Source organism: Leptosomus discolor, unplaced genomic scaffold (assembly GCF_034619465.1).
Source record: "Leptosomus discolor isolate bLepDis1 unplaced genomic scaffold, bLepDis1.hap2 HAP2_SCAFFOLD_63, whole genome shotgun sequence".
Classification (NCBI taxonomy): domain Eukaryota; kingdom Metazoa; phylum Chordata; class Aves; order Leptosomiformes; family Leptosomidae; genus Leptosomus; species Leptosomus discolor.
Window position 1 is genome coordinate 256269 of NW_028237738.1, and position 69815 is coordinate 326083.

The 69815-nt window shown below is 52.2% G+C and overlaps 1 protein-coding gene across 1 annotated transcript; it reads left to right on the forward strand.

Moving 5' to 3' along the window:
* The first annotated feature begins 20542 nt into the window (after positions 1-20542).
* On the forward strand, positions 20543-33432 carry LOC147413151 (coiled-coil domain-containing protein 40-like). The gene is made up of 18 exons (XM_086480600.1): positions 20543-20665; positions 21850-22018; positions 22205-22395; positions 22918-23001; positions 23090-23309; positions 24143-24297; positions 25122-25244; positions 25641-25762; positions 26485-26728; positions 26836-27018; positions 28259-28504; positions 29246-29459; positions 30009-30178; positions 30303-30394; positions 30997-31117; positions 31781-31969; positions 32181-32339; positions 33100-33432. Exons 1-18 carry the CDS (start codon positions 20567-20569, stop codon positions 33343-33345), a joined length of 3027 nt encoding a protein of 1008 aa, XP_086336726.1. The 5' UTR covers positions 20543-20566; the 3' UTR covers positions 33346-33432.
* Positions 33433-69815: the final 36383 nt, after the last annotated feature.

The window sequence follows — 69815 nt, forward strand, 5'->3', positions numbered from 1 at the left end:
GGCTCTGGAGGTGAAGTGGCCTCACGAAAAACTCAGTTTGGATAAACATCAAGATTTTAACTATGCAGAGGCAAATTAAGCTTCAAAACACACATTTAAAGAGATACACAGACGCACAAGTCAGCAGAGCGTGTGATTCTGTGATTTTTCTGAACACAAATGGCACTAAACACATGACTAAAACTTTCTTAAAACATATACTTAAACCAAAAAATGGCCCAAGTTTCAGATGCTCAAATGCCTACAACTTCTACAGCCTAAACTTAAGAACATAATAGGTGTAGAACAAGGCTTGAATTTTCCAAATTTGCCAGAAGTAGGGAGGTACTGAGAAGCTACTCTAAGCTGTCTTAAAACAAGAATTTTCACCATAGTGAAAAAAACCCCACTGAAACGCAAAATCCAAACCAGTTTGGGGTTTTGTATGGGGTGGTGTTTTTTTTTTGTTGGTTGGTTTTGGTTGTGGTTTTTGGGTTTGGTTCATTTGTTGGCTGCATTTTTAAATGACAATCAAGTTGAGGACATCAATACCAAGTACAAAAAAAACCCCGCAAACCACTCCCTCTCCCCACTCCCTCTCCCGTAAGTAGAAGTAGGATGAGTTGCCTCCTCTTGTTGTCCCACAAATCCAACTCTTCTGCAATCCTTTCCTCCCTATATCTAAAGTATAAAACGAGCTCGATCTTGTTTAAAAAGCAGTGACCATCAAGACAGAACAGAAAGGCTTACAGCACCGTCAAGACTCAATGGTTGAAACCGTTTCCTCAGTTGCAAGTCGTGCCATCCCCTTACCACTATGTACCTCACAGAAACAGTACTTTCCCCTTCTCTCACAGAGGAAAATAAATTCTAGATTGGAAGGTAAAAAAGAACGGGGGGCGGGGGGGGTGTTTGAAGCGGGTAAGCAGAAGCCTCAGCGCTGACCACGGAGGCGAACATGAGGTTTATCACTCACGACGCTGCTCCTGGATCCCACGCTGCCACCGGGAAGGCGAACTCACCCGGGAAAGTCGAGTTTCAGATTGATTTCTGCCCGAGGGAAGGAACCGCAGGGAGATCCTGCCTACGTCAGCTCCCCAGCCACATCCCCCACGGCGCCACACGAGCCTCCCCAGCTCGCGCGCTCCGTTTTGAGATGAAAAACAGCTAAAAAGGAGCTACAAGGCGCTGGCCCAAGGGCACCTCCTACCTGCCAGCTCTGCAGCCTCGTCAGAGGGGGGGGTCAGGCCCCAAGCCCCGGCGGTGGCCGATGACCCTGTGCCCGATCGCGGCTTTGTCTCGGAGCCGCGCGTGCCTCCCGCCCGCCGCCCCGCGAGCGCGTTCATCGCCGCAGCGGGGACCGAAGGCGGAAGCAACCGGCGGGACGCTCGCAGCCCCGGGACCGTTGTCCCGCAGGCGCCGGCACGGCGGGAGACGCGGCCCGGACGCGCCCGCCCTCCCCCGGGCAGCGGGGGGCCGCCCCGGCCCCGACCCCCGACCCCCCCCGCCCCGGGCCGCCCTCCCCGCGCCGCGCCGGCGCCTGCGCTCTTGCGCCGCTCGCACTTGCGGTGAGAGCCCGGGGGAAGAGGCGCTGCCGGGGCCGCCTCGCCGTCCGGCGGCGGGGCCGGCGCTGCGGCTGCCGCGACACCAGCCCCGGCCCGGGCCGAGGGAGCTGCAGCCCCGCGGCCGGGAGGCCTCTCCCGGCGGGAGCGCCGCTGCGGGGCCCCTGAGGGGAGCGAGGTAACGCGGCGTCCGCCCGCGGGGCCTCCGGTCCCGCTCTCTGCGTCCCTGCCGCCGGGCCCGCTCCCCTTCCCTGGCCGCCCCGTGCCTTCGGAGAGCCGCCTGCCGGGGACGGCCGCGGCGGGGTGGAGGTGAGAGGGTTTCATCTCGGCGCTGCCGGGGGGGGAGGCGGGGAGGGAGGGAGGGAGGGAGGGAGGGAGGGAGGGAAGTGCTTGACGGCCCTTGCCGTAACTGCAGACCGTGGGGGCTGGGAGCTGAACTGGGAAGCCGCAGCTTTCGGGACTTGTCACCTTGGCCGTGACGCCGTACTCGAGGTCACCTCGCCGGGAAGCGAGGGAGGGCAGAGCTGAATCGTTGGACTCGGAGATGCGGTTGTGTTTAACTGAAGCAAAATGACAATCAATGCCCCTGGTTGTAGGAAAATGAATGTAATACTTATTGTAGTTTACTCATGCATTAATTACCGAGTTGGAAAAAAAGCCGTGTTCTTTGAGATGTGGACCATGTTCAGCGTCCTTGTTGTGATCCATTTTATACTCACGTTGTGTAATGCTGACCTTGGGGATGAAGGTATTTCTGTGTGTTTTATTGACTTACATCTTGAAAGTGAAGTGTTGATATGTACGTTAGATGTTAGGCAAGACAAAAACATAATAAAAAAGCACAGTAATGGTATCTTTCCTCTCACCCAGTTATTATGGTAGAGCAGGTTTTTTTGTTGGGGTTTTTGTTGGTGGTGGGTTGGTTTTTTTTTTTGTATTTAGAATGGTCTGTCTGTTCCCTGTTTAGACACAGAGGCATGTGAGATGTTAAAGCTGTTGTGACCTGATGCATCTACAGCTCCAAATTAAGTGGATGAGTGGGTTAATTGATATAATATTGAAACAGAGGAACCTATTTTATTGTAGTTCTGATTTTGCATACATACGAGATATGATGTAATAATATTTATGCAATGCATGAGTAACTATTCATTATTAAAAACTGTAGAGCCTGAGGTTGTCTGGCAGTTTCTTACATTGAGGTAAAATAAAGCTGGTTTTATAAATACTTGGTATCAACTATTTTGACTTTTAGGCTGTTTGAATTAGCTTTGTAGTGCTGAGGCTTAATCATCTTTACTGTTCGGTGTAAATAGCAGCAGGAAAACCAACTCAGTTCTGCTGCGAGTATTATCTGTTCCTCTGTTTCCTACCACAGAAGTGGGTTTTTTACCCTCAGATTAATGTTCAGGTTGGAAGGGACCTCTAGAGATCATTTAGTTAGTCCAAGCGCCCTGCTCCCATCAGGGTCACCTAGACCAGCTCCAGGGATGGAAACGCCACGACCTGTCTGGGTAAGTTCCAGTGTTTGACCACCCTCACAGAAAAACAAAACAAACAGCAAGATGGGGAAAAAAAAAAGAAAGAAAGAAACCAAACCCACCCAAAACTTCCTTTTTAAGTTTCTTGTGTTTCCAGTTGTGCCTGTTGCCTCTTGTCCGTTCACTGGGCACCACTTGGGTGAGTCAGACCCACTCTTTTTTACTGCTTCCCATCAGGTTTTTATACGCATCGATAAGATTCTTTCCCGCCGCCCCCAGTCCTTCTTGAGGCTACAAAATCCTGGCTCACACAGCCTTCCCTTGTATGCCCGATGCTCCAAGCCCTTAATCGGGCTCCAGTATGTCCGTGTTTGCCTTGTACTGGGGAGCCTAGACCTGGGCCCAGCACTCCAGATGTGTCTCACCAGTGCTGAGCAGAGGGAAAGGGTCATGTCCCTCGACCTGCTGGTGCTCTTCCTAATGCAGCCCGGGACACTGTTGGCCGCCTTTGTGGCCGAGGCGCGTTGCTGGCTGCTTCACCCAGGATCCCGGGTCCTGTTCTGCAGAGCTGCTTTCCAGACAGTCTGCCTCCAGCCCGCAGTGAGGGACGGGGTTATTCCTCCCCGCGTGAGGACTTTGCATTTCCCCTTGTAGGGCTTCAGGAGATTCCTCTCTGCCCGTTTCTCCGGCCTGCCGAGGTCCTGCTGAATGTCAGCACAACCCTCTGGTGTGTAAGGCACTCCTCCAAATGTTATCATCTGCAGACCTGCTGAGGGTACACCTGTTCGCTGTCCAGGCCGTTAATGAAGGTGTTCAGCAATATTGGCCTCAGTGTTGACCTCTGGAGCACCACTAGTGACTGGCCTCTGAGTTGCATTACCGCAAGGCTGCTTCTCCTCACTTCAGTTTCATTTCTCTCTCCGCTGCATAACAGCCAAATCTGGTTTAGAGCTCTCCAGGGTGTGTTTTGTTGTTACCTCTTCCTTTTTTTAACATGCCGTCCTCTGGGGTGAACATGTACGCGCTGCATTTCATTTCTGATTACAGCAAGGCTTGTTCTGTAGCTTTTAGAAAACGTCTATGCAGATATCTTGGGTATGACTAAAGTAATAGTGACAAATCCTGAGTCTGTATTTTCTGATTTTTGATGGTATGTATTACCTGAACAGAAAACACAGGAATGATCTAAAATAACTGAATATAAGTCGTCATTTGACTAAGAAGGTGTTCTGCACCAGAAATACAGTTTTAAATTGTCCCATGTTTTCTTTACTTCAGAAGAGTGGCATATGTTGTGCATAAAGTAATTTAACTTGCCATGGTAATTCAGGTCATTCTTTATTATGTTTTTTTTTAATGGATGCTTCTTAAGGAATTTGTGCATTCACATGTATGTTTGTGAACCTGCAATGCCCATGCAGGGATGGATTTAGTACCTTTACAGTCTAGATTTCTGGTTTGAGTCTGATGCCTGAAACACCCCCAAAACCCACCAACAAAACCGCCCACCATAGGATAGGTGGGAAGAACAGACTAAAGCTCTGCTAAGCATTTAGAGGTTGTGCCAGCATGTCAGGTTTTGGTGAGCTTGTGTTCTTATGCCAGCAGTTGGAAACCTAATCAAGGAAATAAATAGTCATTTTTAACCACAGCTATATTAAAGATGAAAGACTTAAGAACAGAAACCAGTTGTTTTAGACAGTGTAATGGTGGATAGTCCTCACTCCAAAAGAATTCTGTTCTCTATAAAAGGAAGAGTTAAAAGGTGTAGGAAGAGTGATATGTTACGAAAACAGATGGCATGGCAATATTGTTAGTCGTCATTTTGAAGTGGGATTTTGTAGGAGGGATTGCCCGAGTGGACAAACAGGAGGAGGGGAGGATGTGTTGAAAGGAAGGCTGGGAGCGGAAAGGGAGATGCAGAGCATGTGAGGTGAGGTGGGGGGGAGGGTGGGGGTGGCTGGAGGAAGAGAGTGCTGAGAGCCAGGGCTGCAGAAAATGCTGACGTGGGAGTTGCAACAACAGGGACCAGTGATCCAAGGTGCTCCCTTTTGGTTTCGCTTGCTTTGGTTCACGGGGCTGACTCATCCCCTGGAATTTCTTATCTCCAGACTTGTGGCTGGAAGTAGATGAAGTGTTAGGGGAGGTTGATTGCTCTGTGCAGTGGGAGAGGAGAGAAGGAGAACAAAGTCCCCCTGGCTGAGAAGTGTCCAAGAGGTGTTGAACATAGTGGAGAACTACAGTGTTCTCGTGAGCACTGTGCAGTTTGTGAGCAGGTTTTGTGTTGCCTGCTTTCGTGAAAATTTGGGTGGTTATATTTAGGTTAAGGGATGTGAAAATGTAAATAAAATGAATTCCAGATATCTAGTGTTCATCTTGCCCGTCTATCAGCAGAAATAAACTAAAACCAGCCAGACTTCAAGCCTGACTGCAGGGTGATGCGTGCACAAGAAAATACTTTTGCTGGCGGAGAAAGCTTGGTGGAGCTGCCTAATCTAGGTGCCTATGTGGCAGATTTAAAAAACAGAACAAAACACAAACACAGTGAGAAACAGGTCACTTCTTCAACTGATCATCTCTTCTTTAGGGTCAGGGGGCTTTCTGTAGCCTGTTTGTTTGTCATGTTCTTCAGTTGCTTCCATAAATACCTTACTTGTTTTGTGGGAGCTTGAGTTGTTGAAAGAAAGAAAACCTTAGCAACATCTGATTCTTTCCAAGATAGTCTTTGGCTTTTTCAGAATGTCATTCTCTTGTGGAAACCACTAGCAATGCGATATTTTAATTTTATTAATAATCTGGTTTCTGTCAATAGTCATCTGTCTCGTAGTAAACCATTTAATTTCACTGGATGTTTGAATTCTGTAGTTTCTAAAGGTTGAGCGGTTCCATTTTTTTACTTGTAGTACCCTCATGACCAGGGACTTGGTATTTTGATAGCAGAACATTGACGGCGAGAGGCCGAAGCTTATACATTTGACAATAAAATTGTGGAGATAAAATGGTGATGGAAAAATAACAGTAGATCAGAGTGGCGTTGGCCAAAGACCCTTTAGTAAGAAGTTGGTTTAGGAGAAACCTTGGCGACTAAGATTGCAGCGTAATGCTTTTATTTATCTGAAGATAGATAATTTGGTGTAGAAGGGTCAGGAGAAGCACAAGTAATGCTTCAAACTGAGTAGTACAAAACTTTGGCCGTTTTTACAGCTGCTTTGCAGCAGCCATCAGTTGAAACTGGAAGCTTGGTCATACAGTTGAATCTGCACCTGCCTCGAAGGTGGATGGCTGAGTTTTCAAATCCAGTAGCTTGCATTATTTTTCTTTTATGTTTCGTTAATAATCCTAGATGTTTCGTGGTGTGCAATAGTGAACAGGAGTTTCCTAGTGCGAGGGTTTGATGCAGCAGCCGTCACACGGCGTAAATGTTGCTTTCTGAAGCCGTCTGATTTCATTGGGCTTGTTTGGACAAAGGCACGGTGTGGCTATTTGTGAGTGCCTTTAGACTAGAAAGTCACTTAGAATTGTGGGGCAGGGGGAAGCAGAGGGGAAAGCCTGATGCGATTTATTTGCTGAGCTGAGGAGGGCTGGGGGGTGTTTTGGTTTGGGTTTTTTCTTCTGGAGGTCGACTCAGTCTGTTGTCCTCAAATGACTGAGTTCTTTGTTAGCACTAATGGAGGTTTGAGCTGTTCTGGAGCTGAAAGTAGTTTACTGTTTCAGAGTATTTTGTGATCTGCCTGTGGATGCTGCGATGAGTAACTAAAGAAGGGCAGGGGATTTTCTACCAGTTGTGTGTCCTGAAATACTGCACGCACTGAAGCTCTGCAGAAGAATTCTGCTGTTTCAGCTCCTCAAACCAGGGTACTGCTAGCACTAGAGGTAGTGTATTCATGTGAGGATTATGTTCTGGAGTTGTCTGTGTTAACAGAGACCTTGATCCCTGGCTATTGACCAGTAGCAGCCACAATAACAGGATGAATGTGTCCAAAATGTCACCTTTAAATATTTTTGTTAGCTTGCCGTTGTTGTAGGAAATCATGTATTAGATCTATCTTTTTGTTTTAAGACAGTTTCTTAATAGTTGAGACATGATTAAAATTTCAAGGGGCAATCCTTCCGTTGGGTGCAAGGAAGTTTGTCAGGAGATGATCTGCCTGGTGTGGCTCCATAACATCGAGAACGTGGTTTTTCAAAAGTATAGAATGATCACAATTCCTATAAAATCAGTGTATGTCTGGCTGCCTCCAGGAGTTCCACCCTTAATCCTTTTTTCCTAGAAATACGCTACAAATGTTTTTAGTTAGAAACAATAATTGGAGCCCTGCATTTTTCTAATGCATAATTGTCAAGGAGAGTTACTTATTTGTAGGAGAGAAGCAGCAGAACCCACGGTCTCATTTGTGAGTCGTGTATGGGCTTAAGTTTTTAGTTCTTCAGGATGGTAACTTTGAAGTGATTGGTGTTGTTCATGCAGTCGTAACTTCAGGGTTTTGTCTCCCCCACAACTCCCCAGTTCATGTCCTGAACAGAGTTTTGTACCTCAAGACCTGAAAACCTCCTAATAGCAAGAGTAATCAAAAGGCTTGCCGTGTCAAACCACTGCCCTTTTAAGCAATATCTCTGTTGTTGGGTGCTTTTACTGGAGTTATTTGAAATTGGATTAAACTCTCGCCAGAGGATGATTCCTTCACGTTGGCCTTTCCAGACTGTGTTCAGATTGAAAGCTGAGGATTGTGTGCAGAACCTTTGCAAAGGCTCTTGATTTTTTTCTTGCTTTTAATTCTACTCCTGCAAAGAAATTGTTTTCAGTGTTTATCGCACATACAGACTGCCTGACTGCCTTTGTGTCTGAGTGCCACGTATGCAGTTAGCAAATGATTTTAAAAAATTTAAAATATTTGAGCAATTCTTAATTTGGTATTTTAGATGTGGAATATAGAGCGAGGGATTGGATGACCTGTACAGGGTCGCGAGGGGTTTGAAGGGGGGTTCGTCCTCCTTTTCTTGCCTTTAGGTGCCTTAATCACAAGACCATCATTTAAGATAACAGTGTGCAGCAGTGCTTCTAAGAAACCCTCACCAGATCTGTGCCTTTGTGCTGTAACGCTGTGTGCAGATTTGTACAGCTAAACTGATGGGCAATAGACTGGAAACAGGTGCTGTAGAATTGCATTGAAAAGTCATCAAACCAAAGGTGTTATTAAAAGGTTGTATTTTGAGGGGAGCCAAAGATGTCTGTGTTCATCAATTTCAGCTTGATTTCATTAAAGTTTATGCTTTTTTCATCATGTGTTAAGAACAACTTTGAGTATTCTGTACTGGTAAATGATTTCCAAGACTCACAGCATAGCATTTTGGTTTTTGAAGACTAAAGTTTTGACTGTGCTGTGTCTTGTAATGGTTTTGAACCGTATTCAGATACAAGTCTGCATACGTGCTGGTGCACTTCCACTTTCTGCAAGAACTGTTGGAAGGAGAGTCCCTGACACAGCTTAGCTCACACAGTTCTTTTCTTTTTTTTTTAAAAAAAAAAAAAAAGGCCAAACAAAGCCAAGCCAAACCCTGGACAGGGAAACTTGGCAGACAGTCATATTGGAAAATAATAAACCGGCCTCTGCCAGGAGTGTTTGAAGTTGTTACGTTTGTCTGGTCGGGACTCGTAGCTGCTTAGAAATATCTGAATAGCAACAGAGGAGGCAGAGGAACAATTTTTCTACAGGCATAGGGTTGAAATGATTCTTATTTGGAAGTCTGCCTTTGTCATCAAAGAGCTAGAAATATAGTGGGTTTTTCTCTTAAAGGTTGGTTTTTGTTTTGTTTTGAGTTTTTTTTCCTGAAGAATATGAAGTTTGCTGGAGCATTCATTTTAGAACAGGACAGTGCAGAAACACCCCGGTGACACTGCTGAATGAGTTTCTGACCAAAGCCACGACAAAATAAATAGCCTGACCTGTGGTTTTAGATCTCAAGGTCTTCTGGTGGTTTCGATGGCAATTCTTTTCTGCTTTTCCTAGAAATAAAGGAATTCTTTGTCTCTTAAAGGGCTAGAGCCCCAGGGATTTGAATGGCCAGCTTCTCTGTAGAGTTGCACGAGCCTTAGTCTTACTTTCCATCAATAGGAGGTTTTCAGGTGGTTGTCCCAGCCCCAGCCATCGCTATTAATACTATGCTGTGGCGGTCACCTGTGTGAGAAGTTCCTGTTGGTTTGTGCTTTGCTTTCAATGCACTTTGTGTTTATTTTACTTTTGATATACTCAAGTTAATTGGCCAGGACTTGCAATAATCAGTCAAGTGTTGGCCTTAACTATGCAAAATACTTTTAAAGCACAGATTTTTATTCCTGGTTACAGTCTGTTTATTTCAGTTGTCCCAAGTGTTGGAATGACCACTGGAAGAGTAAGTGTTGACTGAAGAGCAGTCTGATGGTTAGGGTGTGAGAGTTCAGATTTTGGTTTTTCCATCAATTTCTACTGAGGCTTTGAAAAATGCTTCTAATATCGATAAAAATGTCAAATGAAGTAAAGTCCTAATTTATAATTTGGCACAGTGCTGCACTGGTAATCTGATCTGAATGATTTGAATCTACTTTATAGCATTTTCCCTTCTTGGTCTAATTACAAATGAAAAATAGATCCTTTTCTTCATCGTCCTGAACTTTGCTCTCAATACTTCCAGGTTCTTTTGTTCTGGATGCCTGAACAAGTTTGTGTGTGTCAGTTCTTTCTTAAACTCATTGTTAGTAACCTCATCGTTATTGTTCAAAGGACTGAATGAAACCTTTCTGTCAAAAGGACCGGGAGCCAGGACAGCAAAATAATAAAATTGTCTAGAACAAAAGTGATGCCATTAGTACTGGAAATAAAATGCAAATACTTCCAAATCTGAAACACGAGAACGGGAATAGTTGTGTTCTGTGATACTGGTGTTCACAGAGAGTTTTCCAGTCTCAAACTAGAGCCTCTAGTTAAGTAGTACTCTGACTGCTTTACAAAACTGAGTGCGTCCTGACAACCTTTTTATTTTGAGTGAGAGACAGTTGCAACTTTATAGTTCAACAGCCCCAAAACATTTTACTAGTTAGTGATCTTTGTGGACTGTGAGTTCACTGCAGCGATAACTCTCCAACCGACCTCGGGGACAAAAAACTTGGAGGTATGATTTGTCAGTGTACTTCTGAACTTGTACAACTTCTTGATCTGTCTCCTGACACTGGATGATTAGCATGAAGTTGTTGCACGGCTTCAGAAAGACAGCCTGTCTTTTCAGTTCTTGGAAATGTCAGTGATAGTTTCTGAGGAAGACCTAAGTGCTCTTTTGAGGTGTGTCTTCACTAAGCAATGAGCAGTAGGGCTGTTGCAAAGTGTATCACACCGTTGACGTTAACACCCTGCGTGCTTTTGGATCTGGTCACGTCCAGTGACTTTAGGAAAAGTCATAGCTTGGCGTTCAAGTGCATTCCTTACTCAAGCTTGTCATGACGGGGCACGTAAGCTGACATAATGTGCCGGTAAAAGCTCTTAGAGCATCTCACTACAAAAAGTAGAATATACCACTAGAGGCACATGGCTGAACAAAACCAGTATGGAAGGTGCAGAATCACTGAATGGTGTTTTACAAGGTTCACCTGGGTCTTCAGATTTGGTTGTTAATCTTTGGAGTTCTCCATAGGGTAACCAGCTGCAAGGGTGTCTAAACACACGGGTATAAAGCAAAGTCTGTTTTGAAAGAGATCGAGACAATCACTTCTCTGACAATGAACAGGAAAATATATTCAGTAGCTTCTAGTCCTCTCTTTTTTTCTTTTAGGGCTAGCTTCTACTATGCCAGTAGCTGTAGCATGGGAAAACAATGGTTTGGGCAGATTACCATGTGTGTATTCTGCCATCAGTGGAAAAAAAAAGACCTAATTAATGCTTATTTCTGTAAGCCCTTGGGTAAAAAGCAATAAAACCACTACAGAAAACCAACTAGTAGGGAATAAACTGGCTTCAAATGTTTACTTTGTAATAGCTTCATCAAAAGTTATATTCATATGCATAAAATGCATAAAACTACCTCTCATGGCTAATCTATAGTGTTATCCCCAAGTTTTACCTGTTACTGTGATAAGGAGACTTTGTCCTGTTCACTTACAAAGTGTAGAGTGTCCTGGGAGTTAAATGGATTGTATTTTGTTTAGTTTTATCCCCTCTCCATTGCACCTTCCTTTGGTGACTATTTAGTCCAAAAAGTCTCCAGTGTGCTTTATGGTTTTTGGTTTTTTCCAGATCTATACTACCCCGGCTTTTGTACAGAAACCCTTAGTCCCCATGGACCTTTGAGTAACGCAGTGAGATGTCTGTGTTTTGTTTGGATGTTGTTATTTCAGGTGTCAGGTTGTACTGAGGAGCTTAATGAAGTCCTCTGGGTATCTTAAATGTGGGAAGTCCTCTGTTCTTTATTAAAGCTCTGTTATTAAATATGGAGCCTTTAAACAGATAACAGATAAAAAGCGAGGACTTACTTTGATCCAACTAAATGATGATGATGGTGGTTATTATTTTTTTTCTCAGTGCATTGGAAATGCAAGTTCTCTTCCATTCTTTAAGCAGTCCTGTTGCTTTTGATGATCCATTCCACTCAAAGGCTTAATACAGTAAGATTTGAAATATTTGTAGTGAACTTGTGTAGCTATTTGATTCCTTTTTCTGAACATGGTGATCAGTAGCCATAAATTTTCACAACCTGAATCAATGAAGTTCTGTTGGTGGAACTTTGTGTGCAGATTTGTGTAATATATGCTGTTCCTTGCCATCTTCAATTTAAGCAGGATTTTGTGTAAAGCCAAACTTCTTAGAATAATAGCAGCAATCCCAGGGGACATAAAAGAAAGTATCTTGGGAACAGAGGTAGACCTGTGTTTTTGATTTTGTTTTCAAATGAGAACCAGTTCTGTAGTTGTAGTTGCCAGGAAACATTCAACACCAAAACCGAGTCAATCCAGTAACACACTGTCTGCTTGAGCTGTCAGAGAGCTTAAAACAGTAGCTCTGAGGTATGAACTGACCCATTCTTAAAACTGTGCCAGTAGTCATCATAGAATCATGGAATCATTAGGCTGGAGTAGACCTCTAAGATCATCAAGTCCAACCGTTGACCTAACACCACCATGCGCACTAAACCATGTCTAGAAGCACTACATCAACACGTTTTTTGAACACCTCCAAGGCTGGTGACTCCATCACTTCCCTCGGCAGCCTGTCCCAATGCTGGATAACCCTTTCGGTAAAGAAATTTATCCTGATGTCCAATCTAAACCTCCCTGGCGCAACATAGAAGAATCATTTTGGTTGGAAAAGACCTTTAAGATCATCAGGTCCAACCGTTATCCTAACACTACCAAGCCCGCCACTAAACCAGGACCCTGAGCACCACATGGGTGCGTCTTTGAACACCTCCAGGGATGGTGACTCCACCACCTCCCTGGGCAGCCTGTTCCAATGTCTGACCACTCTTTCAGTAAAGAAAATTTTCCTCATGTCCAACCTAAACCTCCCCTGGCACAACTTGAGGACATTTCCTCCTGTCCTATGGCTTGTCACTTGGGACAAGAGACCGACCCCACCTCACTCCACCCTCCTTTCAGGCAGTTGCAGAGAGCAGTAAGGTCTCCCCTCAGCCTCCTCTTCTCCAGACTAAACCACCCCAGCTCCCTCAGCTGCTCCCCATCAGACCTGCTCTCCAGAGCCCTCACCAGCTTCGCTGCCCTTCTCTGGACACGCTCCAGCACCTCCATGTCTGTCTTGTCCTGAGGGGCCCAAAACCGCACCCAGCATTCGAGGGGCGGCCTCACCAGTGCCCAGTACAGGGGCACGATCACCTCCCTGCTCCTGCTGGCCACACCATGGCTGACACAGGCCAGGATGCTGTTGGCCGCCTTGCCCACCTGGGCACACTGCCGGCTCACGTTCAGCCGCCTGTCGACCAGCACCCCCAGGTCCCTCTCTGCCGGGCAGCTTCCCAGCCACTCCTCCCCAGCCTGTAGCGCTGCTGGGGGTTGTTGTGGCCGAAGTGCAGGACCCAGCACTTGACCTTGTTGCAACTCGTGGAACTGGCCTTGGCCCAGCGATCCAGCCTGTCCAGATCCCTCTGTAGAGCTTCCCTGCCCTCCAGCAGATCGACACTCCCACCCAACGTGGTGTCATCTGCAAGCTCCCTGCGGGAGCACTCGATCCCCTCATCCAGCTCATCCATCAAGATGTGACACCAGAGCGGTCCCAATGCTGAGCCCTGGGGGACACCCCTTGTGACCGGCCGCCAGCTGGATTGAACTCCCTTCACCACCACTCTCTGTGCTTGGCCATGCAGCCAGTTTTTAGCCCAGCTTGGAGTGATGATCGGAAATGTCCGAGTACTTTACTGTGTCACTGTTCATTGAGATAGAAGGTAGGACCATATCTATATACATCTTGCATTCTGAAAAATGTAGAGCCCAGACAGGCTGATAGAGTCAATAAAATGAGTAAAAGAACAGGTGTAGGTGGATATTAAACTAAACAGCTGCAAAGTCTTAGGTTTGGAATTGCTTTTTCTGAAGTAAGTATTGTAAAACTTTAGACTTACTGCTATAATTATTGTCAATTCAGGATGCTTCAGTTGCAGGGCGTACACATGTTAATTGGTGATGTTTAATAGTATTTATTGCCTTGAAGAAAAACTACCTTCACTTACCTTTTCTTTTGCTTCTTTGTTGTTGGGCTTAAGGTTAACTGTGATTGGATGGCTTGAACACTTGTCAGAATACCTTTGTGTAGAAACTGGAGTCAAATAAAAAAATCCAAAGCCAACTGAAAGACTAGACGAGGTCATAGGCTTTGAGCAGGGAGGTTGGACTAGATGGTCTCCAGAAGTTCCTTCCAACCTCGACTGTTCTGTCAATCTGTTCTGTGACAGAATAACTGCATTTAATAAACCTGCCTTAACATAGGTTTATCCCAGTAATTTGTATTTCAGACTTTGTTCCTTGTTTTGTTGAAATTTTTTAACTCATTCTGTTTGTGATAAGTAGAGACACGGACAATTTAAAGTGTCAAAATCCAGTGCGAATTTTATTATATTAGCAAGCGAACAAGAGCAAAGGCAGCGCTGGGCGGCCGGGGAGTCTGCGCTCCGCCAACGGCTCGCGCCTTCCCGCCTCGTGTAAGCACATTATATACAGTCTCATTTCCTGCATTCGCGATGTCGCAATCAGGTCGATACTCTGCGCATGTTCCTTCTGTTGCTGGGGGGTCTTTCTCTGCCTCCTGGTGGTCATAAGGATGAAGGCTGAAGGTCTTCCTCGTTGCCCTGTGGGTGAACTTATGCAAGAATGTGACTACTCAACCCCCTCAGCTACGGGTACTGTTGACTTATGCAAGAATGTCCTTCGGTTGGGCTATCAAGCCTTGCAGGCACATAAATCTTCCATCCATACCTTCCCATACAGGTTTAATGAACAAAGCACAATATGTTACTTATTACAATCCCCCCTTTTTCTTTTGTCCATTATTTTGTTCATTGAACCGTTGTAGCTCTTGAGCACTCAAGACAAGGGTTTCTGCCAAATCGGGCTCATCGGATACCGATTCGTACTTCGCTCGAACAAGCATCAGGTGAGCGGCTTCTAAACGGTTCTTAACTATCGCGATAACTTTATTAAAAATACAAGGTCCAAATGCAAGCGTTAAAGTGAGCAGTATTAATGGTCCCGCCAATGTTGACAATAAAGTAGTAAGCCAAGGAGAATGGTTAAACCATGATTTGTACCAACTTCGTTGGGATTCTCGCTCTCTCCTTCGTTGTTCCAACCCCTTTCTTAGCTCTGCCATTGTGTCCCGTACTATTCCGGTATGATCTGCATACACACAGCACTCTTCCTTTAAAGCTGCACACAATCCCCCTTGCTGCAAGAATAATAAATCCAAGCCGCGTCTATTCTGAAGCACCACTTCTGATAGTGATCTTAGTGATTTTTCCAATGCGTCTATCGATTTTTCTATTCTGCTCAAATCCTCATCCACTGCTACTCTAAGTGACTTAAATTCAGCTTGTTGATTAATAGAGAGGTTATCCCTGTGGTCGCTCCGGTTCCTCCAATTGTAAGGAGGGCGGCTATGGTCAGAGCTGTAAACGGTTCCCTCCTAGCAAGATGGTGCTCGGGGGTGGTTTGATAATTGTAGACAAACTCATTTGAGTGATATACAATTTTTGGAATTATTGCTACTTGTATGCAATAATCTTTGCTTTTATTAACATTTCGGAGGCTCAAGCAAGGTGTTACTCCGATGCTTGAGCACACCCATTTTGTGTTTGCCGCTGGTATTAACCAATCCGCAGGAGCTTCCTTTGTGAGTGAAATACTTACATTACACAAATGTTGTTTTGTGGGTGGAATTGTCCCAACGCACCGTCCTTTTCCCGTTACTTGTTCCAAGGTGAGACCTTGGACCTGATCCTTTCCTTTTTCTCCATAAACATTGTGCAGGGTTTGTCCCATTTACCTGCCTAGCCTTGGATGTAATTCCTACAGGCTTGTAAAAGGGCAGTTTAATGCTATAACATAGCCAGCAGGAGCTGGTTATTTGCGGGTTAGTCTTATTTAGTATTCGGTAGCTAGCTTGCATCACTTTCCATAGGGTATTTCCTTCTAAGTTTTCTTCTTCTGAGATAGTTATACCAGAGTGAGTATTATTACCAGTAAACTAAGTATCATTGCTTATACCAGAGTGAGTACTATTACCAGTAAACTGGGTATCATTGCTAGTTTCAGTATCATTCGCGGGTCCCAGAGTTTGTTCATGTGTTAGCACGGGATTTGGTCCAATTGGTTCTGGATCATTTGGAATGGTCTCTTTTTTTATTAGTATCAGTCCTCCTCTATCAGTTCCCGGTTCCCAATAACGCATTCCCCAAGTTTTTCCCACAAACCATGTAGGGTTCTGGTCTTGAGAAATATTCATGTATACAAACTGGCAATTTCCAGACAATAGTTACCACCAGAACTATCACGCTGAGGGGGTGCACATCCCACTGGTCCCCATGTTACTGTAATAAACTTGTCATTCCCTCCCCCGGGAGCCCAGTCCGATGCTATGGTTTCACAACCCCAGTATGTGCAATAATAATGTCCTGGTGAATTACAATAGGTCCTTCCTGGATTTGAACGAGGGCAAAAATAAAACCCTTTCAGGTTTAAGCATGGTTGTATTGGCACGAGTTGGCACAATGTGGGAGTAAAACTGGAAGGTCCAGAGACTATTTTTGTCTGTACTACAGCTTGGTCTTCCCATCTAAACAGGGTCCATTTAAAAGGTTCATGCGCGTACGGCTCACAAACAGGGATGCATAATACTATCCAGATTGCCCCTATAAATACGTGTCGGGAAAAGTGGTGGTTTTTTTAATACACCAATTGCTTATTCCTACCCCGATTTGATACCCGTCCCCGATTTTTGTCGTTTGCACTCCAGGGCTTCGCCTTTTCGCTACCATCCTTGAGGCAGGATCTCAAGCACTGCTTTACGGTCCCAATCGTTGGGTTCATTCCTTCACAGTTTTTTACTCCTCTGCCTCGCTCGTCGACTCGGTTGCTTCGAGCCACGAGGGGTACCGTCTTCTCGGCAGCAGGGGTATTCTTCAGGAGGACTCGTGCTTACTTTAGCCACTTGCCTCAGGATGTATGAACTCCAGTTGGTATCTTTAACTTGGGGTGCGTTGCACTTCACCCCTTTCAGGAACTTCCGGCACTGCCTTCTTACTATTTCAGCGACAAAAGGAATTGGTTCATTCGAATGGTAACAATAATTTTCGGGACGAATTCCTTTAGCAAATATCTCCCACCATTCCTCTGATTCAAGAATAATCTCTCCCTGTGATTCTTTTAATTTTAATGCCAATTCTGTGAGTTCCCTTTCCCACTCCCAGCAGATCCGGCAGACACTCTTTGGGGTCTTCCGTTTCGGCAATGGGCCCACCACCGTTCCCGACACACCTTACACACAAAGCACACGAATGGGTAACAGTTAATATACCACACTTGATTTCAGCATGTACATGCCCATCTTCAGTCAGAATTGGATTCTCACTATATTCAATTTTAAAGGTGTTCATTCAGGTCCTTTGAAATTTTATTTTGAGGTCCCCGGGTACACTGGTCACTTGCCACTGTTGATTCTTTACGGGTCCTTTGATTTGGCTGGCGTGAGTCCACCCTCTTTCAGCTGTTCGTATGGAGGTTTCTGTAGTAAGTAAAACAGGATAAGGCCTTTCCCACTATGGGGTTAGTAAGGTTTCTTTACTTTCAGGTCCCAGCTGGCTGAGAAAAATATACAGATTTGCCACAACTGGGAACCTTGCAAGTGTTCTTTTGTTAATTTCCCGTAGGTCATGGACTAATCTATAGGACCCACCAGTTTTCTTTACGGGTAAGATGGGTGTATTGAAGGGAGACATGCATGGTTCCAGTAGCCTTGGTTTAATTAATCTTTCAATCTCTGGTTTCAACCCCATCCTGCCTTCTCGTGAGATTGGGTATTGTTTTATTTTTATTGGAATTTCCGGATCCTTGATAGTTACAGTGAAGGGTGGGATATTTAATTTGCCCACTGTCTCCAGAGTGTACCAAACCTCGGGGTTAATTTTTACTTCATCCTCACTCCTAAGGGGACATAATTTTACTTGCAACTCATTATTTTTAACTTCCAAATTAATGCCCAGTGTGATGATCATATCTTGTCCCAATAGGTTATAATCTGCTTCTGGGACCAACAATAGGGATCCCACCCCAAATTTAGATTCCATTTCAAAAAGAACGTCTTTTATTACTGGAACCCCGAAAGGCTCTCCTTTTGCTCCAATTACTTGCATTGTCTCTGGGGACAAGTGACATCCCCGGGGTAATTCTTGTACTGCGGACCTTTCGGCCCCAGAGTCCACAAGGAACTCGATTTCCTGTTGCTGGGGACTTACTTTAATTTTTATCAAGGGCTCGGTCTTACGTCTAGCCCCCAGCAAATAGAGCCCCTGACACCCCTAATCCTCCTTGAATATTTTCTCATCCTGCAGCCGCTTTCTGCATTCCCTTCTCATATGACCCTTCCTCCCACAATAATAACACCCTACGTCCTTTCTCCTTGTTCCTTCCACCCCGGGTCTTGGGTCCATTTTGTGAGTCGATCTAATCCCACCCCCACGCTGTCCTTCCCAAGCCACTGCTACCATCACCTTTGCCTGCTTCTTAAACCTCTCGTCCTCCCTTCTGACAAACACCTTCTGTGCCTCCCTCAATAGCCTGTCCAAACCTCTGTTCTGCCAATCATCTATCTTCTCAATTTTTCTTCTAATATCTTCCCATGCGTTTGCTACAAATTGCATTTTCAGCAGGGCCTGCCCCTCCTGAGTGTCTACATTCAGACTGGAATACATTTGGAGACTCTTTCGTAGTCTCTCTAACCATTTAGTGGGCGACTCATCTGCTTCTTGATATTCCTTGAAAGCTTTATTAATTCTTCCTCTCTATTCTTCCTCCCTCGGTAGCCACCCCCCTTTTCTTTTAAAGGGTGTAAATTTACCCTAGCGTCGGCCACCATCCACAGACTGGCATATTCACTTTCTTCCAAATTAAATGGTTCCTTTGAGTTAACATAAATGTTTAGCGCCTGACATATCCAATCCTCAAATGATCCAAAACCAGGCCAATACAGATGGTCTCCTCGAATCTGTTTTCCGCCCCAGACCTCTATGCAATAATGGATCATTTTTACCTTATCCTTTCCCTGCCTAGAGGGAAAGTTATCCCAGTGTTTCAACATCAGCCCTAGGGGACTATCGGGCGGTATTTGGGGCAATTTCACATGGGTCCCCTCTCCCATGGGCTCAAAGGGCTTGCTTTTCCTTTGTCCCATCTTCTGAGGCACTCACACACACACACCAACCGCTCCCCTCGTTTGGGGCTCGCTCCCTCGCGGGCTACGAGAAACGCACTACTAGAGGGTCCGCACTCATTTCGCCCTGGCAGGACGTCTCATACACCGTGCCCCAGGATACCCAACCCAAACCGAACGGATTCCCGGCCTATACTCACGCGTCCTGCGTCTTCGTTCGGAGCTTCGTGCACAAAGATTACAGGGTTACCGGTTCTCCTTTGCTCAGTGTTCAATTTAGGTTCGTCGGTCGAGACAGAAGCGACCTGAGGGCTGCAGGGGCCGCCGGATGGCGGGGCGCCTCCCCGATGCAGCTGCAGGCCACAATCTAGTCGCGATCCGAGTCACGGCACCAAATTGTGATAGGTAGAGACACGGACAATTTAAAGTGTCAAAATCCAATGCGAATTTTATTATATTAGCAAGCGAACAAGAGCAAAGGCAGCGCTGGGCGGCCGGGGAGTCTGCGCTCCGCCAACGGCTCGCGCCTTCCCGCCTCGTGTAAGCACATTATATACAGTCTCATTTCCTGCATTCGCGATGTCGCAATCAGGTCGATACTCTGCGCATGTTCCTTCTGTTGCTGGGGGGTCTTTCTCTGCCTCCTGATGGTCGTAAGGATGAAGGCTGAAGGTCTTCCTCGTTGCCCTGTGGGTGGACTTATGCAAGAATGTGATTACTCAACCCCCTCAGCTGCGGGTCCTGTTTACTTTGCCGAATGTCCTTCGGTTGGGCTATCAAGCCTTGCAGGCACATAAATCTTCCACCCATACCTTCCCATACAGGTTTAATGAACAAAGCACAATATGTTACTTATTACACCGACCATCCACCTTCATGTCTCTGCTGATAACAGCAAAGGAAGAGGTAGATACTGGGGCAATTTGAGAGAGGACCCCCTCCCCAAAAGGAAGGCAATCCTAAATACACCCCAAGCTTTAGGGAGCCAGCCCAGAACAGCAGAAAATAAAGTTAAAATGAACTCTTTCGCATTCCGCCAGCCCCCAGCCGGCAGCACACCGAGCGCCTCGGGGCTCCGGTGGGAAGGGAAGACAAAGAGCGGGAGAAAAGAAAATGGATGCATCCCCGGGGTGCTGGGCAGCGTCCCGGGTGCCTCGTCCCCGCAGCTCCCCCCGCCCGGACTCCAGCCCTCGGCGCCGTTACCTGCTGCCCCGCACCGGGGCTGGCGCCGCCAGGGCGGCCGGGACGCCGCGGGCCCCCCCCGGGCCCGGCGGGCTGAGGTAGTGCGGGCCGAGCGCCCCCCCCACAGCCCCCCCCATCTCCACGAGCCGAGGTGGTGCGGCCCGCGTTCCCCCCCCCCCTCCACGGGCTGAGGTGGTGCGGCCCGGAGCGCTCACGTGACCGGGTGTTGCTGCGTCGCCTGGCAACGGGAACACGGGAACATGGCGCAGACGGCGGCGGGTGAGTGCGGGGCTGGGCCGCGGCCGGGCCTTGAACCGCCCGGCCCTCGGCCGCCCGGCCTCCCCGGCCCCGCGGGTGCCCGTGCCCAGCCCCGCGGCGGCCTGCAGCTGGCGGGCCCCGGGGAGCCGGGCTGGTTCTCACTCTTCCCTCCGCTCTGGTTGCAGGCACAGGCCATCCCCAGCCCAGCAATATGGAGGAGGCCGCCGGTGGCGCAGCAGAGGGCTCTGGGGTGGAATCCGGCTCCGCTGCGCGGGATATCGTCCGAGTTCCGTCGCCTCTTGCTATGGAGGTGATTTCCTTCAGAACGTTCGCGGGGCAGCATGATGTTCCTACGCTCTCCTTGCAGAGTGATGGCTTCGTGGAAGCAGTTTCGATAGGGAGAAGTAAAACAAGGGAGCGGTTGTTGAAGTCTTGCCCTGCCTATTAAAAAAACCAAGTTAAATGTAGTTGTAGTTCTGTGTGTCAGCAGCGTCCTGAAGCATGTGCTTCTCACTCAGCTCCCAGATGGCTGTAGGCATGTTAAACGGGAGGTTGCCCCCATCTCACAGACACACGTACGGGGGCTGTGTTCGAGGTTGGTGGTGCTAAGTTTTTTTTGTCTGTTGGTACTGCACGATATTTGAATTTGGCAAATGATGGTACGGGATAAAACAGTGTCTCTTTAAAAAGAAGATAATAGTTTGGCTACGTGTAGCACCAGCTGGAGGACTAAAATCCCTAAGGGCATTTTTTTAAAAAATAGACGTGAGCCAGAGACACATCTGAAATTAAAAGTGGTGTGTAGAATTTTTGTCAGGATCTTTACCATCTTCATGCTACCTGAGTGACTGTTTTTGTGAACGAGATTAAACTTCAAAATTAAACTCCCATGACAAAAAGCAGTTGTTACAGCACCGTAGCATGAGCATTAAACCAAATGCACAACCTGCTGTAACGCTGCTATTCTGCTTTTTGCCTGTGTGTGTGCTAGGCAGTAGAGGCGGAGAATGGGAGCGACAGTGAAGAAGAAGGGTCCGTTCCTCTGCAGGACCAAAAAGAGACATTTCCACCAGCAGAAAGAGGAGCTACAGAGCTGTTTGTTAGTTCTGCAGAGGTGAGACACTAATAACACACACAATCTTATTCACAGAAGGCATGGCCGGTATTTGTAACTTCAAATTCTCCTGGGGCGGTTTTGTTGCTGCCAACACAAACCCGACCAGAACTGAACAGAGAGAAGCTAACTGGTCAGGCACAAAGTCTACAAAAGCTGTGACAGAGCTGGAGAGGTTCCTCTGTTGTGCTGCATGTGGGTAAAGGTGGTTTTTTGATCGGCAGAGGCACAGCTTTGCCAGTGTATCTGTGGGCTGAGTTTAGAACAAGGCCCTCTTGCCGATTCTGTGTCTGCATCGTTCTTGTCTCGTGATGACAGAAACAAGCAGATTGTCAGGGCAGACTGAAAAGCTGTTTCAGGTGGTGGATTTTACGTTTCAGAAAAAATCCCCTGAGACTTTCTTGGACAAAGTCGAATTAGACAGTTGTCCTCCTGCGTTGGGTGACATGGAGCAGCCAGTAACCGAGAGAGAAAACCCTCCCCTTCCTTCAGGAGCTCCTCAGCAGGTGTCTGCGTGGTCAGCGGAGCGGAACAGCTGCACAGAGTCAGGTATCCTTCAGTCCCTTGCTAACAGTACAACACTCCATACCACCCGTCAAGCACAGTTTCTAGTTTTCTCCCTTTCTCATCATTGTTAGTCCAACTGGAGGCACAACGCTTTGAAATCTAAACATTTTCTTTGTCTTTTTCTTCTCTTTTTTTTTTTTTTTTTTTTTCTTGGGGGGTGGGGTCCAGGTGACATTGGAGAACCCATTTCTCTCTGCTCAGAGACTGCCTTTGAGCAGTTGGATCAGCTCACCAGTGAGCATGGTGACCAAAGGCGGGAACAGGCATGCCAGCAGCGTGGAGCTGAGGGGCACGAAATGAGTGGAAGAAGTGAAGAAACCGTAGAAGAAACAGAGCTGGTTGTCTTGGATCTAGAACATGTGAGAAGTCCTCCAATCTTGTCGTTCTTCTTCGCAGACCTGCTGTTTTTATTTGTATGAAATACACAAGGTAGATTGTCAGCAGCGGCTCAGCCATAGGCTGAAACCACGTGTTTAAAACAGGCTTTTGCAGAAGTACTGACTCCTGAGCGTGTCTGCTCCCTCAGGGTTAACCCCAAATGGGAGGCTCAGGAGGGAGCCGTGTAGTGGGTAAATCTGATACTCCTCAGTGCTCCTGAAAGAGAAGTACTGTCAGCAAGAGCGAGGGGATGGGCTCTCAGAGGCAGCTCTTCTGATGTGTTTCTGACTTTCAGATATCCTCAGTAGTGGCTTTCTGCTGTCAACAAATAGCCACTATGTAACTCCTCTCACTCGTTACAGTGAGCGTAGCTAAAGGAAGAATGCAAGGGTCTGTGGCAGAAAATACGCTGTGTTATTTAACAGCGGGGGTAGCAGTAAGGTTTCTTCATAATTTCTTTACACAAGTACGTTGACTTGTATCAATGTCATACTTCTTGACAGCCTCTGATGAGAAGATTCCAGGCTGCCCTGAAGAGTCACCTCACTAAGCAGATGGAAAAAGTGAGCGTAGAGCTTCAGGAACTGGTACGTGGCATTCTTACTTTGCCTTCCCGCAGCAGCCCACCCCTGCCTGAGCTGAAGCCAGGTAACTGGTTTCCTCTTGTGTTTGCAGAGGGCAGCAGCGAAGAAGGGGCAAGCAGAGAGGGAAGAGCTTGGGCTGGTTCTTTATAGAGCGCAGCAGCAGCTGGCCCGCCTGCAGCTAGAACTGGAGAAGAGCCACGACCGCCGTTCTCAGGTGGCCACAGCACGTCAGCAGCTGGAGGAGGAGCTGGAGGGCCTCAGGCTTACTTACAAGCAAATGTGTCAGAACACACACGATGAACGCCAGAAAGGTGACCGAGGCAGCCCTTGCCAGGTTTCCTGGCTCTAGTACTGTGTGGAGAAAGGGATTTATTTGAATCCAAGTCAAGCATTGGATTGAAAAATACAGTAACATTGATCAGGAATGAGGCACTCGCTGAAACCTTTCACAGGTATTCCTGGTTGTTTCTAAGACCGTGTGGCTACCTTGTACTTCTAAGAAGGTCTTTAGGACTAAAACTGTTCCGGGCAGATGGGCTGCTCTGTGACTTAGAAGGAGGAAGATCCTGTCGCTCTGTTACGTTTGCCTGTGTCTCTGTAAGGGTGTGACGAGATCGAAAGGTCGTGGGTCGTGAGGGGCACCCAGGAGCCTGAGAGTGCCATCCGTGTGGGAACCCGTCCCAGCCAAAGAAATGGACTTGACTCATGCTGGTTGTGCTGCAGGCCTGTGGGTAGGGGACAGGAAAACAACTGTGATGGCGAGGGTAGCTCAGCGTAGGATAAACTGCCTAGAAAGGTTTGGCAGGTTGCTGAAAAAAATAGAGAAGCATTCAACAGACTGAGAAAGAGACAGTTCCGTTTTGGGGCAGAGGAGTGGAGTCACAGCCTCCTGAGGCCGCCCCTTCTTTGATCTCCTGGGCTTCTGAGTGCTGGGAAGCAATGAATTGCTTACCAAGATATTAGCTGTGCTTGTGGAGCTGTACTCCAAAGCCGATGCAAATTCACATTTCAGGGGGGCTGATTTGGCTGGTCAGTGTGCGAATTTGGCTTTGGGTGCTTCTGTGTTTCTTTCCCTTTTACCTCTGTTTAAAGTGTGTCTTACAAACATACTTTTCTGTAAATATTTTTCCCCCTGCCTCCCCAGTCTCTGCAATGCAGACCCAGGTTGAAAACTTGGCCTTGCACCTCTTCTACGTGCAGAACACGGACCATATGCACCATAATATTTTACTAACGAAACGGTCGACAAAGAGGGCTGAGCTGGAGAAGGCCCAAGCTGACGTGGAAAAGAAAAAACAGGTATCAAGTAAAACTCTCTTCTTTCAAATAAATAAATGAATTCAGGTGACAGCTAGCGGTGAGTCTCGGAGGACGTGCTGCCTTGGCAGAAGGAAGGCTGTAGTGAATATACAGACACCATGGAAGGTGCGTGGGGATATTTTCCCCAAATAATTGAAAATGAGAAGAATCCCCACCACCAAGATAGTGGCATGTACTGAACAGAATTTTTTTATGAGCCTTATAATAGGAAGTAGTAATCAGTAGTGATCACTCTTCACGCAGGCAACGGGGGTGTGGGGGCAGAAAGATATTTAGCAAAGAAGTATCATATGTTGAAGTCTGGAGAATTGCTCTGAGTCCCAAGGAAGAGCGAACTTGGAAGGTGAACTGAGCGGTCGGTGTGCTGGAGCTCCCTCTGCTGCCTCCTGCTTGCAGCAGGACACCAACTAATTACTGTTGATGCAGAATTGCGGGCAAACGGTTGAGATGGAATGGGTTTAGATGGTTTTTAACCAAGGATTTTAAACCATAAATTATCAAGATTCCCAGCTGCTGGAGAGGTGGCGCAATGTAACCCATGCTGGCAGGGATGACTGCTGCTTCAGATCTGAAGGACCAATTTCCTACTGTGGGTGGAATGATAAAAACCAGCAAAGAAGGTTTTGTTCTCTTGAAAATTGTCACTGCTGCATTCAGGAGTCGTTTGGATAGGAATGGAAGAGTTTCAGTAGGAATCAAAGCTAACTGAATTCATTTTCAGCCCAAGTTATTGCTGTAGAATTTAGTTGGTTAAGCCTGAGATTATGTTACTCATCCTGAGCTGTTTGGCTCTGCCTCTCTAGGATCTTCTGGTAGACCGCTTGACCCGGAAAGCCTACGAGCTGCAGGAACAGATTGCTCTGTTCGAAGCTCAGTTTGTGGCTCAGGCAGAGGACACAAAAGTAACTCGGCAAGCAGCAAATGAGGTAGGAGAATGCTTTTTTTTTGCTTCTGGTTAATATTTCCCTCTGGAAGGACCGACCCCGTTGGCTCATGCTCACGTGGTAGCTACAGTGTAGGACAGAGTTGTATGATCAGTTCCTGTTTGGAGGAATGAAGACTTTTTTGTTTTGGTTTGTTTTGTCTTTCCCTTTGTCCTCAAGAATTGCCTATAAATCACTTCCTCCCCCACCCTCTCTGCATTTTTTTCCTTGCAGACCTATGCTCTGTGGTCGGGGGTGACCATAAACCAGAGGCACGTTAGCTGAAGCTGTTCCTGCCCAGCGTATTATGAACACACACCAAAAAAAGGCATTGTAACGTGAATTTGGTTTCCCAGCCTAGTATAGATTTATCCTGTCTACAAATCCTCTCTCCCCCAGGCTTGTATGGAGGTTCAGGCTATTAACATGGAGAAAAAGCGACTGATGAACCACTGGAATAGCAGCTTGGCGGGAATGAAGCAGAGAGATGAGGCCTATATCGCCACCCAAGCGCTGCTGAGGTACGGTATCTGAGAACAGTCCCAGGAGAGACCTCACACGGGTTGGACGGGAGGGCTGCTGAAAGGGGCAGTGCGTCTCCAGTTTATTGCTGTGCGTGCAGGATATGTCAAGCAGAACAAGTTTGCTGCTCTGAAGCACGTAGTAAGGTTAAAGGATAGGAAGCACAGTTCTTCGTCACTATTCTGTGTCCAAAACACAACTCTCCCCCCAAATGTGTGGGGTTTTTAAAGCTGTTTAGAGTTTTTCTGTTCATATTTTAGTCCTTTAGAAGAGTTCCTTCACCTTTGCAACATCTCTCAATCCAAAGAGCTAGACTTCAAGAGGGATTTTACCTGTCGCTCTCAGTTAGGGTTTTGTGATGCCTTCAGAAATCATCAGGAAAACCATCCTGTTGTTGCCAAAGGAAGCGCTTATTTGCTCTGGAGTCAGCCTGGCTGATTCCCTGCAATGTGCTTTGATGGTGGCATCCTGGTAAGAGTGGGGGGTGGGGACAGGACTGAAAACGGGAATTAATTTTCCTACGTACGTTTGCTTTTCAGTCTTCTGTCTCCATCCATCTTCTGATGACTCTGCACTGTCACAGCAGGGTGGCCTTTGTAAAGATCTTCCTCCTTGGTCTGTTGTCGCTGCAGTAGCGTGTTTGAAAAGAGGAATTTGTAGATGACTGTTCAGCGCGTGAGTCTACCCCTGTGGTGATTTTCCATCCTCTTTGCCTCTCCAGCAAGTACAGACATGACCTCAAGTCCCTAGAAACGGACATCCATGGCTGTAGGAAGTCAATCAGGAAGGAGGAGGAGAAGAATGAGTTGCTTGTCGCCATCCTGAGCCGTTCACAGAACGATGCCAACATGACAAAGAAGCTGATTGCCCGGTGCCTTTCCAGGCAGGAGGCCTTGAAGGTGGAATCTGGCACTTACGCTCGCGTTCTCCACGAGACAGAGCAGGCCCTCAACAGGACCAGGATGGTGAGGAGAGTTACTTGGAAGAAGAACCTTTCAAATCAGACACAGATGTTTAATCCCCTTCCCCAAACAGTTGTAGTGACCCTGTCTCCTGTCTTTCCTGCGTTTAGGATCAAGCTGCTTGTCTGAATCAGTTGCTGTCCATCAGTAAGGACATAGAGAAAGGAACTGATGCCAAAGTGCAGATGGAGAACGAGATCATGGCAAAGCTTCAGGACCAGATGGTGTCCAGCAAAGCCACAAAGCACTTCTCGCAGCTGGCTGCAAAGCTCCGTAGGAGAAAAACAGACCTGGTGTGTTATCTCTTCCGTTTGGGAGGGCGGGGGAAGGAAACCGCCCTGAGCGGTGTTTCTCAAGTGTGTTTCGTCCGCGCCTTCGTTCTGCTTTTCAGACCTGAAGTTGAAGGTCTGCTGAGTTTGTGACTTCAGTTTGGTTCTTCCAGTGCTCTTATTGTGGGATTCTGGTGTACGCGAGAGGGTTTGGCCAAAAAGGCCTTGACACATAATGTACTGTTCTTTCTTTACTTAAAAAACGGGACAGAACGATGAATTCTGGGAGTTTTTACCATAAAGTAGTACCAGTTCTTATGTATTGGAGGAAGACAGTGGATATGTAGTACTGCTGTACTCCACATTGAACTAACCTGTTTCTCTGTCCGGCATCATGGAATGCGATACAGGCCTGCTCTCGTTCCTGAGTGAGGATTACAGCCCAAGGAACAATCGAACCAGACCCACAGTTCTTTGTGGCACGATCAGTTGCTCTCTTTGGGAGTGTGTAACTGGAACAGATAGAAAAACGAGAAGATCCAGCGTAGTGTTTGTGGTGTTGAGTTGTGTGGGCTGGCACTAACAAGGCACCCACACCTCTGTATTTCTGCGGGTTACTTCAGCCTGGCCCTGGGATTTTTAAATCGGGGGCATTATCTTGAGCAAGAGGAAGAGTTCCAGGGCTGGCTTCCGTTGTGAGAGAGGGGCCCCCCGCCCCCTTCCCACAGGCACACCAACAAGCGGACACTCGCGTTGTCTCCCATCAGCACCTGCGGTGCACGGCTGGATGTAGCCAGAGAGTCGTGGCCGCTGGCGGCGCGGGGGCAGCAGAAGTCACCCGGCTGCATTCGCGCTGCGCTCAACAGGCACCCGCCTTTCTGGCTGCTGTGGTGGTGGTTCGGTGAGGGACGTGTTTGTCGGGTGTGGTGGAGAATGTCCTGCTCCGGTGAGCCGGGCAGCTGGAGACACCCAGGCAGGGCAGGTAACTGCAGAGGTGATGAGCGCGGCCTCTTAAAGGCTTTGGGATGTTTGGGCTCCTTCATGCTTTTCAGCAGCCTTATGGCAGAGGTAAATGTTGGTATCTCCGTCAGGAGATGGAGAAACAAAGGTACAGAGCGGGTAAGTGGCTGGCTCGCAGCTTGTGGCACAGACCTGGGAGGAGAATCTAAATCCCCTGACTCCTGTGCCTCGGGAAGCGGGCGTTCCAAATCAATGGGCTGCTGCTGGTGAAAGTAATTTGTTTTCTGTCTGTTGGCGTTCCTAGGAGATGCATTTTTCCAAGGTTGAGAATGATGTGGCCCAGGTTATTCTGAATGGAACTCATACCAGCTGCAGGCTGACAGTTCTCCAAAACACACTTTGTCAGCTGGACAAGGAAGTAAAAAATACCCGTGACCTGATCAGCTGCAGGGAAAGCGAGATTGCAAGGTGCAGTCTCCTGACCGAGAACAGGCAAGCGGTGCTCAGCCAGTACAACAAGAGGTTGGAGAAGATTCTTGCGCGGCAGGGGGTATGTACATTCCCATTTCAGTCCCAGGCTTGATTTTATTCTTTGTGGTGACCACAGGTGCCCCTGATAAATGTAACTGTGTAAGTGCTGAGTAGTTAAAACTTTCAGGCATCAGTATAGAGGTTTAAAAGCTGCACTAGTTAATGTAAATGTTTACGTCTGTCAAACAGCTCTTAGTGCACGGGGGGGAGGAGCTGGCATGAGGGAATTGTGAAATGAGGGTGTGCCCAGCACAGATTTCTGCAGGGAGTTGTCTGCGCCTGATGAAAACGTTGAATGACATCAATACTCTGGGAGTAACTAGGGTCTCATCAGAAAACCTGCAAATCCTGACAAGGGGCGAATGGAGCAGGCGGGGTGATGTAGATCACTTGGTGCTTGGCCCCATTCAGCTGATAGATACCCAGGTCTGCCCCTGGCACCGTGAGCTGCAAGACCTTTATAGAGCCCAATGCAAGAATGAGTGCTGTGGCAGACTCTTGGACACCCAGATGTGCCTGTTGTAGGAGCTTAGGAGGCCCCTCTCGCCCCAGAGCCTGAGAGCTGTTCGGGCTTCCCTTGCATTTGTTCCCGTGAGGTCAGGAATGATTGGTCCCATCCAGCTCCTGGGAAATAGAGGCACAAAGGAAGTAACAGTATTGCTGAAGTATTCGGTAGGCATCTCAGCGGCTGGACTGGCCTTCTGCAAAAAGTGCTTCAGCAGCTTCTGCCTGATTAATCCCTAACCTTGCCCTCATCCAGGGTCAAGAACTGGGGCCACTGGAAATGGAGATCAACAAGCTGTCCAAGCAGATAGAAGAATATCACTCTGAGGTGATGATGCTACAAAAGCACTGGCTCAATCAGCAGCAAGAGCTGGTCAAGTTAACACACCAACGGGAGGAACAAGTAGCCTCCCTGGACACGTTAAAGAAACGGATCACAGTAATGCAGCAGAAGAAAGTGCGCAGGGAAAGTAGGTCATTCCCCAACTCTTTTTAAAACGTTCAGCTGTGAATGGAGGAAAAAGGGAGCGAGGGCTTACGGACGGGTGAGCCAGACCTTCACCAGAGAATGCGCCGTGCTCCTACGTCCGTGTGAGCAGTAACGCAGGCGGCCCCAGCGCTGCTCTGGGGCTACGAGCCAGGCACCTCTGCTGCTCTGCCTGGCGTTATTCCCTGTCCCGACTGATCCCGCTGCCTTAACGGGCACAACCGAACCGAAGTGGCCGTGTCACGTGCTACACTTCTTAAATAACGTTTGCAAGTAGTTGGTGGGTAAATGTCCCCACCACGATGGCGCTTCCCTTGGCTCAAACCAGCTCTTTTCCACAGCAGTCTCCTTCAAAACCGTATTTGGGTTTTGGGCTTGTGGAAAAACGGTTTGGCTGGGTACGTGGGACGCAGGTGGCTCTGCAGGCAGCGTTGTCTGGTCTGATGGCAGTCTGTCACGCCTTGCCTGTGTTCCACCTGCTGCTTGTGGGAATTTTAAGACTTTTTTTTTTTTTTTTTCTGTTCACCTGTAGATGAAATTCAGCAGGAAACAAAAGAGCAGAAAGACATCGAACGTCACATGAGGAACATGTCCAATGACTTGATAAAGCTGAATGTGTTGATCCACAAGAACAGCAGCAGCTTCGAGGAGCTGCAATATGGCAACACGATCACCGAGAACGAGTTTGTGCGCTCTCTCAAGGTACAGACATCTCATTTCCAGGTCTCAGCCTCCCGTGCAGATCGGAGGCAGACAGTGACCGTGTAAATCTTTCTTAGTCTGACCACGTTGTGTTGTCTGACAATGTTATGCTTCCCAAACCTAGGCAGCAGAAAAAGAGTCGGTTGAGATGCAGGAGAAGCACAGTCAGCTGACTGAGGAGAAGGAAAGACTCCTAAACAGCCTGGTGGAAGCAGAGTAGGTACCAGAGAGGTTCTTGCTTTGTGCCACCCTCTTTGAATGTAGGTGTCCATGTCACCTTTCCTCTCTGCTCATCGAACTGAACCAGCAACAGCAAATGTGCTTCTGTCCTTCTCGGAGAAGATGAAAGGAGTTTCATGGATTTTTGGGCGCAGAAACTGAAAGGTGCTTTAGCTGTCTCTGCAAGCAGCGAGAGCCGTGAGGATGTCGGCTTTAACAGTTCCAGCAGGCTCGTGCTGGACGTTGCTGAGATCTGTATGGGGTGACTCTGCCTGCGCTCTCCTCCGCCAGTAACTCGGAGCGAGCGTGCTGCGCTGGGCAGCTCACTGGGGTCCACCAGCCCCCGGCAGCCTGGGCACGCTTGTTGTTAGTCACCGTGCCACCACCGTGCCACGTTGTGGATGGCGGAGCTCCCTGTCTGGTTCCACGCTGCTCCTGGCTGCCCTTTTACGTGTCCCACGTGCAAACCCTCAGGTTCTGCTGAACCTTCAGCTCCATGTTCAGGACTGAGCTTGGGAGCGTGCTGCCACGCGTGCACAGGGAGCGAGCGTCCTCTCGGGCGCTGACAAAGGTGCCGCTTTCCCTTTCTGTCACTGAAGGCATCAAATCCTGCTGTGGGAGAAGAAGATCCAGCTGACGAGAGAGATGCGTGCGGCGGTGGAGTCTGAGTCAGGGCACGGCGAGCTCCACGCCATGAGAACAGAGATTCACAGGATGCAGGTGAGCCCCGGGGGAGGAGCACTGGGGAGGGGAAGCTGCACACGATGGATTCAGCTTCGGCGTTGCTGAAGGCAGGAGATGAGAAACGGGCTGGGGAAGCAGCATTGCCAGGCCACAGCAATGTTGGAAATCGTACACCCTCCAGCTGGGCCGAATGAAATACATCCAGCGTGCGTGCTCTTCGTGCCTTCCTTGCGCCTGCCGTGTAATGGGCTGCAGCAGAGTCTAGAGACACCTGAGCAATCTATTTAAAACATAATATGTTTGCCACCTTATGCCGTGACCCCAATTTATAAGCAAAGGAATGTTGATGACTAAATATTGCATCATCTTAATCACTGGTTAGGGAAGCCTTCTGTCTTCTGGCAAAGCAACTCTTCCCTTTTGTTCCCAGGTTACTTTACTCTTCTGCTTTTCCTATTGCTAAGGAGTTCCAGTGAAACCTTTTGAAGATTACTTTAGACGAGTTGATAATCCGGCCCTTTGCTTTCCAGATCCACACAGGGCAAGCCGGGTTTGGGTTTAGAGCAAATTTGGCTTGCCAACGCTCACGTGTCACGTATGTCTGGTTTACGTGGAGGGGATGTGCCGCACAGAATCGGTTCGGTGCCGTTTGTGAACATTGGTTACTTTCAGCCTATTTCATATCTTGACACACGGCAGGTCCGCTACGGCCAGCTGATGAAGCAGCAGGAGAAGATGATTCGTGATATGGAGGCATCTGTTTCTCGCAGAGAGGTGATAGCGCTTTGTGGAGAGGGTCAGAACAAAAGAGACAAGAAGCTTGTCCCCAACAGTGTCTTCCACTGCAAGAAACAGGAGCTGAGAAAGAAGATCAGCAAAGCCCAGAAGGTGAGCGAGCAGAGCAGGGCTGCAGGAGTTCACCGGGGCTGTAAGGAGCACCAGGGTGGGCTGAGCACAGACACGCGGGGTGTCGGGACACGGACGGGACAGGCTTTGGAGGCTCCTTAAAAAACCCCACAGGAGAGTTCTGGGGAGATGGCTGGGAGTGCAGCTGGACGAAGAACCACACTCTGCCCTTTCCTTCTCTTCCGTTTGCCAGAACGTTCAGGACTGCAACGCAACCCTCCTGGAGCTGGAGAGCGCCCAGGCGTCCCTCGGTGCCGCCTTCTCGGAAAAGCAGCGAGAACTGCGCAGGCTGGGGGCTGAGTGCGACGGCCTTGATGCAGACGCAGAAGCTCGTCGGAACAGGAAGCGACGGGTGAGCGGCTCCGCTCCCTGGAGCTCGCGAGCCCGACGGGACCGGCTGCTTTCTCCTGGTGCCGGCTCCCCATCTCCCTGTCTCGCCACCATCCTGAACTGAGTGTGCTTGGCATTTTAGCGGCACTTTAAGTTAACTGAGCACACCTTGAGGGCTCATGGGGGTCCTGAATTGGGGCTGCAGTTGTACTCTTAGCGAGGCAGCATTCACCTGGAGACATCAGCCTGAAGGACATGGTTTGTGTCTTGAAAATACCCGGTCACAGCTCTCCTCTATGAGCGCTTTCTGGCTGCTCATATGTTACAGATTTGAGAGCCAGCTGAAGGTCTTGAATGGCCTCCTGCAAAGGTTGTAAGTTGGTCAAACTCTGTCCTGGCGAGGGTTGCCCTGTGCATGCAGGTATTTCTCTGGTTTATGGAATTCTGTGATGAACATTTAATTTTTTATTTTTTTTTCTATTAGCTGACATGTAGATGTGGTGCTTAGGGACACGGTTTAATGGTGGACTTGGCAGCGTTAGGTTCATGGTTGGACTCAATGATCTTAAAGGTCTCTTCCAACCTAACCACTTCTCTGGCTGTACCCGTTAGCAGCTGTTCTGCCGCTACAAGGGGGACTTGATAGCCCTGTCCCTCTTCAGAAGCCCTTCCCTTTCAGAATGTGATGGTTCCAGTACCGGTGACAAAAGTCACCTGCCTTTCTTAGTGCTTTTCTCTCTGCGGCCTGCTGTCAAAGCAATTTCTGTTGTTGCTTTCCTCAGAACCTTTTGGAGATCGTGTCCTACCAGACTCGCCGGAAGCACCTGCAGGCGCTGAAGGAAGGGACGTACACTCCCCTGTGCCGCACGGAGCAAGCCTGGAGAAATGAGCACCAGAAACTGCGCCACCGGCTCCAGACCATCGATGCCATCGTCCAGCAGATCCAGCAGGACCATCCCCAGCACTACCGGACTCTCCAGTGGCTCAGACAGTGCTTGGGCTCCAGGCTGGGCTCGCAGGAAGCCTGACTGCCACCAACCCCATCCATGTAACCCTCAGCTCTTGTTCTGCTGGAGCCTGCAGGCTTTGTAAATAAACAAATATCTAAAAACTAAGTCTGTGTAGCAGGTAGTGGTCACCAAAGCTGTAGCAGTGCAACTGATTTTTGTTTCCTTGGCTGCACAAGGGTGGCTTCATCCCTCCCCCTGGCCTGGGGCGCTGGGGGCAGCCGCCCCCTTCCCCTCCGGGCCCCCCCTCTCTCACCGCCTTTCCCTGCAGCTCCGGGAGGCGGAAGGCCCCGGCCCCGGCGGGAGAAGGCGCCCGCCCGCTCCCGGGGCCGGTCCCGCCCCGCAGACGCCTCCGTGACGCGGGGCCGGTCCCGCCGCGCCTGCTGGGAGGCCGGGCCGGGCCGGGCCGGCGGGGCCATGGCGGGGCTGGGGCTCCCGGCCGCGCTGCTGCTGCTGGCGCTGCTGGGCTCCGCCGCGGCGGGCAGCCCCGGGGCCGCCGGCTGCCAGGTGCCCCCGGGCGAACGCTTCGACTGCGGCCCCGAGCGGCTGCTGTCGCGGGCGGACTGCGAGGAGCGGGGCTGCTGCTACGCACCCGCCGGCTCCGGCTCCAGCCCCGGCTCCAGCCCCGGCTCCAGCCCCGGCCCGCCCTGGTGCTTCTTCCCCAGCGGCTACCGGAGCTACCGGGCGGAGAACCTGACGGCCACCGCCACCGGCTCCGCCACCCGGCTCCGCCGCGTCGCCGCCAGCTTCCTGCCGGGGGCCGTGGGCAGCTGGCGGCTGGACGTGGCGCTGGAGACCCCCACCCGCCTCCGCTTCACGGTGCGAGCCGGCCCCGGGACCGGTGCCCCGGTGCTCCGGACCCCCCCGCTGACACCCCCCCCCTCCCTTCTGTCCCCGCAGCTGCGGGACCCGGCCCGGCAGCGGTACGAGGTGCCCCTGGCCACGCCGCGGGCGAGCGGCCGAGCCGCCTCCCCGCTCTACGGGCTGCAGATCAACCAGGATCCCTTCGGCCTCGCCGTCTGCCGGCAGCGCGACGGGCAGGTCCTGTAAGTGCCCGTCCTGCCCCGAGCCTTCCCGAAGGGATTCAGTCTGGAAGCAGGTCCTGACCCCAACCCCAGCGGTGCGTGGGACGGAGCAGGGATGCGGCAGGGGATGGCGGTGACAGCAGTGGGGTGGCGGTCAGCGGCTGCGGGGGCTTTGCTTTGAGCCCCTCTGCGGTTCGGTGCCTGGGAAGGGAAGCAGGAGTCCCAGAGATCAGTCGAAACCGGGCTGCTGGGCACCGCTGGGGCTGTTTGCCGGAGTCTCCCTTTCTCTCCAACAGGCCGAACACCACCGTCGCGCCCCTCTTCTTCGCAGACCAGTTCCTGCAGATCTCCACCTCTTTGCCCTCCCATTTCATTTCTGGGCTGGGGGAGCACCAGACGCCGCTGGTCCTCGACACGGCATGGACCAGGGTCACCCTCTGGAATCGGGATATGGCGCCTGTGGTACGGAGCGGGGCTGAGGGAGAGGGAGGTGGCTCATCTGCGCCTGTGGGGGTGGCCCTGCAACCTCTGACATCTTGTTTGGGGCTGGGGAAAGGCATCGGTGGCTGTGGAGCTCTGGGACCTGGCCTCAGCCCTGGGCAAGCCCGTGGGACCGTTGTCCCCAAGTCAGGCTTTGTCCCCCCTGGGGCTCTTGTTTGGCTCAGAAGCCGCTTTCCCTGACACGGTCCAGGGCTCTTGTTTGGGGCAGAGCTCTGCTGACTCAGGCAGTGTCTGGGGCTGCAAGCCCTGGCTTTGCACCCCGAGCCGTGACGGTGCTTCTGGCCAGTGGCAGGCAGGTGGGGGGGTGGGTGCTGTGCTGGGGCCTCCAACGGAGCCTCACCCGCACTGCGCTGTGCTCTACTCCAGCCCCAGGTCAACCTCTACGGCTCCCACCCTTTCTACCTGGTGATGGAGGACAGCGGTTCGGCTCACGGCGTCTTTCTGCTGAACAGCAACGCGATGGGTGAGTCCCACGGAGGTGCTGGGCATGGGCTTGGCCCACGTCCCCATCCTCAGCTTGTTCCTCCGGCGCTCGTGCTTCGCCAGATGTGCTCCTGCAGCCCAGCCCGGCCCTGACCTGGCGCACGACGGGCGGGATCCTGGACTTCTACGTCTTCCTGGGCCCTGACCCCAAGAGCGTGGTGCGGCAGTACCTGGACGTCATCGGTAGGGCCGAGCCGCGGGCGGGGGGCACGGGTGCTCCTGGGATGGCTCTGCCGGGATGCTGCGTGGCCCGTCTGAGGTGAGGGCTGGGGCTGCCCCTGAGGTGAGCGAGGCCCTTGGGTGGGTGACGGGGTGTCTTCTGCCTGCTGGCTGCCCGGGGGTGGTGGGTGGGAGCTCCAAGCCGGAGCCGGGCCGGCTGGGGCATCCCCGGGGGTGACCTGAGGGCTGGGCAGGGGAAGGAGAAGGAGACAGACCCCCCAGCACAGGCACTGGGCACCCCGACTTCCAGAGCCCCCCTGATCCCCCCCAGCCCCGCTCCCCCCCTGCAGCTGCCCCGTCCCCAGCCCCTCCCCTGAGGCCTGTCCCACAGCCCCAGGCTGCCCCATGGCCTGTCCTGGCAGCGGCGAGCGGGGCCTCGGGCAGGCCCAGGGCTCTGTTAACCCAGGGGCCTTCAGCAGCAGTGCGGGGAAGGAGCGGGGTCTGCAGGAGCGGCTGCAGCAGGAGGGGCTCCGGCCTGGGGCCGGCTGTGACAGTCAGGGTTCTTTCCCTCTGCCAGAGGCCGTGCCAGGGGCTCGGTTGTCTGTTCCTGCCCTGGGGATGTCGTCAGCTGCATCCAGCTCAGGCTGAAGCTGAGGAGATGGGCAAAAGGAAAAGCAGCCAGAGAAGGACACGAAGGGGATCCGGCTGCAAGCTGCCCCCAGCTGCAGACAAGAGACAGCCGGCCTCTCGGCGTGAGGAAGGGTCCCTGTGAGTAGTCCTGAGCAGAGCTGGTCACCGACATGCACCGCGGGGTCTGTGTGCGTAACCAAAGCACGGTATAGCCGTGGGGGCAGGGGGTGTGTGTGTGTGCGCAGTGAGGCTGTGTATGTAGGAAGCCTCATATTGTAAGAGCTGAGAGAGGCAGAGACAGAAGTGTCTCAACAATAAAATCCTCCCAGCAGCACCAAGAGTGGGAGCGGCAGTGAGTCCTGGGCCCTTGTGTTATAATCAGATCTGAATTTTGAATTTCATTGATAATTAATTGTTTTGAATAAACAACTAATTTCTTATAGTTAATTCTTTCCTGATTCAATTAATTTACATTATGGTAAGGAGTAGACAAAACCTCACTTATGCTAAGAGACAGCAGATGCAGGCCTTAGGAAGATGGCCAAAGCTAAAGGTGCTGTGGATTGGGAAACTGTACAGAACACAGAACGAGGAGGGAGGGAGGCAGGTACAAGGGGTGAAATTGTACGTTCTCAGCTAGTTCTCTTATGTGATGAATCCATTGAAACAAAGGCATGTTGCTGTGAAGACTCTCCCGTCCTCCCCATCCTAATTTGTATATCAGAGATTTGATCAGTAAAATAACCAATGATTAGATTAGGATAGGACTATTAAGAAAGTTATAGAATAGGGCGGACCAATCATTGTAACTGTCAAAATTAATAGCGGGCATAAGATGCATGCTTATGTTAAAATCTGTTAAAGATCCTGACTTTGCAGAAAAAGGGTATAAGATGTTGAATTTTTGATGTAACTTTGAAGCCCGTCGGGTGGAGCTGTCCCTGTGCTTCCCAGCGCTGCAATAAAGATGTGCCGGCTTATCTGCAAGTGTGTAGATAAATTTGTCGTGATTGCGACCCTCCGTCCACACTTGGGGCCGTGTCACCCCTCTTGTGCTCCGGGTGCCTCCCTGTGCCTGTGCCCTCCCACCTTCCATCACTGGCGTCACTCTTTTGCTTCCCTGTACCTTTCTTCTTCTGTCTGTTCTTGTCCCCTGCTCCCTGTTCGTCCCTCTCTGCTTTCCAAGCCCCTCTCTTGTTCTGCTATTCTACCTGCCCCTTTGGTTTTCCTTGCTCTCCCTCTGTCCTGCTCCCTGCCCCTCTTTTTTCCTTCCTCTGTCTCTGTCCTGCAGCGCATGGCTGGTTTTTCGTTCACTGCCTCTTTGTCCCAATCTGCATTCCTCCTTGTTGTTCCCAATCTCTCTGGCTTCTTGCCTGAGATGCTTTTTCTCTCTTGTTTGTAACAGGAGACGCTGTTCTGTAAAAACATGACGGCATTCTTTTGGCAAGCCGCTGAAACGCTGAGAAGATCCCCTCCTGGGAACACTCTGCAATATTCTTCCTGTCTGCAAGTGGCACCTGTTCATCAGAATGGATTCCAGAACCCAAGGGGCAGTTAACCTCCAGAAGTCTTAAACCTTCTGGGGAATCGCACAGACTATTTCTTGCTAAGAAGATGAAGGCTCTGTTGTTGCAGCTGTCCTTAGTGTTTCGAGACAACAAGCACTTGCACTGGTACTTGTTCTTTTCTGATCTGCGGCTCCTGTGAATGTTTCTCCAAGTTCTTGGTTTCCTGTCCGGGTGACTCTCCAGAGGACTGTAAAAATCAGTCTTCGTGGAGACTCTCTGTGCTGCGGAGCTGCCTGTATCGTTGTTGTCACCCAGCTGCCTACAAACGGCTCCCAACCCCAGACAGTGGGGCGGCATTTCTGATCTGCTGGAAGGGAGTGTCTCCATTTTTAATGTTGTTTCTTTCAGGGAGCACTGTGAGCGTGGCAGATCCTAAGCAGAAATACACTCGATTTGAACAAGTCGGGCAAGGGTAAGTCCAGTCACAGTTACTGCTACAAAATCACGGGCCAGGTATTTTGCTGGTGTGATATCAAGCGTGAAGTCGGGCAAGCTCCAAACGTGTTCAGACCCTGGGCTTAGATTCTCCTGTCTCTCAGTACTGATCAGAATTGGTGCCTGTGGTCAGAAGGTGTCGTCAAAGAGCACTTGATGCTGGCAACGTCTTGTCTGCAGCGAGGGGCAGGACCTGGAAGATCTACTGTCCCTCAAGTTTGTAGCACCCGTTTGCTTGTTTTCTTAGGGGAAATCATTTTTGTGTGTCTCAAAATAATACGGCCACGCTAAAAAAAGGAGAAAAATCTTTATTGCCTGAAAGAGCAACTTAGAACCTGATAGCTGTCAGGTAAATAACACTTCTCAAGAACATTTCTTGCCACTCTTTTGCTTTAAAAAAGTATTTAGTGATCAGGATTATATCTTTTCTGGCAGAGGTAGTGAAAACCAACCATTCAGTAATACATGCAGTGTCAATGCACTGTCCTTTCCTCAGATGGCTGGCACGTGTGTTCAGGGCTCTCAGAATGACTGCATGGTGTTGCCGGAGTTTTGCAGATAGATCCAAAGAAGAGGTCTAAGAAGGCACAGCTAGACTGTGCGTGTGTTACATTCTCTGGAAAAAAACCACACACACCCCTGCAAGAAAAAAAAAAAAAAAAAAAGAAAAAGGAAAAAACTAAACCTCAACAGAGCAAAACTGGAGAAAAGGGGAAAAGAATGAAATCTATTATTTTCCAGTCTCTGTAGGCACCCTGCCCTTCAGTTTTGGACTGAAAGAATTTAGTATGAACTCTGGAGATTTGCACCAGCCCTTTTTCTTCCTCTTGGACCTAAGTTTTCACTTGGATAGCCTGCATGGCAGGGGGCTTCTGGGCTGCTGCGCTGTGCGCTGCTGGCTGAAGGAGTGGAGGAACCAAGGTGTTTTAGAAACACTACAGGCAGCATAGAGCTCCTGTCAGGGCTTTCACTTCCAGGGTCTAAACCACTTCTCATGTCTCTGCTGCTCTTTTGTTTCTAGGGCGTCTGGAACTGTCTATACAGCACTCGACATCACCACAGGACAAGAGGTGGGTGTCAGCAGCCCCAGCAGATTTGGCAGGGGTTCAGCGCTTTCCCCCCTGGTGCGAACAGCGGATGGGCTTTCGGATCGCCAGGAGATCTTTACTGCAAAGACTTCCACATGGCTGGGGGCTTGTGGCTGGGGGTGGGGGCAGTGTCCGAACACTGGGCTCCCCCCTGGGCTGCACAATCACTGACGGACACCCACCCCTCATCCTGCCCAGCCGCACGCCCGACGTGCAGCCCCCCAGCGATGTCTCCCCACCCACGCACCATTCCGTGCCCCCCCAGCCGTATGCCCCCCAAGACCCCAACTACGCACCCCTCCATTTCCATTTACCCCCTCAGCCGTGCCCCCCCCATGCCCTTCACCCACTTTGGGCCGAGCTCTCCTGTGCTCCCCAGCCATGTCCCCCCACCCAGCCATGCCCCCCTCCCATTTTGGGCGATGCCCCCTGAGCCCCTCCAGCCATGCCCCTGCACCCCTGCTGGCCCCTCCCCCCGTGCTTTGCCCGCACCCCCGGGCTCCGCTCCCCTGCCCGCGCGCCCCCGACCCGGCCGTGGCCCCGCCCCCCGCCCCTCCCCATTGGCTCCCGCCGCGCCGCTCCCCTGTTAGTTTTCGAATATAAATAGGGGCGGCCGCGGGCGCGCGCCCCCCCCCCTCGCGCACCGGACGGCGGAGCATCGGCGCGGCCCCGCTCCGCTCCGCCGGGGCCGGGAACGGTCGCTCCAACGGGTGTAATTAACGCCTCCCTTCATTGCCTGCACTCGCCATGGCGGCGCAGGGCGGCCCCGGTGGCCGTGGGCTAGCCGGAGTGGCCAGGAGGCGAGCGGGCATGTCGCCGGTCACCCCGCTGACGCTGGATATGGACAAGCTGGTGGGACTGGGAAGGTGAGTGGAGACGGGGGGGCTGCCCCGCACCGCACCCGCCTCCCCCCCACGCGTGAATGCTGCCGGCTCAGGGCAGTGCTGAGCGCGGAGGGGGGACACACCACCCACCGCCCCACCCGAGGGGGGCACCCCGAGGGGTACCGGTGGGTCCCCACGGGCTGATCGCCGCCCCCGCCCTGCCCGCAGCCACTGGGACACCCCGAAGCGGCGGGTGGCGGGGCTGTCCTTGCAGAGGCGCCGGGCCAGCCCGTGCCGGGGGTCGGCAGCCTTGGGCTCCCCCCGCAGCTCCGTCTCCTCCGAGTCCTCGGACGCGGGTGAGCGATGGGTGCTGTTGCCACACCCGCCCCTGCCCCGACCCCCCTCCTCCCCGGGGCTGGGGGTGTGCAGGGGGAGCTGTGCCGAGGGGGTGGGCGTTGGGCAGGGGGTCACTGCATGCAGGGGTGGGGTTTGAGGGTGGGGAAGGGTCTTTCTGGGGGTGCACGTGGGAGCCGGGTCCCCCGCTCTGTCTCAGCTCCTGGCCATGCTCTGAGTCAAACTGGGATTTTAAACGGGGATTTCCTCCCCAGCGCTTCCTTCCCTGTGCTGGATGATGGGTGGGAGCCCCCCCCACCCGCCCAGGCCTGCACCCCGGGGGGGGGCTCGGCTGTGGACCACCCCAGTGGGGGTCCCTGGACAGGGTGATGTGGGACATGTTGGCCAGGATGGGTGGTCCCAGGGTCGTCCCTTTGCCATGCTGGGGGACGGGAGAAGCTTTGGGTGAGGGTCCCGCCTGAGCACACAGCAGATCCCACCCTGTGGCCCCCTCCCCAGCACTAGAAGGGAACACAGCTGGGGTGGGGGGGCTCCCCTGCACCCTGCCAGCGCCCCACAGGAGCGGGGGGACACCTGTGCTGGAGCAGGGTCCCGGGGGCACGGCGTGCCTCCCACCCGCCCCCCCCGATGCTACCCCTGCCCCTTGTTCCCGCAGGAGTGGGGCTGGACTCCCCCATGCAGGAGGACCCCGCGGCACTGGAGGAAGTGTGAGTGTCCCTCGCCCCGCGTCCCCCCACTCCGGGAGGTCTCCACCCTTGCCCACTGTGTCCCCCCTGCTCACCCTCCCCAGGCTGCCTGCAGTGCCCACGCTCAACCTGTCCCAGCCTTGCTGGGGGGCTGTGCTTCCAGCTGTGCCCTCCACCCCAAAATTGATTTTTGGTGGGGGGTGGTGTGAGAAACCACCTCTAGTGGGGCTGTCGGTGCTGGTGCTCGGCCCAGCCCTGCTGCAGGCAGGGGTCTGGCAGCGGGTGCAGGCAAGAAGCCTCTGCGGTGCTGCCGTGCCAAGTCCTCCTCTGGCAGGGACGGCCGGCAGACGGCTCGCTGCCTCACCACGCAGCGGGGTGAGGGTGCTGGGCACCTCCCTGGGCTCCCAGCACCCCCGCCTCAGCCTCCTTGGGGTGCTGCTGCCCAGGCCTGGCAGATTTGGGGTGCAGGGATCAGCTGAGAGCCGAGCTCTGTGGGGCTGAGGGGCTCTGGGTGCCACGCCGGTGCCACGCCGGTGGCTTCGCCCACTCCCAGGGCCGTAGGCAGAGCCCCTCTCTGGCAGATGTTGGTGACTGAGTAACTGGGGGCAGATGGTGATGCTGGGGCAGCCTTGGGGCTGGGTGGGCTGGGCTGCAGGGGACACGCCAGTGTCCCCTTCGTCCTGTTGCAGTGTGCAGCTGCATGGCCATATGGCCGACGGCCAGCATCCCCAGCATCCCCGCTGCCGGATTTACATACAGGTGGAGAGCGGGCGCCACTGCCACCAGCTACATCTGGGCCCCGAGTGGGGTCAGCGGGGTGCCCTGGACCACCTCAGCGTGCTGCTTAACCCCCCAGCCCAGATTGGGGTCCCCCTGTCTGAAACCAGTGATTTCCAGATGGGGTTTTAACCCTTTGTGGGGCTGAAAGCCGCTCAGCTGTTCTCCCCTTGGGGGGGCTGATGACCCCTGCGTGGGGTGGGGTCCCTGTAAGGGCTGCGGCTGCCCAACCCCAGGGCTCCTGGGCTGCTCAGGCTGGGGCACGGGGTGCCATCCCCCCTAACCCTGGCTCCTCTCTTCCCGCAGCTTTGAGACAGCGATCCTAGAATCCAGGAGAGCTCTCAAAGAGTAAGTGAAGGGGCTCTGTCCCTGTGCCCAGACCCGAAAGCCAGGCTGTCCGTCTGCCCTTCCCTGGGGTTTGGATCAAGCTGTCGGTGTTGCTCAGTGGCTGGAGGAATTGCTGCCCTGGGGTCCTGTCCGGGGAGGTCTCACCCCACTGTGGGGACCCAGGGGACAAGGGGATCCATGCCAGCTTCGGGGCGGTGGGGGGGGTGGGACGCTGCTGGTCCAGGGCATCTTCTCTCCTCATTCAATCCTTTTCTTTTTGCAGCAATAAGCTCCTTATCCGGAGGATTCACTCACTGCCGGTAAGTCCCGGGGGCTCTGCAGGGCTGAGCTGAGGGCGGCTGGATCCTGCTGTGCGCCTGGCTGAGCTGGGAGGAGGAGGAGGAGAAGGAGGAGGATGGAGCTGGGGAGCGCAGGGGCTGTGCAGCACCTCTCACCCCTCCCAACCCCCCCCCTGCAGCCACAGCTCCTGGGGGCCAGCCCGGTCCTGAAGAACATCACCCACTGCCGGGAGTTCAACAGCCACGGGGCCAGGGAGCAGAGGGGCCCAAGGAAGCCTGAGGACAAGGTGAGGGGGGGCAGCAAGGCTGGGGAGAGGGAGGCAGGACCGGGGAAGGGGCAGGGGGATGCCGTGCCCACCCCCCCCCCTCCCCCACTGCTGCAGGAGGGGTTTGTCTTCAAGAAGCTGCAGAGGCCAAGTCAGCGCAGCCGGCTGCCCGCCGGCGATGGGGCTGCGGGGAGGGACCCCCTCAGCCAGAGACTCGGCTCTGCACCCGGCCTGCTGGTGAGAGGGGCTGGGGGCGCTGAGAGGGGGGCACCGGGGGTGGGTGGTCCTGCTGCAGGGGCTGCTGAGCCGGGACCTGCTGCTCCAGCCTCCCTGTTTGCACTGGAGACCTGTGGGTGTGGGAGCTGGGGGGATTGGGGTCACTGTGTCTGCAAACAGGGCTGGTGTGGGGCTGGCCCCACTCCTGAGCCATGGGCTGTGTCGTGTCCCCTCCCCAGTTCGACACCCCCAAGAAGGAAAACGCCACCCAGGGCGAGAGCCCCATCATCCTGCGCCGGTGCTCCTTGACCTCCTCCATGTCTGAAGAGGAAGATGATGGCTTCGTGGAGATCCTGGATGAGGAGGAGATGAAGGTAGGGAGGGCTCCTCCATCTGGACAGCTGGATGTACCCTGGCCAGGGGCTCCGTCCCTGCCCAGGGGGGTGCGAAGCAGCAGTGGGACTCGTTCCCTTCACGCTCTCCTCTGTCTCGCCCCGTGGCCCCCCCGGGTGCCCCCCTGGCAGAGCAATGCTGACGTGCCGCAGGGGATGGAGAACCTGCTGACCGCGCCGCTGGTGAGGAAGGAGGAGGCCGAGCCGGTACATTGGGTGTCTCGGGGGGTGGATGGGGCCCCAGGCTCCTCCCCCCTTCCTTGGGTCTCCAAGGTGGGGTCTGAGGGTGAGGGTCACTGGTTGGCGAGCAGCACTCACCCCAGGGCTGTGGGCTTGTCCTGGGTGGTGTGCAGCCACTAGAGAGGGACCCTTTTGCCTTTGTTCTCGTGGTGCTGGGGGGGGGGGTATGTGGGGGGAATGCTGGACCCTTGGGCAGCGACACAGGCTCTCTCCCCACACAGTGTCCGGTGAAGCGCGGCAAGTGCCGGCAGCTCTTCCGCTCGCCCTCGATGCCCAGCAGCGTCACCAGGCCCATCCTGAAGCGGATAGACCGACCCCAGGACCGGGACAACCCCGTCAAGACCAAGCGACGGAGGAGCGTGGCCGGTAGCCCTGGCGAGGAGGCGGCAGCGGCGGAGCCGGTGGGTGATGGGGAATCCTCGGGGTGAGGCGTCCTTGCCCATTCCTGGTGGGACTGCCCGGTGCCACGGCTCTGCCGGCGCCCTCGCTAACGCCGAGGGGGGTGTCTCTGGTTCATGTCCCCGCAGAAAGCGCGGCTGCTGTGCTCCAGGTCCTTCTGCCACGAGGAGATGGAGAACCTGCTGGCCAACGACCATCAGGAGCTCATCGGGGACTTCTCCAAGGTAGGGCTGCTGGGGGTGCTGCAGGCTTGGGGATGCCGCCTGCCCCCCTCTCCTGAAACAAAGGGGGACCATCAGTGGAGCCCTGCGCTGGTGCCAGAGCCCCAATACAGCTGGTGGCCCTTGTTTGGGACCAAGGGGACTTGGGGCTGAGACTTTCCAGCCTGAAGAGCCTGACCCGCTGCTCTTCCAGTGCCGCAGCGCCGTCCCTCTTGAGAGGGAGCAAACCTCGCAGGCGGGGGGTCTTCTGGGCTGGGGGGAGCGGGTGGCAGCCAGGACGTCTCCCCAGGGACAGATCCTGACCCAGCACCCGCCTCTCCTCCAGCCTTACCTTCTGCAGGCGGTAGAGGGGAAGCACCCAGACCTGAAGTACATTTCCCCCGAAATGGTAAGGGAGCAGTGACCTCTTCCCCAAAAAAACACCCCCACAGGGCTGCCTCCCTGCCCCGCCCCCCCCTCGGTGACGGGCTCCCCCCACAGATGGTGGCAGTGCTGACGGGGCAGTTCAGCAGCCTCATCGAGAGCTGCGTGATCGTGGACTGCAGGTACCCCTACGAGTACGAGGGAGGCCACATCAAGGTCAGAACCGCCGCTGCGCCCCTCGGGGCTGGGGACAGGGTGGTCATGGGTGGGGGAGACACAAACCTGTCAAACCTCAGAGGGGCTGATGCCCCCCCCCAAAGGTGCTGAGCCTTCTTGAGGGGTTGAGAGCCTCCCCAAAGGTGCTGAGCACCCCCGGAGGTGCTGAGCCCCAGCTGGAAGGAGGAGGGGGGTGAAGGCATTCCCAGCAGATGGGGCAGAAGGGGGGCAGGGTTTGGAGGGCCACCCCTCCCCCCCGAGATGAAATGGGAGGAGGAGGTGGGGGCTGAAAGGGGCCCCTCTCCCTCGCCAGGGCGCCGTCAACCTGCCGCTGGAGCAGGATGTGGAGGAGTTCCTGCTGAAGAAGCCCATCGTGCCCTTCGACGCCAGCAAGAGGGTGATCGTCATCTTCCACTGCGAGTTCTCCTCCGAGAGGGGGCCCAGGATGTGAGTTTGGGGGGTGGGGGGGGTGGGGTGGGCGCTGGGTTCTGCCGGACCCCCTGGACATGGCAGGATCCTATCTGGGTGCCAATCCTGTCCCCTGTCCCGCAGGTGCCGGTTCATCAGGGAGAAGGACCGAGCCTGTAACGAGTACCCCCACCTCCACTACCCCGAGCTCTATGTCCTGAAGGGGGGGTACCGGGAGTTCTTCCCCCAGTACCAGGTAAGCCCCCCTACCTTTCACCCCCTGTGTGGGAGGGGGGGCGGTCCCTGGCAGGAGGGTGAGAGTGCTGGGTGGGGGGAAATCACCCTCTCCGCTCCCCAAAACCCTGCCCTGTGAGGGGAAAGGGTCTGGCTCTGAGCATCCTCCATGAGGGTGGTACCTCCAGGGGAAGGGGGTTGTGCTGGGGGTCCTGGGGGGTGCTGGGTTTGCCCCAGGGGGTGGGGAGGGGGGCCTGCGGGTGCTGACAGAGCCGTGGGTGCCCAGATGCACTGCGAGCCCCAGGACTACCGGCCGATGGACCACGAGGACTTCAAGGAGGACCTGCGCAAGTTCCGCCAGAAGAGCCGCAGCGGGGCGGGCGAGCGCAGCAAGCGGGAGCTCTACAGCCGCCTCAAGAACTTCTGAGGGACCCCTGCAGCCCCCTGCCCACCCCCTACCCAGGGCTGCCGGTGCTCACGGTTGCCCAGCCCAAAACCTGGTTGCCCCCCTCCCCCCACCCCCCCCAGCCTTCCCAGCTCTGTGCTGGGTGCCCTGCCCAGCATCGCCCCCCTCAGCAGCGTGAGAACCGGGGGGTATGGTTGTGGGTTTTTACCCCTTTTTTAACCTAAACAGGGTTTAGGTTTTACCCCAAATGGTGGCTGGGGGCTGTAGCATGTGAGTGGGGAATGCCTAGGGGGGCTCAATCCCTGCCAGGTTCAAACTTCCTCTGGGAGTGGGGGTCAGGCTACCTCCCCTCCCCAGCATCAGGGATGGGGCTCGGGGGCTGTGGGGCAGCCCCCCAAGCCAGTGCCCCCCTTCCCCTTGCACCCTGGGCTGGGTGGGGGGTGGCTTTGCCAGCTTTGGGAAAGCCACGGGGCTGCAGCACATCACCCCCCCCCCTCCCCCCCCCAGGGTGATCCTGTGTCCCCAGGGCCTGTCACACACACCACCACCACCACCCCGTCCCTAAGGGCTGCGACCCCCCGTCAGCCAAGCTTTATTGGCAGAACTCTTATAGAAAAGCACTTAAACCTCCTTTGCAGCCAGGGGGTGCTGCAGGGGGTGGGGCTGGGGGGTGCCCCTTGTACTGCTCACTGACTATTTGGGGAGTTCCTTGTTGTTGTGGTGTTTTGCCACCCTGTTGGTTAACTTTGGGGGGGCAGGAGGGGCTTCACCTCCACCCCAGAGTGGCTGCTGCCAAAGCACCACATGCTGGGGAGGGGGGAATGGCCCCTGTGCCCCCATGTCTTGTTTGTTTTTATTGTTTTTTTTTAACATTTCTGTTTAATAACTCTGTGAGGAGGGAAAGCCTTGGCTCTGGTCTGTGACTGCACTGCAAATCTGAGGGGGGTTGGGGGGTCCCCCCCTGCTTTGAGGGTGGGGTTGGGGCGCTTGGGGGAACGGGAGAGCTGTTTAAAGGGGTGATGGCTGCCCTGTGGGGCTGGGGTCACAGCTAGACCAACCCCCTCAGGGCTGTGTGTGGGGCAGGAGGAGGGGTGGGGATGGTGGGGTGACCGTGGGGTCCCACAACTGGGACAGTGGTGTGTGATGGGGGGGCACCCCCAGCTCGGTTGTTGTGCCCCTCATGCTCGCCCTGCCACCTGCTGCCCCCCCCCCAGGGTGATCCTGTGTCCCCAGGCCCTGTCACACACACCACCACTACCCCCCCCACCCCCGGGGTGATCCTGTGTCCCCCAGGCCTGTGACACCCTGACGTGCGGAAAAGACTTTAGAACCCGAAAGGTTACACAGTAGGTGTGTTTATTGCGCGCAGATGCACGGGGGATCGCTCCACCACAAACGTGCATCCCCACCGTGGCCACTTCTCCAGGATTTACCCAGTTAAAACATCACCTATTTCGAAACGCCTAGACATATTCATGACCTGTCCCCAAAAAGGCCATTCCTTCCTGTCACTTGTCATTTCCATAATCTCCGCCTCGGGCTCCTCCTCGGGGCGCTTGCGCAGTTCCTCCTGGTGGTCCTGGGCAGGGGTCTTCAGGGATGAAGGCCGTAGGTCTTCCTCGCTCTGGTCTCCTCCCCTCTCCCCTGGAATCTCTAATTTGGCTGAGCTTGCAGTCCCAGACTGGTTTCAGCCTGGTCTGTCCCTGTGTGCACACCTGGCTATCTCCTCTTTGTTCTTGTTTAGAGATGGATGTTAGCGAGCCCTCCTTAGCCCTTAGCTCCTCCTGCCTTTGATGCCTTTGAGCCATGAATTATGTCCTTGTTTCTGTCCTTTCTGTTTCCCTTATCAGCTTCTTTCTTGAGCAGTTTGCAGGGGTTAGTGACTAATTGTCTACTTGCATGCGTGTTAGTTCTGGGAAGAAAGTTTTAATAGGTTTAGCTTTTTTCTATGTAGCTCCCTATTAATATTTTCGATATATCTTCAGTTATAAAATATATTTTCTATATGTCCCTCTATCAATTCCCCCCTTTTCTGTTAAGTGAATTCTTTTACTTGGCTGTTCTGGTTGGTATAATGCTTCGTACATTGAAGTTATTCTTCTAACTACACGCCAAACCCACATATATAGGGTCCCTACTAGAAATAATAAAATAGCAGTAGCTATCAACAACACTACTATCGGATGCATTAGGATGTTGAAAAAGTCCGGTGTCTGAAGGTGACCACCCAAAAAGTGTATCCCACCATTTGTGTTCTCCATCCTTTTTTACCCTTTTCAAGACCCTACTTATCTCATTTGCCTCATGATGAACAGTTATTAGAGTTTCCTGTCCATTATTCTTGGCTTCCTCTAATATCCGCATTAAGTCTGGGTGTTTCAACAACCTTTTTGTCACTGCTAAGTCTGTCCCTGTAGGTGTGGGTTCTAGTTCAGAAATCAGTGTATAGTTTGATCTCAGGATTTGATGAGAAACCACAGGAGCAAAGTAGCTAAAGTCACATCCTGTGATGGTGGTAAAATTACAAATACAGAAGTTCGAGTGATTCCTGGTGTCTATTTCTACTCCTTCTACAGACACAAAGTGACATGTTGTTCTTAAACAAGCACAACCTTTTCCTGCATAGACAACAAGATTTCAATGGTAATCCTATTTCACCAGGTGCCCAGACCCAGGTTACAAAGACAGGCTGTGTTAGAGTAAAATTATGCCAACAATCCAAGATACTGCAAGGCTTTCTATTTGTTGTGTTTGTTATTATATTGGATACAGCTATCTGGTTTGCCCTTTTGTAGGAAGTTCCGTTAATTCCTCGGCATCCTACGCTTATGTTTTGACCCAGCATTCCCTGCAGTTGAGGCATCATTCTCTGAAGGTCTGTGCTCCAATAATTTTTGGGCTACACTTCATTTTTATGCATAACCACGGTGGCAAGGCTTAAGCTTTTTCTATCAGAGAGCGTTCCCATATCCCCAGTATATTCAATATGAGCTTGGGTCCATGGCCATTCTGGGGTGTTACTGTTCGACCCTTGGGTTACGATAACTACAAATACAACAATTTTCCTGACTAAATCTTGGCAGGCCGAGTTACTAAACACTTCTGGGTGCAATATACTCATTTTGCTCGGCAAAGCTTTAGTTTCAGTTCATCCTCACCCTGTGTTACTTTCCAAGGAGTTTTAGGAGCTTTCTTCACTCAGGAGTGGTGAATCCAGGCGCTTTGTTCCCTGATCTTGATTGCCGTGAAAGAGGTAAGAAGCACTTGGTATGGTCCTTCCCACTGTGGCTCCACAGTTTTCTCTGTAAGAGACTTAACATACACCTAGTCTCCAGGTTGTATGTTATGCACTGGCCCATCCAAACCCCTGCATCGGGTTCCAAATACCTGTTTTTCAATTTTACGAAGCTGTTTCCCTAATGCCACCATATAGGAAGTCATCAATTCTTCACCAATTTGTGAAGAGGTTCCCTTTTGTACCCCATAGGGTCACCCATATAGGATTTCAAATGGGCTTAGCCCTTCTTTAGCTCGGGGTCTAGTTTGTATCCGTAGCATTGCTAGGGGTAGAGATTGTGGCCAGGCTCAATTGGTTTCTTGTCCTAATTTAACAATCTGTTGTTTAATCTGGTGATTCATTTTCTCCACCTGGCCACTGGATTGTGGCCGGTATGGAGTGTGTAGTTGCCAGTCTGTCCCTAGATGGTGGCTTATTTTTGGCACAACTTTGGAGATGAAGTGCGGCCCTCTATCTGAGGACATCACCGCTGGGACTCCAAACCTGGGTATGATTTCTTGTCGCGACACCTTGGTCACCTCTCGAGCTTTAGCTGTTCTGCATAGGAAGGCTTCTGGCCAGCCTGAAAAGGTATCAGTTGGTACAAGCAAGTATTTATACCCCCCTTTTCTAGGAAGTTCTGAGAAATCAATTTGCCAATGTTGTCCCGGACAATTCCCTTTCCCAATTTGGCCCATTTCTGGTTTTGGGACAATTTTTGGATTAGTCTGGAGGCAAAGGTCACATTGCTGAGTCACTTGTCTGACAGTGGTGTATAAATATCGAGCTGTCCCGTGTCTGATAAGGTATTTGTGTAATGCCTCCGCCCCCCAGTGTCCCTTCTTGTGTTCCTCCCGGACCAATGGCCAAACCCTATAAGAGGGGACTATGAGTTTCCCATGTGATGTTATGGCCCACCCGTCCTCATTGTACGTTCCTTCCAAAGCTGTGATTAACTTTCAATCCTCCTTAGTGTATTCTGGCTTACCTTCTAGGGTTATCTGTCCGTCTGGGACTAGTGCTCCCTCTACCTTTACCATTTCTTTAACTGCCTGTTTTGCCTCTCTGTCCGCCAGTTCGTGTCCTCTTTCCAATTCAGTGCTCGCTTTCTGGTGTGCCCTGATGTGCATAATTGCCACTTTTTCAGGAAGTTGGATTGCATTCAAAAGTCTTAAAATTTCCTTCACGTGCTTGATAGTCTTTCCTTGGGAGTTCAACAGTCCTCGCTCCTTCCAAATTGCTCCGTGGGCATGTACCACTCCAAAGGCGTATTTAGAATCAGTCCAAATATTCACAGCCTTTCCTTCGGCCCTCTCCAGGGCCCGAGTGAGGGCTATGATCTCGGCCTTTTGCGCTGAAGTGTCAGCCGGTAGTGGTCCAGATTCTATTACCTTTTCAGCAGTGGTGATGGCGTACCCAGAATGTCGTTTTCCGCCCAGGATATAGCTGCTCCCATCTGTGAACCAGTGCTCTACCCCATCCATGGGGGTATCCTTTAGGTCCATGCGGCTAGAGTACGTGGCCTCAATCGTCTCGAGGCAGTTGTGGTCCACTGGTTCTCCAGTCTTCCCACTAAGAAATGAAGCTGGGTTGACAATGTTAGTGGTCACAATCTCAACATCATCCTGCTCGACCATGATAGCTTGATATTTCAGGAATCTCTGTGGGGAGAGCCAATGTCCCCCTTTCACTTCAAGGACTGTAGACACTGTGTGAGATAGGAAACCAGTCATTTTCTGACCCAGGGTAGACTTCTGAGGTTCCTGGACATTCAGGATGACTGCTGCTACCACCCTTAGGCAGCCAGGCCACCCTTTGGCAGCAGCGTCTAATTGTTTGGAGAAGTACGCCACAGCTCGTCTGTATGGTCCCAGGTCTTGTGCCAGTACTCCTAACGCTATTCCCTGCTTTTCATGGGAAAACAGGAGAAATGGTCTACTCACATCAGGGAGTCCCAGTGCAGGTGCTGACATCAGGGCCTTCTTCAGCTGATGGAATGCCCGATCTGACTCAGCATCCCATTGGAGGTGACTTTGACTGGATTTTATCAGGGAATACAGTGGTTTGACCAGCAGGCCACAGTCATGTATCCAGAGCCGGCACCACGCGGTCATTCCCAGGAAGGTCCGCAGTTCTTTTACAGTCTGTGGCCGAGGGGTCTGGCATACGGCTTCTTTCCGGGTTTGCCTCAAGGACCGTTGCCCTGCACCGATCTTATACCCTAAGTATGTAACCTGCTGCAAAGTCACTTGTGCCTTGTTTCGGGACACTCAGTACCCCTGAAGCCCAAGAAAAGTTAATAAACTTACAGTCCAGGTGACACAGGCTTCTCTGGTTTTAGTTGCAATGAGGATGTCATCCACGTATTGTAGTATTTTTCCTTCTTCCGATGGTGGTTCCCATAATCCCAAATCTTTTGCTAGTTGGTTCCCAAAGATGGTAGGGCTGTTCTTGAAACCTTGTGGCAACACCGTCCCTGTGAGCTGGGTCTTCCGACCGCTCTTAGGGTTTTCCCACTTGAATGCAAAACTTTTCTGACTGGCTTCATGGAGAGGGAGGCAAAAGAAGGCATCTTTTACTTCTATAAACTGTAAACCAAATTAAATCAGGGGTTAAGGTGATTAGCAAGGTATGTGGATTGGCAACCCCGGGGTATAGAACCTCTGTTATTTTGTTAATGGCCCTCAGATCTTGGACTATTCGATAGGACCCATCTGGTTTTCGGACCGGGAGAATGGGGGTATTAAACTCCAATTCACATTCCCTCAATAAGCCCAATTCTAGGAATCGCTCTATTTTCGGTTGAATCCTTTCCCTGTCTTCTTTCTTTAGTGGGTATTGTTTGATTCTTACCGCTCTCTGTCCATCCTTCAAATTTCTTATTATTGCTTGGGCATTCTTGGCACGTCCTGGGGCATCAGTCACCCAAACCCCGGGGCAGACCTGATTAATGATCTCCTCGTCGATTTGTCCTTCTATGGGAATATTCACCAAAGACAAGCTCATTATTTGTACATATTGATCATCATTTACCTCCAGAGTAATCTCACCCTTTTTGAATTTTATCGTGGCCTCCAGCTGTTCCAATAGGTCTTTTCCCAACAGGGAATTTGGTGAATTTGGCATAGACAAAAATTTATGGATGCCTACCTGCTTGACCAGTTTATATTTTAATGGTTCCAAAAACCAAGCTTTTTCACTCTGGCCAGTTGCTCCCTTTACCATGACATAGTCATTTCCTAAAGGCATTAAAGCTTGATTCAAAACTGAGTATGTTGCCCCCGTATCAACTAGAAACTCCATTTTTTTTTTCTTTGTTTTTCTCCTCATTTCGTTGTAATCAATGGATCTTCTAATCAGTCCATTACATGTGCGATCGTTTTTCTTGGGTTATCCCGCCACCTATTGTTCCCCTGACGCTGTCGCTCCAGACATTCCCTTTTCCAGAGACCCGTTATTTTACATATAGCACATTGATCCCTGCTCAGGGGCGCCGGTCCAGGTCTCATCCTGGATTTAGGTTTCCATTCTCTCTCTTCTCCAACTACTGCCACCAATTTGCCTAGACTCTGCTTATAATTGTCCTCTCTGTTGCTAAACACCCTCCAAGCCTCTTCCAATAACACTTCCAAGTTTCGACTCTTTGGTGGACGTAATTTTTGTCATTTACGTCTGATATCATTCTGAGATTGTCCTAGAAATAGGGATACCAGATGTTGTATTCCCACTGCTGACCCGGGGTCCAGTGGTGTATGACAACACATCGTGTCCCTTAGTCTATCCAGAAATTTGGAAGGCGACTCGGAGGGACCTTGTTTCACTGCATATAGCACTGCTCGATTTATAGGTTTTGGAATTGCCTTCTCCATTCCTTTCACTACCCATCCTTGGTCTGCTCGTAATGTATCCACATCAGCTGATCGATTAGGGTCCCAGTTTGGGTCCTGCAAGGGGAAGTATTCTTTAACATCACCCCTTTTTATCTCATAATATTCTTTTGCCAAATCCCCAGCAGTTTTTATAACCAACTGTGTTTCTGTTTCGGTTAAGCAGTCCAATAACAGTTACATGTCATTGCAATCGGGGCTGTACTGTTTTATTATAAACTGGAGATTTTGAGTAACGCCTACTGGGTCACTGCGATATTTTTGGGCAGCATCTTTCCATTCCTTCAGCTCGTTACCAGAGAATGGTATTTTGACTTTTCCTGTTTCTCCATCCGGTCCACCTGCGTCCTGGAGAGGAGCTTGGAGAACTGTTTCTGTTATCTGCCTTCCCCGTGTTCGGGTAGATATTGGGCTATCTGGTGGGGAGGAGGGAGGATGTGGAGGGGTACGGACCCTTTCTAAGTCCTCATCTCGCCCTTGTGGCTGCTGAGGGGGCCTAAATAGATCACTTAGATCTTGTTCTGATCCACGGTTAGTTTGACTTCTCTCTGTACACCTTTGGCCAATGCTACAAGCCGAACAGCACCTTTTAATTTATTTTTGTTGTTGTTTTTGTTTTCTTTTTCTAATGCAAGGACAATGGGTTCTCGTGGGGGTACTAATCCGCAGTCCCTTTGCCACTCAGGATTGTCCCGGAGAACAAAGAACATATCAGCGTATGTTACTTCATCCCATTTCCCTTCTCTCCTCAGAAACAACGTTAACTGCAAGAGCGTGTTATAGTCTAACGTGCCACCTTCCTTAGGCCATTTTGCCCCATCTTCCAGCTTATAAAGCGGCCACCATTGATTGCAATACTTAATTAACTCTTTCTTCTTTTCTGTGCCCCCTTGTCCTGCTCTGTCTTTCCAATGTGTCAGGACACATCCTAAAGGGGATTTTTCATGAGGTTTACCCTTTCCTCCCCCCATCTTTTGTTTTTCATACCCGAACCCTTCGCTTATCTTTTCCTTCCTTCTCCGCACAACTCTACTTTCCACGGACCAACATTACTACTTATCAATATCCACGTGTTACACAGACGTATCAAGGATGGGCACGGCACTCCTTATTCATACTTCAAGTTATTACACTTGCTTCGCTCTTCTCCGGCCGCCTCAGTCGCCCCAGCTCGGAACCGCGGATAGAGCTCCTCACTCACTTCGTACGTCTCACTCACTCATACACTCAGAATGTCCAGACAGTTTTCATAGTAACGACAGGAATCGTAATTGCAGGAAGCTTCAACTAACATATAAAGCCATTCACAAACGACTCATGTTGATCCCCAGGCAAATCATACAATTACCTCCCCTTTTGTTGCCAGGTGATGGAGTCCACCTACTCATCCAGGGCACAGGCAAACTGACTTCCCTGGACAAGAGTCATAACCAACATCCCCTGGCAAGATTGTGGGGTTTAAGTTTAGTTATTTAGCCTTCCCAGTGAACACCCTTCTAAGCAGCTGCAAATATTGGAAAGATGACATGATCGTGAGAGGCCCACTTATCCTTCTCCTGCTTCTTATATACCAGTCATTAGCAGGTCAGTCCTGGCTCCCGATGTTGGGATGCAGCGGCAACCTCGGATTTGCTCGATCTACTGCCAAGATCGCTAGCGGCCGCCCTATCAGTCAGCAAATCCTCCTGTTACCATGGAGGGTACCCTCCTCCCATACGGGGACTATGCTGCACGCCAGATGTCTCTGCTCGATTTACCAGCTGCCCCAGCCACGCGTACGACTTACAGGCCCCTCTCACAAAACATACCGTTTGATCCGTGGCTTCAGGAGGTTGTTGTCTGCTCCCGCGGTGAGCGGCTGGCAGCGGAGGCTCCTCCGAGGAAAGTGCTTGGGGTGCGCCCAGGGGCGTCCGCTCCCCAGGCGATCCCACAGCCGAGCAGAGAGCCTTCTGGCTGGCTCGCCAAAACTGACGTAGGGAAAAGACTTTACAACCCGAAAGGTTACACAGTAGGTGTGTTTATTGCGCGCAGACGCACAAGGGATCGCTCCACCACAAACGTGCATCCCCACTGTGGCCGCTTCTCCAGTATTTATCCAGTTAAAACATCACCTATTTCGAAACGCCTAGACATATTCATGACCTGTCCCCAAAAAGGCCATTCCTTCCTGTCACTCCATTTCTATAATCTCCGCCTCGGGCTCCTCCTCGGGGCGCTTGCGCAGTTCCTCCTGGTGGTCCTGGGCAGGGGTCTTCAGGGATGAAGGCCGTAGGTCTTCCTCCCTCTGTACTCCTCCCCTCTCCCCTGGAATCTCTAATTTGGCTGAGCTTGCAGTCCCAGACTGGTTTCAGCCTGGTCTGTCCCTGTGTGCACATCTGGCTGTCTCCTTTTTGTTCTTGGTTAGAGATGGATGTTAGCGAGCCCTCCTTAGCCCTTAGCTCCTCCTGCCTTTGACGCCTTTGAGCCATGAATTAGGTCCTTGTTTCTGTCTTTTCTGTTTCCCTTATCAGCTTCTTTCTTGAGCAGTTTGCAGGGGTTAGTGACTAATTGCCTACTTGCATGCGTGTTAGTTCTGGGATGCAAGTTTTAATAGTTTTAGCTTTGTTTTTCTATGTAGCTCCCTATTAATATTTTCGATGTATCTTTGGTTATACAATATATTTTCTATGTGGCCCCCTATCACCAGCTGTCTTTTCCATGAGGTAATTTAGCTGTGCCTCTTCATCTCAGTGCCCTTGTTTTCTTCTTTCAGCTACCTGGTCGGTGATGAGCTCCGGGTGGTGATGGAATACATGGCCGGAGGTGCTTTAACCGAAGATGTTACCCAGTTTTGTATGGAGGAAGGGCAGATGGCAGCTGTCCGTAGGGAGGTGAGGGATCCCGCGTGTGCTTCCTCTTCCTTGGACGGGATGGTACTGGTGAACAGGTGGCAAGAACAGGAGGGATTTCATCTTGAGAGCTTTGTTTCTGCCTTGCTTTATGATATGGAGAAGAAAGGGCACCTTAAGTGAACTGCCTGACAGTGTCACTGCACTTTCTGTACTCTGTGATTACACTCTTAAACACCGTTATTGCATTACATTTTTTTACTTTTTTTTTTTTTAGTTTGACTCTTCTCAACTTTTCCTCTTTAAACACGTGCCTGGAGCATGTCTGTACTGCATTCCTTGCCTGTAAAAGCAAACATGCTGGTGGCAGAATTTTAAAAGAACAGCAAGGCAAAGGAGAGACTCATTTGTCAGAGTCTCAGCTTAAAAGGATAGCATTCCACCCAAAATGGTGTTTGCTCCTGAAAAATGACTAAGGTGCTATTTCCAAATCTGCTGTAGAGCCTGACAATGAAGTCTTTGTCCTGCAACCTCCTAACCAACAGTGATCTACTTCACACGGAAGGAAGGGACTTTCTCATTTCTGGCAAACAATACTTTGTCATATGGATGGACATAGCACACTGATTGCGGCAGCAGCCATCCTGCCCGTGCTTTCAGGGGCTAGTCTGTGACAGTAATGGACATTTCTCTTCCCAAACCTGATATGCCTTCGTTTGGAAAGTTGTTACTTTAATAGTGTTGAAGCAGCAAGCTATTCCTCTTGACAGTGCAATATTCAGGCATTGCTCGCAATTCATCTGGAAATTCAATGTTTTAGAGGCATTTCATTCTTGAGTGATGAAATCAGGTCATTAATTTTTACCCTCATGTTTCCTTTTTACCTATCAGTGCCTGCAAGCCCTGGATTTCCTTCATTCAAAGCAAGTGATTCACAGGGACATCAAAAGCGACAACATTCTGCTTGCAGTGGATGGGACTGTCAAATTGGGTAGGTATTCTTGGTCAGGCACAGCCTTCCCAGACTGTGGCATGGGGCTGCTTTTGACTGACAGCCAGTTCCCCAGAAGGGATTCCTGTGGCAGTGCGCTGACCACTGCTGCCAGCTCCGAGCACAGTTCCAACCTACAGAGAGGCACAGAAAGGAGAAAGGTGTGAAGAGTGTCTTGGGTTTGTGTGTGGCCCTTCCAGAGGGAGGGAGTTACAGTCTAACGGTTCAAGTCAACAAAAGCCACTGCAGGGAACTTGAGGGGTGGGTTTTAAGTGGCCAATTCAACAATATTTCCGTGGCTACAGCACTGAGCAAACAGAGCACGGCCGCTTTTCCAGATAGATTCCACACCGTGTTCTCGGGCATAGAGTGGGGATTTCTTTTGCTCGCTTTCCTAATTCGAGCTGCCTTTAACACCACTTGTTTTCCTCCTCAGCTGATTTTGGCGTCTGTGCTCGGCTCAGCCCTGAGCAGACTCGACGGAGCACAGTGGTCGGGTCTCCAGACTGGCTGGCACCAGAAGTGGTGACGAAAGAAGCCTACGGCCCCAAGGTGGACATCTGGTCCCTTGGGGTCGTGGCAATAGAGGTGGCGGAAGGACAGCCTCCTTTTATTGATGAAGATCCTCTCAGGGTAGGGTGTACATAAAATCAGATACCAGTGTCTTTCAAATCTATCCCGTTAATCCCCCGTGAGGCAAAACCCCAGCCGCATCAGCTGGAACCAGTTCCCCCATGGCCCGCTTCTAAAGCTGTCACTGCAGCACAGCAGCATCTCCTGTAGCTTTGGTGACGTCAAGGGGAAGACTTCCAAAGAGACGTGACTTGTAGCCAGGTCAGAGATGTGCCATCTCTGCCTTCAACTGGGCTTGAAATACCTTGTATGCGTTTTGAACTATCTTTGAGCTGTATCTCTGAGTGACAGCGATTTTTCAGCGGCAAGTTTCTCCAGTTGGCGACTTTTTCTGAAAAGCATTCCAGCTGTGTCTGCAGGCAGAGAAGTCTTTTCAAAGTCGGATCAGTGCCGATGGCTCACCTGAGCCTTTCAGGTAAGCAGTGTCGCTGCTTGTAGAAATGCCATAATTACTCATTAGCAAATGACTTTCTAAAAATGGGTTTTAGCACAGAAACTTGGAGTAAACAAATGTATTTTTAATGTTTTGAGGTTTTCCATTTCATCCTCATTCCTTAAAATAAAATGACCAGCTCTTATCCCAAATGAGTGTGTGATAGTGAAGGCGTGTATACCAAGATAAAACCTCATGACTGGTAGCTGGAATAAAGTTAGGTGCTGCCCAGTTAATTCCTGATAGGGATGCAGGAATGTATGAGGAAATGAATTGTGACCATGTGTATAGATAGATCGTTTGTGTTAAGGCTGGAATTGAAATAGAGCATGACGTGTAGCTTTTCCCATAGCAATAAGGCTGTGCTCTCTCTGGTCTATGGCACCCAGACTGTGTGCTGCAGGCCGAGAGAAGAAACAGCAGAAGGGTCAGGACATACCCCCAGGCAGGCTACTTAAGAAAGGAATACAACAACTACACCAGTGTCAGTCCTCCGCTCTGCTTGAACAAAGATTCCTGAGTTTTCTTGGAAGGCTTGTTTTGGTTTGGTAGGTGCCCGGGGTTGTTGGTTCGAGTGCACACAGGAGGAGCGGTGTGCACTGTGCCACCTCCTGAGGGGGGAGAAGAAGTAAAGAGGTTTGGGTTCAGCCTGATGCTGAGTCAGCTGAGTGCACCGCAGCTGGCAGGGTGGCAGTAGGCCTGTGTCCCTGGTTTGCAGGCTGAAAATTCCCAGCTTCCTTAACCTCAAAGGTTGCTTAGGGCTCCTGGAGAAGCCTCAGGTCAACTGTGAAGCAGGGAACTGGATTTTTTCTCTCTGATCAAATTCACATTCAGCCATTCCTGCCCTTGCCCAGATTATTTGAGATGCTCCCTTTTTTTCTCCCCGATGCATGCCTCGTCTGCTGCGGGAGTTGAGATCAGCTTGAGCACTCAGAGCTTCACGGTGTCTTCAGGTGTCTGAGTCAAACTGCAGGAGGTTAAAATCAGGCACCTGGAGTTGGTCCCACCTGTGTTCACTTCCTGGGCTCTTGGGCAGGGGCTGTTGCCCCTGAGCTGGGAACAGTGAACAGCTTGTGATGGACTGCCTGAAGTTCCCCAGTTCCCAGCTGGTTTTATGAAGGTGAATCATCTCCAACAGGGACAGGATCCCTCTGCTGTTGTGTGTGGAATCACAGAGTGCAGCGAGAGCTCTCAGCTGCATCCAAACAGGAGAGCTGATAAGCAAGACCTGTGTTTGCAGGTCAGGTTTTTAGCTGATGGCACACAGTAGCTGTTGGGTTTAATAGTCACATTTAGACCCCATCCAGGGAGTTCTGCGAAGCCTGGAAACCAAAGGATGTTCTTTCACATTTTCGTGAATGCTTGTTTTAACAGTGCAAGGCATGCAGCAGCTTCCGTTCCTGACAGGAGTTGAAATACCTACATGTACTCTAAGGGCATTAAAGGATCATTGATCAAAGAGTTAACACCAGTCTGAATGTAGATATGATTGTTGTTTTCCACGTGTAGAGTAAATGCATCCCCTGTTGCTCACGTTCTTTCCAGCTGATGCAGAACTCACAGGAATGAACCATTTTCCAGCCAAGAGTGGCCTGGATATTTCTGTGACAGTGTTTGTTTTCTCTCACTGGGATTTCCTTCCACCAGGCATACGCCTGGGGCCTGAGGGACAAATATTGGTGCGATAAACGTCCTTTGAAACGCTGGTTGGACCTCCCCAGTTTCAGTTTTAAAAATACCCAACAAACCAAATCCTAGGCATTCCTGTTTCACAGCCAGGCGAATGTAGCCGGAATAAAATTCCCAAGGCTGGCATGGGTGCTGTGTTCCTTTATCGCAGGAGAAGGGACGTCCCTGGGGCAGCACCATTTAGCCGCAGTGAGGACAGGCCCTCCGGCTCACCGCTGTGCCCGGTGCCTGAGGGCAGCTGCAGAGGGACGGGACAGGACTGATTTTGTGACACTTCTCTTGTGGGAAAAGTAGAGAAACTTCCTTTTATCATTTTTCCTCTAGGATAGTTCATTTGGCTTTTTAGGCCTGGAAATTTTCCTCTACCTTTAAGAGGATAAGATCAAAGTCCCTTTGGCCACCGTCTCTTTAAACGCCAGTAGCGCAGAGCTGTTCTTGTCATGGCGGACATTTGTATGGAAGACTCCTAGGCCTATTTCTATTATTATTGCTGTATATTTGGGACATATTCTGCAAGTTTAGGTTCAAACAGTTCAAAACATTTGTCTTGCCGTTCTGAAGAACGTATTACAAAAGCAGAATGAACTCATCTGTCCAGCTTCGCAGCATGTTAGACCTTGGTTCCAAGTGAACTGCCCCGGATAATGCTCGCCCGATGTTTTGCAAAATTACGTTCTAATTCCTTGGCCTGAGGTCTGTCAGGAAGACTTGCTGATCTGGAATTTGGAGACTGCTGAAAGACAGAGTTGCGGGTGGCTCCTGTCTGCCCAGTTATGTGTTTTCTTTATAATATATTTGTGCACGCAGCTAACGTGTCTGTGTTGAAAATGAGGTTCCAAATGTTTCTGTTTAGCCAAGGAATAAGCTGATGGATCTACTTTTTTATCCTCTAGTTACCATTTTTATCTAGAACAGAGGGAAAATCTGAACTACCTTTGTTTTAAGGAAGCTGTACTTTAGGGAGCAGTGAGCACTGCAGGGATGCATTTTATGTCCGAACCCTTTGAAATAATACAGCTGGACCAAGTTCACTCTTTAAAATAGCCAGGAAAGTTGGTGTCAATGCACAGAGAAGCCAAATGTGCTTTTGCTGATGGAGTTCCTCCTAACTAGGTCAGCCACTGCAATCAGCTGTCAAGGCAAAATCACATTGATGTTGGAGTAGCTGTGGCTGCATCAGAGGTTTTTTGTAGGTATAGAAAAATCATCTCTAACCCTCTGCCAGGGAGGAAACTGGCACTGGAGGCTGGACCTTAAAAAATGGGCTCTCTGTGAGCAGTTCTGGGTAAGAAAGAAACAGGTGGAGTCTTGTGTTTCTTGTCACTCTAGGCAATGGATCTGATAGCGACCAACGGGACACCAGAGCTGCAGAACCCCGAGCAACTGTGCGCTGAGTTTCGGGCCTTTTGGAGCTGCTGCCTGGAGGTGGACGTGGGCAGGCGAGGGTCTGCCCAGGACCTTCTGCAGGTAAAACGCGAAGTGGCTGCAGGTGAAAGAGCTGCGCTGTGTCCTGGTTTTGTCATCAGCTGAACTCGAAAGCATCAGATGGAGCCCCCTTGTGTTAGTCTCCACTCTGGGTGCTTTTCAGCTGAAAAATCAGTGGAATCCTACAGTGGTTTGGGCTGGAAGGGACCATTAGAGGCCATCCAGTCCAGCCCCCCTGCAGTGAGCAGGGACATCTTTAGCTGCATCAGGTTGCTCAGAGCCGCATCCAGCCTGACCTTGGATGTCTCCAGGGATGGGGCTTCTGCCACCTCTCTGGGCAGCCTGTGCCTGTGTTTCACCACCCTCAGCGTAAAAAATTTCTTCCTTATATCTAGTCCGAATCTGGCCTCTTTAGTTTAAAACCGTTACCCCTTGTCCTATTGCAACAGGCCCTGCTAAAAAGTCTGTCCCCATCTTTCTTCTAGGCCCCCTTTAAGCACTGGAAGGGCGCTAGAAGGTCTTCCCGGAGCCTTCTCTTCTCCAGGCTGAACAACCCCAACTCGCTCAGCTTGTGCTCACAGGGGAGGTGTTCCATCCCTCTGGTCATTTTCGTGGCCCTCTTTTGTGTTTTGGTAGGAAGTTCAGGTTTACAGGGTGGCAAAGTACCTGCAGTGGAACGATAGCAGGTGCAGAGGCCTGAAATGGGGTTGGGGACTGGTGTATGCCGAGAGATGAGCAGGGAGGAACGCGGTGAAGTCAGTCCCAGCCAAGCGGACAGAGGTTTGGCGGTGGGAAGGAAGGGGCTGCGGGTGCTCCCTGTGAGCATCAGAGGGGCCCCGGCTTGTCCCTCCTGCCCCACTTGTGGAGGTTTCTGCCAGCGAAACAGGGATGGCTGAGCAGGACTTGTCACAGCTCCTTCTGTTGCCTGGCATAGTCGAGTAGATGAAAACTGCTGCAGGTTTGGTGCTAGGTTTTGTGGCAGATAGGGGGTGGCACCGTGTGCCCCTTGGCTGTCCCTGCTGTGAAGGTGCCAGCCAGTGCAGGAGGGGCAGGACATGGGGTGGTAGACACTGCTGTCCCTGCAACCCAGATCTGAGTGCATGAGCGCTCTGTCTCTTGTCTCCCTGCTCTTCTCTCGACCTCAGTGGCCTTCAGAAGAACACGTGGGCCTAAATATTGCTGGGATAAACATTTCCTAGAGGTACTGGAGTTCCTTGAGGTGTGGCTTGTGCCCCTCATCTTTTCTGAGCACTAAAAGAGCCTGTGTCTGTAGCAAACAGGAACCTAAGTGAGCATTTTGAGGTTCCTGAGAGGAACAAGGCCCTGGGACAGCAAGCAGCATTCCCAGAGCACTGGCAGGGCAAAATTGCCAGCAAGCTGAAGACACCTTGATAAATGGATTAATCGAATGACGGGCCATGTTGGCCTGGGATAGCAAGGGACTGGAATTGCAGACGCAGGTGCAGGTGGTCCCCTAAGTCCCATTTCTGCATATTCCTGGTAACCAGCAGAACACTGCTTGAGCCCGTCAGTAACTGAGTTTGGAAAGTAATGGTTCATTTCTTTTTTTTTTTTCCTTTGGGCAGCATCCATTTTTAAAGAAAGCCCAGCCTCTGCCGCTGCCAGCCACGGGGCCTGCATGCCCTCATCCCACAGGCAGAGTGTTCAGCAGGGGTTTGTCAGGGCTGTCCGATCCCAGCTTCCGCCTCCCCTCCTGCTTGGAAACCCCCCGTATTGCTGACACCCCCACCTCCACCCCCCCTTGAGAGGCCACCGTGCCCCACGCCCAGAAACGGCGGCTCTGTGACATCAGCCCCAGGGCCAAGGCCATCAGAGGCAGCGAGACTGCTGCGGGCAGTACGTCGGCGGCTGCGCTGGAGGCAACCAGACCTCGTTCTTGCAGCTGACGCTGACACGTGCCGCCAGCAGCAATGAAATTGCTCGCCCTCCTCGTCCTGCTGGCCGTGTGCCGGCCTGCGCACGGCATGTGGGACAGCTGTGGGTAAGTGGGCCGAGGCTCTGGGAGGGAGCTCGGGCAGCCCTTGACAGGCTTCACTGGAGGGGACCCGCGCGGCTCCTGTGGCCACTCCACAGCTTCCCAAACTCCCTGTGGGAGCCTCAGCTCCTTGCCAGCACCCAGGCTGCTGGCACAACCCGTCTACGGGGCTACAGCGGACAGAGGGCTGGAGGCACAGCCACGGGGTTCCCTGGCCCTGCCGTCCGTGCAGCCCCTCGGGGGGAGGGAAGACGGCTGACCTTCAGCCTCAACAGCAGCACAGCCGTCCAGCAGCACACTCATGAGTTTCTTCTTACACCAGGACCTGTGGGCTCCGGCCCATGGCGGCTAGCTACGGCATGTCGCGCGTCGTGGGTGGCTCGGGTGCCCAGCCAGGGGCCTGGCCCTGGATTGTCAGCATCCAGAGCCCCTGGGGCCATGTGTGCGGAGGGTCCCTCATCAGCCCGCAGTGGGTCCTCACAGCAGCCCACTGCTTCAACGCAGCCAGGTAAGGAGGAGCAGGGAAGGGGGCTATCCCCACAGCACCAGCAGGCGCCCCGTCCGCAGCCCCACGAGCTCCTGCCATCCCGCTGCCTTGCAGTATGCCTGGTGCCAGGGCACTGGCGAGCCCAGCTGAGAGACTGCTCCGCAGAAGGCTGGGCTCGTGCCACCGCTTCCTAGCAGCCTCCAGCTCCACGTTCCTGGTGCCCAAGGCATGCTAGGGCAGTGGCACCCTCCGCAGCGCTGCTTTCCTCCCTGCCTTGGGAAGCAGAAGGCAGGGAACCGCGGGGCTGCTGCAGCACGTGGCTCCACTCCCTCTGAGGCCTCTCTGCATCTGCCTTCCAGGTACCTCACCATGTGGCGTGTGGTGATCGGGGCCACCCACTTGGGTCAGCTGGGCCCTGAGACCCAAGTGCGCGGTATTTATCGGCTGATACTTCATGAACACTACAATAACGTCACGGAGAGGAACGACATCGCCTTGCTGGAACTGGACCAGCCTGTCCAGTGCGGCTACTACGTACAGCTGGCCTGCGTGCCCGACGCCTCACTGAGAGTGTCAGAGCTGACGAGCTGCTACGTCAGCGGTTGGGGTGCCACCATGGCAAGATGTGAGTTCCCAAAGAGTATTCGTGTGCCAAGGGTAAGCTCGGCACGCTGGGGAGGCGGGCTGGGCTTCTGGGCAGCGGCGGCGGCGAAAACCAGAGTCGGGCTGCGGGGACGTACGGCCACAGAGAGATGGGCCCGAGCCATTAGCCAAAGCGAGATGGAAGGGCAAGCCCGGCACAAGGCCTCTGCAGGGGCAAAGGCGGGCCCTAGGGAAGGGCTTCGCCCACACAGGGGAGGAGAAGTGGGAACAGAAGGGCTGCTGGCTGCTAACTCCTTCCTGTGCTCACAGCTGGAGGATCGACCGCTGTCCTGCAGGAGGCCCAGGTCCACCTCATCGATGTCAAGGTCTGCAACAGCAGCCGCTGGTACAGAGGGGCCGTCCACCCCCACAACCTGTGTGCCGGCTATCCGCAGGGCGGTATCGACACCTGCCAGGTAGGAGCGTGCTCTGCGCCAGCCCTCAGCAGCACAGGCAGCCCTGTCGCCAGCGCCCAAACATCCTCCGGCGCGTGTTGCGCCTGCCGAGTCGCCCTCCTGCCGCTGGGTCCCCACCGCTGTCGGGGCTTGCCTTCCCTTCCCCGTCTGCAGGCCCTTGCCCAGCACCCCTCTTGTCCCACAGCCCCGGCACTCTGCCCAGAAAGGCCACCCAGTGCTCTTGCCCCAGCGCAGAAGTCTGCATCCCAGTCCTGGAACGTCCCCCTTCCACACCTCCAGGATCAGCGGGCAGAGAGGAGAGAGCGCCCTACCTTGCAGGCCCACCACCCCCTCCCAGACAAGGTCCTGCAGGCTCCAGCACCTGAGCAGAGCCTTGCTGGGCACTGGGTACAGCTCTGGCAGGTGCCAGGAGAGAGAAGGAGCCGGCCACAGTGCTGACAGGGGCCACCCAACACCACCAGAACCCTCTGACTCTCCTCCGCTCCGCTGCAGGGTGACAGCGGTGGTCCTCTCGTCTGCCAAGACAAGCACGCCGACTACTTCTGGCTCGTGGGGGTGACCAGCTGGGGGATAGGCTGCGCGAGAGCCAGGCGGCCCGGAGTCTACACCTCCACGCAGCACTTTTATGACTGGATCCTGGTACAGATGGGACTGCACCCAGCAGTCCGGGCTGCTCCAACGGCGCGGGCATGGAGTCATTTTCTCACCGCCTCCACCCCCGTGCAGAGGCCAAGGCCGATCCCAACACAGTCGGGCACGTTTAGCTCCTGCCCATTCCCACTCCAGAAGCTGGTGGAGTTCTTTACTCGGGTGCAGGAGCTCCTGCAGGTGCTAAGGGGGAAAAAGGCTTGAGCAGCAAGAGGAAGAGGATCCAGTGCAGGCTGCAGAGTAGCACCACCCTTTCCTCCTGGGGCAATGCCTGCTGAGATCCAAAGGCAGCCTCAGTGCCAGTGGCCTGCTCGGTCCTGCCCACGCTCCTCTCAGGGCACACACAACAGCTGCTCTTGACTTAGTTCTTGAAATAAAGTTGACAATTTTCACAGCTAACCAGGCTTCAGTCCAGTCTCCTGTGCAAGGCAAGGACTTCCATGCCCAGCACCTGCAGAACGAGGCTGCAGGCAGACAAGTCGGTCACACGGGCAAAGAGTCACTCCAAAAGCTGAAACCGTGCCCGGTCTGAGACGAGGGTGCTCAGAGCCACCGTGGGGTGGAGAAGACTGGCTAGAGGGAGGCTAGCAAGAGGAGAGGAGGAAATGATGTGACACGCAGCCAGCGTTGGGGGTATGCCTTAAGGCACGCAAGCTGAAGATTAGGGCCTGCCGGGAGCCTTCGCTTACTGAAGACACCATGGGAAACGCCTGAGCATGCCAAGAGCTATTGCTGCCTGTAGCAAAGCGAGTGCGAAGCTGACAGGAGTCAGAGTGCCATGAGGAAGAGCTGGATTTCACAGGTAGTTAAGGGGGATTGGTGTGGGAGGTGGCCACACTTGACAGATAACTGAAGGAAGAGCTGGGGTGGTTTTGGGGAGAGCAGTCTGGCAGGGACAGCAGTACCCAGGAAAAAACTGCATCGGTAATGCCGTGGAAGTCCGAGGTGACCCAGCTAACAGCGCCTGAAACAGCAAACCTGTGGACGGCTGTGGCAAACCTGGGAGCAAGGGGGAAAAAATACCCGCGGGGAGGTCCCTTGCTTGGGAGGAGACAGGGGCGGAGAAAGAGGGGAGTCAAGGCATTTGAGGGGCATGTATAGGCATGGAAAAAGGAGGGGAGGGGGGGATCAAGGAGCCAACCCCACAGAGGCAAACTGGTGGTTGGTGTGCTTGTTTGACTGAGCCCTGCAGGTGATCACCGCAGTGCGTCCTACCTCCTCTTGGAGAGCGATTCTCACTCCTTCGTGTGCGGCCCCACTCTGCACCCAGGGCACGGGTGGGTCCAGAGGGCTGGCGGCCAGCAAGGGCAGAAGGGAACACAGGCCACGGCGACCCAGCGGTGGGCAAGAGCGAGCGTCTCGGGCCAGCTACTGTTCGGAGCGCTGTGTGTTTGTGCAATTCACTAGGGAAACCAGAAGCTGGACTAGCTCACGAGCAAAGGAGAGAGACCCTTGCAGTCGTGCAGATGGCCTGTGGTTGCAGCCCACCCGGTTTGTTGAGCTGCCCGGTGGTGCCGATCCTGGGGAGGGCTCAAGAAACGGCGGCCGCCTGTACCTGCAGGCGGGCAGTGGAGTGTGCACAGCGGGAGCCAGCGGTGGTTTGTGCGGCTGTTGAACGGGTTTGGGCTTTCAATGTGCCCAGCCCGGTACGCCTGGTTCCTTTCTCCTTGCAGGTTGTATTCAGAGCTGTAATGCTATTTTTTAAAAAAAGCAAAAGCAACCAGCAAACAAAAAAAAAGCTGGGCAATTCCACCCTGCAACTGGTTGTCTCCCCCAGGCCCTGGCCACCCTGCCAGGCGACATTCACCACCACCAGCAGGGTGCAGGAGCGGGCCCGGGGCAGGGCTTTCACAGGCCACCCCTATTTTGAGGCTCCTGGCCGTGCAGTTCCTGGGCAGTGCTCAAGCAATGGCAGCAGTGCCCACAGCCGGTATTTTTGATCTTTCTCCCCTTCTCCCAGGCTCTGGCTCCCTGGTTTCCAGCTGTTCTCTTTCTGCCTTAAAGCCTGTTGTGCTGCTTCTCTTCCCCTTCCTCACTCTGGCTCCTTGCCCCCATCTTTTTTAGCCTCCTCCCTGCCTGCCCCGGCCCCTCGTGCTCCCCCTGCTCCCCCACCCCGACGGCCACCGTTGCTCGGTCCCTCTCTGCCGCCCTGCCCCACACTCCCCCTCCCGCTGGCCCTCAGGCTCTGGGGGCTGTTTCCCGCCCTGCTCTTGGCTTGGGGGAGGGGCCATGGGGCCCGCGGGGGCGGGGCAGGGCCGGGGGAAGTGTCCCTGCAGGGGCAGGCAGCAGGAAGAGGCCCCGGGGCATCCTGGGAGCTGTAGTCCTGGGACAGGGGCTGGTGCCGGGAGGTGCAGGCTCTGCTCCAGCCATGGCCCGTCTGAGGTGAGGGCTGGAGCTGCCCCTGAGGTGAGCCAGGCCCTTGCACGGGGGAGGGGGTGTCTCCTGCCTGCTGGCTGCCCGGGGGTGGTGGGTGGGAGCTCCAAGCCGGAGCCGGGTCTGTTGGGGCATCCCCGGGGGTGACCTGAGAGCTGGGGAGGGGAAGGAGAAGGGAGACAGACCAGCCAGCACAGGCACTAGACACGCCGACTCTCAGAGCCCCCCTGAGCCCCCCCAGCCCCGCTCCCCCCCTGCAGCTGCCCCGTCCCCAGCCCCTCCCCTGAGGCCTGTCCCGCAGCCCCAGGCTGCCCCACGGCCTGTCCTGGCAGCGGCGAGCGGGGCCTCGGGCAGGCCCAGGGCTCTGTTAACCCAGGGGCCTTCAGCAGCAGTGCGGGGAAGGAGCGGGGTCTGCAGGAGCGGCTGCAGCAGGAGGGGCTCCGGCCTGGGGCCGGCTGTGACAGTCAGGGTTCTTTCCCTCTGCCAGAGGCCGTGCCAGGGCTCGGCGGTCTGTTCCTGCCCTGGGGATGTCGTCAGCTGCATCCAGCTCAGGCTGAAGCTGAAGAGATGGGCAAAAGGAAAAGCAGCCGGAGAAGGACACGAAGGGGATCCGGCTGCAAGCTGCCCCCAGCTGCAGACAAGAGACAGCCGGCCTCTCGGCGTGAGGAAGGGTCCCTGTGAGTAGTCCTCAGCAGAGCTGGTCACCAACATGCACCGCGGGGTCTGTGTGCGTAACCAAAGCACGGTATAGCCGTGGGGGCGGGGGGTGTGTGTGTGTGCGCAGTGAGGCTGTGTATGTAGGAAGCCTCATATTGTAAGAGCTGAGAGAGGCAGAGACAGAAGTGTCTCAACAGTAAAATCCTCCCAGCAGCACCAAGAGCGGGAGCGGCAGTGAGTCCTGGGCCCTTGTGTTATAATCAGATCTGAATTTTGAATTTCATTGATAATTAATTGTTTTGAATAAACAACTAATTTCTTATAGTTAATTATTTCCTGATTCAAATAATTTACATTATGGTAAGGAGTAGACAAAACCTCACTTATGCTAAGAGACAGCAGATGCAGGCCTTAGGAAGATGGCCAAAGCTGAAGGTGCTGTGGATTGGGAAACTGTACAGAACACAGAACGAGGAGGGAGGGAGGCAGGTACAAGGGGTGAAATTGTACGTTCTCAGCTAGTTCTCTTATGTGATGAAACCATCGAAACAAAGGCATGTTGCTGTGAAGACTCTCCCGTCCTCCCCATCCTAATTTGTATATCAGAGATTTTGATCAGTAAAATAACCAATGATTAGGTTAGGATAGGACTATTAAGAAAGTTATAGAATAGGGCGGACCAATCATTGTAACTGTCAAAATTAATAGCGGGCATAAGATGCATGCTTATGTTAAAATCTGTTAAAGATCCTGACTTTGCAGAAAAAGGGTATAAGATGTTGAATTTTTGATGTAACTTTGAAGCCCGTCGGGTGGAGCTGTCCCTGTGCTTCCCAGTGCTGCAATAAAGACGTGCCGGCTTATCTGCAAGTGTGTAGATAAATTTGTCGTGATTGCGACCCTCCGTCCACACTTGGGGCCGTGTCACCCCTCTTGTGCTCCGGGTGCCTCCCTGTGCCTGTGCCCTCCCACCTTCCATCACTGGCGTCACTCTTTTGCTTCCCTGTACCTTTCTTCTTCTGTCTGTTCTTGTCCCCTGCTCCCTGTTCGTCCCTCTCTGCTTTCCAAGCCCCTCTCTTCTTCTGCTATTCTACCTGCCCCTTTGGTTTTCCTTGCTCTCCCTCTGTCCTGCTCCCTGCCCCTCTTTTTTCCTTCCTCTGTCTCTGTCCTGCAGCGCATGGCTGGTTTTTCGTTCACTGCCTCTTTGTCCCAATCTGCATTCCTCCTTGTTGTTCCCAATCTCTCTGGCTTCTTGCCTGAGATGCTTTTTCTCTCTTGTTTGTAACAGGAGACGCTGTTCTGTAAAAACATGACGGCATTCTTTTGGCAAGCCGCTGAAACATTGAGAAGATCCCCTCCTGGGAACACTCTGCAATATTCTTCCTGTCTGCAAGTGGCACCTGTTCATCAGAATGGATTCCAGAACCCAAGGGGCAGTTAACCTCCAGAAGTCTTAAACCTTCTGGGGAATCGCACAGACTATTTCTTGCTAAGAAGATGAAGGCTCTGTTGTTGCAGCTGTCCTTAGTGTTTCGAGACAACAAGCACTTGCACTGGTACTTGTTCTTTTCTGATCTGTGGCTCCTGTGAAT

What these genes read in the sequence shown, in the direction of transcription:
- LOC147413151 (XM_086480600.1), top strand. Translation starts at nt 20,567, where the DNA reads ATGGAGGAGGCCGCCGGTGGCGCAGCAGAGGGCTCTGGGGTGGAATCC. An exon ending in GTAGGAGAAAAACAGACCTG is followed by an intron (nt 27,019 to 28,258) that starts GTGTGTTATCTC and finishes TGGCGTTCCTAG; the next exon opens with GAGATGCATTTTTCCAAGGT. An exon ending in GTCGGAACAGGAAGCGACGG is followed by an intron (nt 32,340 to 33,099) that starts GTGAGCGGCTCC and finishes TGCTTTCCTCAG; the next exon opens with AACCTTTTGGAGATCGTGTC.